Source organism: Cetorhinus maximus, unplaced genomic scaffold (assembly GCF_964194155.1).
Source record: "Cetorhinus maximus unplaced genomic scaffold, sCetMax3.hap1.1 HAP1_SCAFFOLD_591, whole genome shotgun sequence".
NCBI lineage: Eukaryota > Metazoa > Chordata > Chondrichthyes > Lamniformes > Cetorhinidae > Cetorhinus > Cetorhinus maximus.
The window spans coordinates 93,867-165,433 of record NW_027596533.1 but is presented as its reverse complement, the minus strand read 5'-3'; the positions used below and the strand labels follow the sequence as shown (position 1 = coordinate 165,433).

Genomic DNA, 71,567 nt, shown 5'->3' with positions numbered 1-71,567 from the left:
ACCAAGGCCGGAGGAACGAGAGTCGTATCCGTCCGATCAGATCGATGGCCCGTATGACCACCACCGTGACCATTGTCTGTAGTAGCTGAGGTGCGGTATCGCACACTCCTGCAGAAACAACAGGTCAGCTTTGACCTTGGCAAGGTAATCCAAGGTCGCTACACATCGCGTAGTTGATTTAGTGCTATGCACATTTATGGATACCATCTTTACACCCATTTTAAAGCATTTAGTCTCTTACCAAACCTGTTGCCTCTGAGAGTCCCAGGCCTTTGGTCTGCTCCTGCATACCCATAGTGTTTACAAATTGCCTCACTTTGGATGGGCTGAGGAAACTGTCCTGAACATCCCCATTGGCAATGTTCTGCTCAGGTGGCATCTGGGGTTCGTGCAGAGAATGGGATTTGAAATGTCCTCTGTTGGAGAAGCTTCTCCAATCCTCTCCCTCTCTGGGGCGTTGCTACTCCCGGCTTCCCGGAGCTGGGGTGCGCTGAGCGCCTCACTGCTCCCAGATTCCTGGGGCTGGGATGCGCTGGCCTCTTCGGGTTGTGGGCAAAGTTGGGGTGCGCTGGTCTCCTCATTGTCTCCAATGTTCTGGAGCTCAGGTGTCTCGTCCTCCAACTCCCTAGAGCTTTGCCGCTTCTTCTGCAGGTGTCGCCCAGGCACTTCTTCGTCCGAAGAGCAGCTGCCCTTGTTATCCGTGTCGGATGGGAGACGCCTCTTGCCTCTTGTCTGGGAAGTGGCTTGGTCCCTTCTTCCTTTTGGCTCTCTTCACCAGCTGCCACTCCCCCTGCTGATTTTCCGCTGCTTCCTCCTCCTCCATTGATTCGCTCTCCTGAGGAGTGGGAGGTTCAGGGGGCAGTGCTGTTGATCGGTTGTCTGCTGCCTCAATCTTTTCCTCCACCTTGTCTCTCCCTGTGTCCTCCTTTGTCCCCTTGTTTTCACTGGGGGCCATGGTGGTTGGAGTGTTGCAAGTGTCCTTGGTAGTGGTGACTCGAAGCATTTCTGCTGCTTCCCCCTCTTTGGCTTTGGCTGCCTGTGCATAATTGAGGCAGCGTTTGGGGCAGGTCCTGTAGAGGTGAGCTGCCTCGCCACACAGGTTGCAGCTCTTAGTCTGTTTGCAATCCTTTGTCTGGTGCCCTTCCTGTTTGCAGTTCTTGCAGAGGGCGCCGATGCAGTTGGCCGCCACATGACCAGACTTGCCGCATGAGCAACAAAGTTTGGGTTGCCCAGCGTAAACAAAGTAGCCATGGCTTCTCCCGATAGCGAAGCTGGAAGGAGGGTGGAAGATGGTTCCCTTACCGTCGGGGTCTTGAGCGTGACCTTAACCTGGCGTTTGCATGTCCAAATCCTGAAGGCGTCTCTATCCTCGCTGGAGCTCCCAACTTTGTTGACGTACCTGGCGAGGAAGGTGAACACGTCGGCGACAGGGTCGTAGGGGTTACAGAGACGCACCGTCACCACATGGTCCCGTTGCAACGGCGGAGCAAAGAGCGGCTCCACCGTCAGGATCTTCATCTCCGGCTGGTCTCTGTTCTCCTCGAACACCTTCAGGAACGTGACGCAAGCTGCCACTCGCTTGAAAGTCACATCGAAATGTCCAGCGCTTGGGAAGTCTTGCAGGGAGTAGATCTCCCCCGCTTCAAATCCACATGCCTTCAACAGGATCCGCTTGATGAAGAAGGCCCGATCCATGGGTGCTCCTCCTTCGCTGCCCTTCACCGTCACCCGAACAGTGTTACGTACCCCATCATATGGGGCTCGACTGGTTATAGCCATCGCTTCACGACTACACTTTATCTTAGCCAAAAGGCCGAGTCAATCGAATGTTGGCCAACAAATCCCAAAATGAAGAGCTGGTACCGGCAAAAAATCTCATGTCAGTTTCGGCAGCTTTACCACAGCCACCAGTAGCTGCACAATACGCAGATAATATAGATTGGAACGGGCTGGTGCAACAGGCAGCAGGATATGAGGAACAACGGGAAGCAGGTTGGGAATCACCACCCCCATAACCCGTGGTCCCAATTAAGATAGAGCATGTGCCCCCGGTGTCCGGACAACCAGGCAGACCAGCTCAAGCGGCCGTACCGGCACAAAATGGGCAGCCGGCCCAGGCGCCAATACACGGACAGAGAGCTATAACGGGGGGTTCCTGGCGCAACTGAGAACCACGTATGTGTCCCTGTCACCTAGCGACACTATGAAGCTATTGGAAATAAATTACCCCAACTAAAACCTAGACACGGAATGAGTCGTTTTGGCAAAAATTGAGGGAAATAAGGCAATGCCACCGTCTCCATAACAGGGACGTTCGCGGGTTAGTCCGGATAAAACTACCTGAGGCGTTTTGGGGACGGCTGCGGCGAGCGTATCAGGACGGAACCTGGTGTAATGATATCGCTGCAGACCAGGCACAGCAGCAAGCTGATTTCCGAGCCTTTAGAGCAGAAATGGCACAAGTCTTAGGGCAAGCCCCAGTTAATTGGAATACAGTGACTGGAGTAAAACAAGAAAAGGGCGAGAGTGCCCATGAATATGGCAATTGGAAGTTTGAGGCATATTGTAACTACGGGGGTGTAGGTGCACTGGAGGTTCACTAGAGCTTTCCCCACCAGGGACTGCAACGCCACCACGGCCACAAAGATCCTCGCTTTTGAAGTAGTACCAAGGTGGGGAATCCCTTTACAGATAGATTCGGATCAAGGAGCGCATTTTACGGACAGTATTATGAAAAGGACGTGTGAGCTGCTCGGAGTAAAACAGAAATTTCACGTACCTTACCATCCACAAAGCTCAGGAATGGAAGAATGTATGAACCGCACGTTAAAAAATGCTATTGCAATGGCAAACACAGCAACTAGTAGGGGATGGGTGGATGTGCTCCCCCGCATATTGATGCGACTGAGGGCTACCCCCAACAGGACAACTGGTTTAACCCCTTATGAGTGGATGACCGGGAGGGCAATGCGCTTGCCAGAGGGCAGAGCCACCGGAAGTGAGGATATGGGACCCATCAGAGATAAAATTAAAAACGATATTAAGCAATTGGATGGACAGCTAAAGGAATTACAACAGGAAGTGAAGGACCAACAGGCTATCAGGGATTTAGAAGAGAGGACAAAAGGGGGACCCCCGTCACCACCGGCTGAGGTCGGAGACATGGTGTTTGTTCAAATCACCCCTAGCCAACCAGGTTTTGCCCCAAAATGGACTGGACCGTACGGAATTATTCACGTGCCTGCGCCGATATGAAGGGAAAAGCTAGGTGGAAACACTGGTCGCAACTGAAAAGGTATGATGTAAGTAAGAAAGACTAAATTACCAGGCAGCGGGGGGAAAACGGGCAACGAGCAGTCCGTACTGTGTTAGCCAAGTGGTTTAGGATTCATTCCCGATCTGGAGGACTGGCCATCTGAAAGACAAAAGGGGGAATCCTCAACTACGGGCAGGGTCACCGTGGGCTGTGCACAAGGAGGCACGTAAAGGAGAAAGCTGCCTCTTATATCCAACCTAAACCCTGGTGATCACCAGCAGTGTGCTTCATTACAGAAATAACAATAACCGGGTAACCTCCACGCCAAGATGGAAAAAAGCTGGGTGTCCATGATCATTACCAGGGCCCTGGCTATCGCAGCCACCGGCATACAGAATGTAAACCGTGAAGCAGTGGCCGGTATGGGCTTATACTACAAGAATGTCAGCGACGGATATTGCGTGAAAGGTGTGAATGTCACAACGGAAAGGTCAATGCTCTTCAAGTGTGGCACCGGGCTTACGCAACTATCCATTGGAACGAGCGATGGTGAGAGCCTAGGGCAGAGCTCGCATTCGGGAACGGAACTCCGATGGAAAAATGAGGGTCCATTATGCTTCCAGATCAGCGATGGTTCGGACGGACCCTGGACATGTGCGAAGGGGGCACAGGTCCAGATACAGTGTGTGAGAGATTTTTCGCAATTTACCTTCACAAGGAGGACTTGGGAATGACAGATACCTGGCATTGGATCTTGAGGGCCAAACACGGAGAGTTGACTGCAACGGCGGATCCCCGGACCGACACCACCCCGCTATCACAGGACGCGACGACACCAAAGAGACTATCTTGCCCAGACATGACCCCTGGGCCACAGAATGGACTGCTACTGTATACGGACGGTGAACTCTTGTATGATAATTTTAAACATGAAATTGTACAAGTAATTGTGAACCTGGCAGGTATGCGACTGCCTGAGTATTGCAGTAACCAAGCACCTCTACGAAAACTATACAAATTACTGAGTAAGGCTGTGATTAATCAGGCGGCCGACGCCACGGGTGCCACTAGATTCAGGGGACATCCTGCTTTCCACCGCCAGAAGAGAGAGTTAGTGTGGAAGAATAAAATACATCTACAGGTCAACTAAGGGTTAAACAGTTAGCACCATCGTGGAATACTACAGCACTGTTCCCTCTCTCGTTAGCACCATCGTGGAATACTACAGCACTGTTCCCTCTCTCGTTAGCACCATCGTGGAATACTACAGCACTGTTCCCTCTCTCGTTAGCACCATCGTGGAATACTACAGCACTGTTCCCTCTCTCGTTAGCACCATCGTGGAATACTACAGCACTGTTCCCTCTCTCGTTAGCACCATCGTGGAATACTACAGCACTGTTCCCTCTCTCGTTAGCACCATCGTGGAATACTACAGCACTGTTCCCTCTCTCGTTAGCACCATCGTGGAATACTACAGCACAGTTCCCTCTTTTGTTCTAGCAGGTACACCTGCAGCTGCCAGCTAATTGAGCAGGAGGGGAGAAAGGGAGTGTCATGGGCAGGCTTCCTGGAGTCATTAAGACGGGGCTGGGATGTCTGCCCCCAACACAAGGAGACAGGATCAAGCAATGGTCATCTGTTCTCTAGAGTGTACACCGCCTAGCACTAAAGATAAGGTCAAGCATGGTTATCTATTCTCTGTCTCACTTTTTATTAGTACGTGAGCTTCCCCTAATATCCTGTATAGTCATAAACTTAGAATAGACTAATTGTGTGACAATGATTCTCAATGTAATTGATCATTGAAAGTTAGACAGTCTTATCACCTTCAAGCTCTTTGATATGTACAACCTCTACTATAAATATGTGTGTGCTCTGATGCTTCCTCAGAGTGTGCTTGTATGCTACTGGGCTCTCCGTGATATCACGATTAATAAAGGCTTCCGAGACAAACCTCCTGGGTCTGAGTGTTCACTCCGATTTCCGCGACAGTTAGTTAACAATGTACTGACAAGGGTGAACACAGGGACTTCCCTGGTAAACTCTCTCGACATTCAAGGAATCAACTCCGAGGTCACGAATCTTAAAGGGATCATGAGGCAGCTTGCTCATAAGAGTAGCGAGGGGTGGTGAAACGGCAGCGGCCCTAGGGGGCAAGAGTGTGGCATCTGTATTGGAAAGCGTACACGTTATAGAGACCCATGCTAAAGCCACCAGCCAATTAACAGAAAGGGAGGAACGACAAGAGGGCAGCACCTAAAAAAGCCAGCTTACGGCCGGTGGCTGATCGGGCAATTAAGACACAATCTGGGCCAGATCCAAAGGGGGGAGGTACCGGGCTGGATCAACAGTGCCCGGTTGTGGGGGATGGCCAAGAACCCAGGCATCATCGACGCATGTACATTGAAAGGAGTGACCAGGGTGTATGCGGTGATTCAGAAGTGCACCTCAAACCAAATGAACGTGATAGGTATGGGCAATCCCCTCAGTCACAGCAGACACGGGCCCACACCCTCAGTACCAAGTGGAGAACATTGGGTTAATCCGAGACAATGACTCCCTCCGGTACTACCCCATAGATATGCATGCCATACGCAAGAATGAGGGCATACACGGGGAATCACTGAGCGGGTGCAGGAGGAAAGGTAGCCTCAATTTGCTCCCATCCAGTTGGAACGGGGGGGGTGGTGCTGGACAAATGCGGGTACAACCGAACGGAGGGTTGTATATTAGAAATTACCCACAGAGGAAACCATCACACCCGCTCAGGATACAAGGGAACCCCGGCCCCCAGTTAGTATCGGACACGTGTGAATAATGTACGTCCAACAAAGGGGTCAGGTCTCAGTCAACGCCTCCGACACACTCCACCATGCCCTGGAACACTATGAGGAACCTAAGCAGGCCCCAATTCCCCACCTTCCCAAAAGTCTGACAAAGTTTAAAGGTGACTTACGAAAGGTGAGGAATCAGCATTACGTGTTACAGGCGGTGTTTAAAAGGCTAATCAATGATACGGAAGAGCACTTGAGAGATCAAGGGGAATGTCCCCCCACCCACTCAGGGAATGGCTCAGGGAATCCCCCCCCCCACCACACAGGTAGCTCTCAGCGATTGCGAGCGAGCATCACGCTGCCCGGGCCTTAATTGGCCCACCCACATAAAATGGCAACTCGCCCTCGATTGGGGGCGTCAATTGGGTTCACGCCGGCCCCTGCACAACTCCCCCCCCCCGATGGGGGGAAGATTCAGCCCATGAATATATTTCAATCTGCGTCACTCGGCAGTGAGAGAAAAGCTGAAAGGATCAATGATATCCTCAGGCTCGGTGTTCATACTTGAATTGTTGGCCTTTGTGTCATCGCATATCACATTTGGACAAAATGCTTTATAGTAAGGTTGATATAAATTGGAACTATTTCTTCCCTTCTATCACTTTACAGATAAACTGCTTTATGCAATGTGCTGCTGACAGTGGAGAATGGCCTTGGCTGACCTCTTTCTCCGGACATGCTTATTCGTACTGTCCACTTTAACAGGCTTCTCGTGGAACCCGCTCAACAGCTACCACCCAGCAAAATAGATGTGGCTGACTTCTTACCTTCCCACTAACTTCCTCATTTTTAAAGTAATCCACTGGCCGTCGACATTTTGTTCAAATCGATGGGATTTTACTTTGTCCGAAAGCCTTGCAGATCCGACTAATAATAATGGATCTTTCTGATGGTGATCAGAGAAACAATGAGCGGGACATCCATCGATGTTTGTCCCCCTGTTGGAGCCACTGTCCTGGGTCATGGGAGAAACTCCGTTTCCTGACCACTGTTTCCATCCCTGGCATCTGTCGAAATCTGAGCTCCTTTATTGACAAGAAATCTTGACCTCAAGATGAGCTTCTGAACACTGAGCTGGACCCGGATTTTCCTCCACTCGTTTCTTTCCGCCCACCCAGCCTTTTTCCAGCTCCCACAAACTCTAATTTTCCTAATGACGGTTTTCCTTTCATTCCCCAATAGCTTGTGACTCCAGCCCCCTCCCCGCCGCCGCCGCCCACCAACTTGCTCCCCCCCTCCCCCACCCCCCAGTCTCCCGCCCCGGAGTTCTCTCTCCCCCCCCACCACACCCCCGTCTTCCCCTCCGAGCTCTCTTCCCCCAACCCCGAGCTCCCCTTCCCAGCCCCCTGCGCTCCCTCTCTCCCTCCACCCCCCAGAGTTCTCCTCCCCCCCCACCCCGAGCTCTCTCTCCCCCCCCGCCAACCACACCCCCCCCGAGCTCCCCTTCCCCCCGCCCCCTTCCCCCCGAGCTCACTCTCTCTCCTCCCCCCCCAGAGCTCTCTCTCCCCCTCCGAGCTCCCCTTCCCCCCCCAGCTCTCCTCCTCCCCCTACCCCCTGAGCTCCCCCTCCTCCCCTCCCCTCCTCCTCTCCCCCGAGCTCTCCCCTCCCCCGCTCCCTCCTCCCCCCCAGCACTTCGCCACGCCCCCCCGAGCTCCCCTCCTCCCCCTCCAGCTGTACCCCCCACCCGAGCTCCCCTCCTCCCTCCCAGCTCCCCTCCTCCCCCACCAGCTGTACCCCCCACCCGAGCTCCCCTTCTCCCCCACCAGCTCTCCCCACCCCCAGCTCCCCTCCTCTCCAGCTTTCTCCCTCCCCCCCAGCTCTCTCTCCCTCCCAGCTCTCTCTCTCTCCGCTCCCCCCAGCCCTCTCTCACCCCCCCAGCTCTCTTCCCCCCCCCCCAGCTCTCTTCCCCCCCCACCCCGAGTTCTCTCTCTCTTCCCCCCCCTCCCCCCGAGTTCTCTCACTCTTCCCCCCCCTCCCCCCCGAGTTCTCTCTCTCTTCCCCCCCCTCCCCCCGAGTTCTCTCTCTCTTCCCCCCCTCCCCCCGAGTTCTCTCTCTCTTCCCCCCTCCCCCCGAGTTCTCTCACTCTTCCCCCCCCTCCCCCCCGAGTTCTCTCACTCTTCCCCCCCCTCCCCCCCGAGTTCTCTCTCTCTTCCCCCCCTCCCCCCGAGTTCTCTCTCTCTTCCCCCCCCTCCCCCCGAGTTCTCTCTCTCTCCCCCCCCCACCCCCGCCGAGTTCTCTCCCCTCCCCCCCGAGTTCTCTCCGCCCCCCCCCCACCCCCCCGAGTTCTCTCCCCTCCCCCCCCACTCCCCCGAGTTCACTCTCCTCCCCCCCCACTCCCCCGAGTTCTCTCCCCTCCCCCCCACCCCCCCGAGTTCTCTCCCCTCCCCCCCCACCCCCCCGAGTTCTCTCCCCTCCCCCCCCACCCCCCGAGTTCTCTCCCCTCCCCCCCCACCCCCCCGAGTTCTCTCCGCCCCCCAACCCCCCTCCGAGTTCTCTCCCCTCCCCCCCCACCCCCGCCGCTATTTCTATATTTTGCCCTCGGTCCTTTTCTCTCCCGTTTGATTCTCGATCGCCGCGTGCGCCATTCAGTTTACCGCCAAAACCAACCGCCGCCTCCCGATCCCCGGCAACGGCCGCGTGACCCGGCTCAAACCTCGCGAGAGGGCCCCGGAGCGGCATCACGTGACAATGGGTATTTAAGGCGCCGCCGGAGCCCCTGTCTCTCCAGCGGGCAGGGTTTGGGAATTTATGTCTTTGGGAACTCTCATTGGGGGGAAACTCTCAGGGAGGGAAAAACGGGCCGAATGGGCTTTAGTCCGATGAGGCTGTGTGGAGAGCTCGGGCTCGGCCACTGACATTAACACTCGATGTCCGGCTCTCTCCGCTCTTTCCAAAGCTTCTTGTGACATTCAGGCTTTTTCTTCTCTTTCCATCCGGATGAAGCAAATGTGGCTGCAACAAAACAAGGCCAATGCGGTCAGACATTGTGGAGAATGTACTGCCTGGAAAGATGCTGGAAGCCCATGCAATGATTTCCCTAAAGGAATTGGACATCAGCTTGAATAGGAACAATGGCTGGGGTTGGGGGGAGAGCAGAGGAATGGGATCAATTGGATCTTTTAAAGAGCCAGCACAGCCTCAATGGTCGAATAGCTGCCTTTTTTAATGTATGATTTTAGACACTGAAGAATCAATGGGAATCTGCATTGGTGCAAGAATTCATCACATTAATCCTCATTAATTTAGCATTTAATTAGTTCCCTGATTCAAGAAGCTGCTGATCATTTCCAGAGAGTATTTATATTTTCCTGATGCTCTGGACATTGGTGAGAAGTTGTGTAAACATCAACAGCTTGTGTTTTTGTGCAGGCTCTCCCCATAAAAGGATGCCCCAAACTGCTGAATTGTTTAAGTGCTGTCACTTATTGTAAAGAGTCAACACTAAAATGGAGGCCCTTTGGCAAAACTGTTCACTGATTTTAAACTCCTCAGGAGTTCCCTCCCACTCTGAACTGTTTCCACCTGCCTGTATTTCTCTATTCCCCTCAGGCTCCCCTTAAATGTTTGCAATCTGTTCTACTACTCTGTGGTAGTAAGTTTCATCAGAGTATGCAAGTATTTTCTCTTTAAAATCTTGATTTGATTTTAGTGGTTCTTGTATTCATTTAAGCAAATGTGGGACCCCTTTCCCTCAGCAGACTGTCACTGACAGCAATGAGTGTTCATCTGTCCTTGTCGTGTAATTGATCTCCCTATATTTTCTGAACATCAACTTGAATAGGCAAACAAAGCACCCCTCTCAACATCTTTTGCTTTTGGGGGATTTCTGATAGTACAGTGGACACGTGTTGGGGAGTAAGAAGCTGGGGGAAGTCTGGAGGGTATTAAATAATAAAAAGGTACATGTCTTTATTACATCATCTGATTTCTGGATTGTTTAAAAGAATGCAGTCTATTGCATTGAGCTAAAATGAATTGGTGCCAATATTCTACTCTTATTAGGAAGTGAAAACAATTTGGGTACAGTTTCCAGAGATGCTCAACTTGATTTCCAAACCATTAGTATTTTGGCTGTCAACACTGGCAGGGCACCTACAATCATGGCCCTTAAGGGTGTCAAAAATCAATTTCCAGACTTTGTAAACAAACATCCAGCTCTTGGTGCATGAATGGTTTCTTCAGAAGAGCCATTGCAAATCGTTGTAAAGCCTTTTTTATGGTGAAGGAGGGGCAACAAAAGAGAAGGGGCAGCATAGGACGTGAACATGTCCCAACACCGTGCCCTACCCTGCATAGAATGCAATGTACAGGTAACAAAATCACAAGGGCCTTGGTGAGATGTGCATTAGAATTGTATACCTCAACATAGGGGGTATATGTCATCTCTGCCACCTACTGCATGAAGACCAGCAGCTTATCACCTGTCCAGTTTGAAGGTGTTGACCAAAGTACGTTTATAGCACAGACTCTGAAATGGGGGGGCCTCTGGGACATCTCTGTAATGCCTGAGTCTGTGGGACAGGAGAGCAGGGAAACTGGTCACATTTGTCACCTCAGCAAAGTGGTAGCAAGATGTGGCCATTCAGTCTCACGAGGTCACTGGCTTACTTATGGTCCAGGCTACGTAACTAATGCCATCAATGTTGTGTTTCATTCTCAAATAGAAAAGCACCTCCAAAGGACTTTTACACCCAGAATATACATTGTGCGTGACAACACATGAGGTTTCGGTCAATGTGAAGGATGCTGGAAATTATGATGTGTTCCTTCCAAATTTCTCTTGATCTCATCTTCAAAACAAAATCATTTCAATGGATGGCTTGTGGTTGACCTAAGTTTAGCTCCTCTGCCATGGCTCTGACCTCCAGATGAGTGCTCCAAATGTTACCTGAGGTGTGCCAGTGACAAATTGTGTGTGTGCCTCTACAACAGGATTGGTCATTTACAGATTCTTTGGGATTTTAAAGGGGCCACTTTTGCTGCCTACACTAACCTGTAGAGGCTCTGCAGTATCTTTAGTTTGTGAATATGGGGATATTTGAAACCTACCGCATGCAGTACAAATTCATCATGCCAAAAAAAGGCCTGAGCTGCTTCATTTGAAGTGCTCGGTAGAACGCAGTTTACCTTGTTGTAGAAGGTGTTGAGCTTCTTGTGTTGTTGGAGCTGCACTCGTCCAGCCAAGTGGAGAGCATTTCATCACACTCCTGACTGGTGTCACAGAATTCCCTACACCCATTAGCAATAATGCCGGTAGTTGCAAACGTGTTACAAGAAATTAACAGCGAGTTGTCAACCCCCTGATCTTTCCTTCTAGTAGTTGACCCAGGCTGCTTGGCTAAGCACTTTTATTTTTATTTATTTATTTTTTTGCAACAATTTTTATACCATTGGATGGGCAGGATATTCCATTGACAAGGTCATTTTTTAAAAAATTCATTTATGGGATGTGGGCTTCGCTGGCTGGGCCAGCATTTATTGCCCATCCCTGAAGGAGGAGGAGGAGGTGGTGGTGGTGGTGGTGAGCTACCTTCTTGAACCACTGCAGTCCATGTGGTGAAGGTGTACCCATAGTGCTGTTAGGAAGGGAGTTCCAGGATTTTGACCCAGCTATGGTGAAGGAATAGCAATATATTTCCAAGCCAGGATAGTGAGTGGTTTGGAAGGGAACTTCTACGTGGTGGTTTTCTCATGTATCTGCTGCCCTTGTCCTTCAAGATGGTAGTAGTCGTGGGTTTGGAAGGTGCTGTCGAAGGAGCCTTGGCGAATTCCTGCAATGCATCTTGTAGATGGTACACGTTGCTACTGTGTGTTGATGGTTGAGGGAATGAATGTTTGTGGACAAGTGTAGCTTAAGCTCGATAGGACAACGTGCTCCTTCAGAGATCCAGCACTGATCTGATGGGTAGAATGTCCTCCAGTGCTGTAACCAATGATATTAGATACTCTGTCCATATCCTAGGCTTTCCCTGTCTATCATCCCAGCTGTGTATGATCTGATGGTGTTCCCTTCACAAGCCCCTGTCGAGGTGCTATGTGTTTGCCTTATTTCAATATTAACTGTGTGCAGTCTCTTTGACCTTATACTGTGACTGAGTGCTTGAGAAAGCAGTTCATACATCACCTTCCTCCCTCTTGAGACGTTGGCCTGCTCTGCAGAGCTCTTTCCATATCCAGAGTATTGATCTCAGTCAGACCTCCCACTCATACCATGCTAACTGGCACTAAGTCTCACTTTCTTATGCTGTGCTCAGCACTAAATTTCTTGGCGTTGTGGGTGTGTTTTCCATAGCCTGGCTCTTTCTTTTCCCAGGAAGCCTTCGTAAACGGCCTCAGCATACAATCTGGCAACGTGCTCTCTTTTCCCCAGCTGCTCTACAAAGGTGACAACTTTACACCCCTGGTGGCAGAAATGTTATTCTTGAATCTGCAGCCTTAGCTGAATGCAGCAATTTCTCAGTTGCAGGATCAACCTTGTGTACCTTTTTTTTTCCTGAGTGAGCTTGAGAATGAATGAAAATTTTTCAGAGCAAATGGATTTGCCATCCTCCTTCAAATTCCTCAGGAAGCGCACCCTTTTGTGAGCAGGGCTAGAAGGGGTGGAATGTACAGAAGAATGGGGAGAGAGCAGTCCCCTCGCGTGACTCAAGGGGTTCACACAGACTCGAGGGTCAAATGGCCTCCCTTTGCATTGTTACATTCCATGATGACTCCAAAGCAGGATGGTGTGTTACTCAGCAAGGCTTGCAGGCAATGCTATTGTGAACTGGGACAATCAAGATTGTCTGTCTGTACAATTTGTTGCAGCATCAACTACAGTTGTCATCTGAAGCTTCATATGGCAATGTTCATTTAGTGAAATGCTTCCTTAGAGTAGATCAGGCAGGCATCAATTTGCCCTAAAATCCTGGAGCTGTGTAAAGTCTGAACAAGTGCATGACCTAGATGTTAAGTGTTCTGAATGGGTGCATCACATTTACAACACTTGCATTTGGCAGGGCAGTGATGAGTTCATTTTTGTTTTAAAGAAAGGAAACATGGGCTAGGGCGAGTCCTGAGCTCTGGTAATTAGGACACAAGTGATGTGGTGGGCAGATGCTGATACTGGTCAGATGGAATATTGGAAGTGGAGATGGAGGTGAAATGGGTGCTGTGCCACCACCAATTTTAACATCATTTTAACTTCCCAGTGTTTAATGCAGTTTGTTCGTGTAATACAGGATTAAGTTTAAAAACAAACACTGGAATATGACCTTGGAAACTCAAAAAAAGCCCAAATTTTTAAAGAGCACTACTCTGGTTTGGTTTTCCCTTTTCTTTAACAGTAAGATATGGAGCTGTAACATGGGCCTTCTAAGCAGTGACTCTTGGCAGAATGTTTAGTGGCCAGTTTCTGCTGTGTGATTTCTAGCATTTCCAGCGACTTTCTGCCCTGGGGTTTCACCTCAGCATACGTATTGTGCACCTCTTGTGCACACTTCACAAGCTTGCTACTGCCAGGATTACTACTTTTGCTTTACTTTGCAAAGTAAGCTACACTTGACTGATCCTCTGCTCAGTGCTAATTTTGCTGTTTGGATGGCGCTGAATATGCTAAAGTTCATCCAGAGGCATCCAAGTCCATGATATTACCCTCGCTGCTTAAGCAACACTTGGCCATAGGCACATACCTGCTGCATAATCCATTTGGTCAGCATCAGCCCTGATAATTTTTGTGTGTTAAATAAACCAATATCATTAGAGGATGATGGTAATACTCAAAAGTATAGCACGCGTGCAATTTCCCTTGTTCTCCAGTCTGAAGTCGCTGGCCATTAGTGACTGATACTGATAAACATTTTGATTATTATCAATGACTCAGAATCCTTGCATTTGAAGAACACTCTTTTTTTCAATTTGTGTGATTACGTCTAATAATGACCCTGGAACAAATTCCAGGCAGATTCTGTGAATCTGCTTTTACAAGCTCCGCTCCTTCTTCCAATCACAGCACCTCTTGCAGATGGAGAGCTTCAAATGCAAAGGGGAATGAGCTGGTTGAGTGGGTGAACCTGCTGAAAGTAATGTCTGGGAAGAGTGGAATCAGATTAAAGCTTAACTGTTTTTATTGTTAATTCAACAATTTACAGACTTTATTATATCCTTTGGGAGGAAGGGACTTGCCTGAAGGTGGCAGCTCCAAGTTTTACTTCGCAGACTTTTTTTGTACAATTATCACATGAGAGATCTGGATTTTGCTCATCGTGTCCAGAGGTGAAATGAGAACTACCAGAATGTTGACTGAAGCTTTGCACTTTCACACCGATTTTAATTTGGCGGGGAGGTTTTCTTTCCGGGACAGAGATGAGCATTTTAGAAGATGCAGGCAGCAAATCAACTTGCAGATTCACACTGTCGGCATGAAGCTTAAATGACCAAATAGTGTCTATGGGGGAGAATTGTTGATACACGTACCTATAGGTCCTATAGGGTGTAATAGACAGAGATACCTTGATGTCAACTGACCCACAAGTTTCAGTTCCCAGCATGTGCACCTTTTGTATGGAAGCTCAGAGCTGGCAATGTGAATTCATAACTTGCACCTTTTATGGAGCCTGCTATTACATACTGACTCAGCTACAATTAACAATTAATGTTTTCAAAAGCACTTGAAGTTATTAAGCAATTAATTAATTAAGACATTAATTGCGTAAAAAGACAGACAATTAAGCACAGCTTGCTTTTGTGTCTGTCTGGGGGTTGAGTAACTGGAATTTTGATGTTGCTGAAATTGTCTGGAGTTGGATTCCAGACTTTGATTTTTCTTGCACCCCCTCCAAAACTTTCAAGAAAAGGATCATTAAAGGAAATTGCATGATGGTTCAAACCACAATGCAGGTGCTGTAGTGTCCGGACTGTCACATGACCGGCTGCGAGAGAAACACAGCTGGGAAGATGCTGGGTTAACAGCAGTGCAGTAATATTTTAACAGGAGCAATTACAGCACGAAGATATCGGGATTGGGAGGGTCCAAAATAACAGGCAACACTGAATTAACGCAAGAGTTATTTGAATTCATCTCTGAAAACAATACTGTTGTGACTTTCTTAATTCATTGGAGCACTTCTAATGCAGTAACTTTAAACTGGTGCTGAAAACTGACAGGTATGTTGGCTGTATATTTCTGCTCTGTTTCTCTGCAGCATCCTTCCTGCTGCACTAATACTGGTTTCAGGCTAGCTGAGCACTGATCAAACAATCAAACCATTACCAACTGAGGCAGGAGGGGATCTCCTAGAAAAGTTTCAGGTTCTCTTGACATATGAATGATTTCATATTTTGCAATTTACATTAACTAATGACGTGAATGTGTTCAATCCCAAGTACCAATACTTGATAGTAATGCAAAAGGGTTTCACCCTTACAGTAAACAGCTCTTAAACTGCTGTTGGAATTGATTTTTAGTTTCACCCTAGATGAAAGCCAATCCAGTAGATTCCAGATAAATTTTTCCATAAGCCCATTTTCATACTCATAGGTTGCTATATTATTCGATACGTAAACATTGCAAAGAATATGATCGAACCTCTCCAAAATATAGGATTGTGGGAGTGAACAAAGCATTTTGAGAAGCTCTTTGTCAGTATAAAAACTCGTGGTCTTAGATTGACAGGTGGCAATTAAACGGTGGAGTTATAATAGGCCCTGATATCTTGGAATGATTTAATAGTAAAAGACAGCCAAGAGTATAAACTGGTACCCAACACTTTCCCTTTCCATCCTCCTTTTTCACTGTCAGTGGTAAAGTAAGAGCTTTCAGCCCAGAGAGCAATTAGTGCAGAGGGATTACTGTACATTGAAAGACACGGCATGTCTAACCCAAGCAAACACTTTCAATGTTTCCTGTCATCCAGCCAGCAGTGATCTGCAGCTGGATATTATCATCTCCACACAGAATAGAATCATAGAAAGTTTATGGCACAAAGCGGCCACTTGGCCCATTGTGTCTGCTCGGGCTGAAAAACGAGCCACCCAGCCTAATCCCACTTTCCAGCATTTAGTCTGTAACCCTGCAGGTTCCGGCATTTTAAGGTGCATATCCAGACACGCTTTTAAATGAGTGTTTCTGCTTCTACTAATCTTCAAACTTCTTGATCATTCCCCCTACATTTACATCCAAATTATTAGATATACCTCAAAAAGCAGGGGATCTAATACACGTCAACCCACAAATGCAACTATTTATATGGAAGTATTTCTTCTAGAGCGGCTGAGGTGGGATGTGGTCGTGTTTTATGGAGAAGGTGATGGTTGGGACTGAGCACAAAAAGATCAGTTCTATTGATTTGAAATTTTCACTTGAACGGCATTGCAAAATAATAAAGTAATAACGAGCATCACTGCGGTCCTGCAGCTGAACCTTGTAGAGTTTAAAGACTTTCCATTCTGGAACTACCTCACTCATTAAAAATTGGTTCCAGTGTCATTATTAGACCTGCATGTTAAGGACTAGCTGACTACACCTTTTGTAGCCTTCATGTGTACTGTGTATGGAAAAGCCTCAAACCATCCTTGTTCCTGTGAAAGGTCTTTGCATTTTGGTGATGTTTCTTTAACAGGATGTGCACAGCAGCTTGACCAGCTCCAGCTCAAAGGATTTTCCCAGCAGTGGCTGCTCTCACTCCAGGCCTTTATCTGTACCTCAGATCAGCAGGAGCTGAATACAAGATTTGTGCCAGCAGGTACAGGCTAGGTTGGGAGTGGACAAAACTGCAGCATTTCAGGTTCTACTTGGAATTTACTCAGATATAAAGAGTCAAATGTTTCTCCTTTAGCAGCCACTACAAAAAGAGTACAGAGCACTGATCTATTACAGAGCATTGTAAACTGTGAGGAGGACAGTATAGAACTTCAAAAGAACATAGACAAGTTGGTAGAGTGGGCAGATAGGTGGCAGATGAAGCTCAATGCGGAGAAGTGTGAGGGGATGCACTTTGGTACAAAGAACATGGAGAGACAATATAAAATAAGGGGTACAATTCTTAAGGACGTGGCGGAGCAGAGGGATCGGGGTGTTTATGTGCATAGGTCATTGAAGGTGGCAGGACAGTGGTGCGAGCAGTTAGTAAAGCATGCAGTATCCTGGGCTTTATTAAGAGGAGCATAGAGTACAAGAGTGGAGAGGTTATGCTGAGCTCATATAAGATGCTATTTAGCCCTCAGCTGGAGTATTGTGTCCAGCTCTGGGCACCACACTATAGAACGGATGTGAACACATTGGAGAGAGTGCAGAAGAGGTTTACAAATATGTCTCCGGGGTAAGAAACTTCAGTTACGAAGATAGATTGGAAACGTTGGGACTGTTCTCCTTGGAGAAGAGAAGGCTAAGAGGAGATTTGATAGAGGTGTTCAAAATCATGAGGGGGCTGGATAGAGTAGATAGGAAGAATCTGTTCCCGCTCTGAAAAGGATCGAGACCGAGAGAGCACAGGTTTAAAGTGATTTACAAAAGAAGCAAACGTGATGTGAGAAAAATCTTTTTCACACAGCGAGTGGTTCGAGTATGGAATGCACTGCCTGGAAGTGTGGTGGAGGCAGGTTCAATCGAGGCATTCAAGAGGATTATCACTAGATGATTATTTGAATAGAAACAATGTGCAAGGGTAAGGGGAAAAGGGAGGAGAATGGTGCTAAGTCATAATGCTCATTCGGAGAGCTGGTGTAAATATGATGGGCCAAATGGTCTCCTTCTGAACCCTAACAATTCTGTGATTCTGTGACATTATCTGATTGGTTTTCCTTGTGGGAACTTTTATGTTTTTCATTCTAATGGTTCAGTTTCTGCTGTGTTTCTCAACCAAGAGGCAATCATTTCTATTCCTGCTCGCTACTGGATGGTGCAAAATACTTCAATCAATTAAATATTTTTGAAGTGCTGATATCTGTTGTGATGCTGGAAATGTGTCAGTTAATTTACTCACAGCAAAGTCCCACATACAGAAATGACATCATGACAAATAATGTTTTCAGTAATGTTGGTTGAAGGAGAAATATTGGCCAGGAGACCAGGGAGAATTCGGCCACTCTTTCTTGAATAGTGCCATGGAATATTTTGCATCCAGTTATGATGTTAGCTGGAATATCTGCTCAATTCTCTGGGGTGATACTAGATCTCACACAACCCTCTTCCCACAGAAAAACAGCAGTTTAGAGGTCTACTAATGGAAGTCAAATTACTTTTGGTTATTTTAATGGACTATCTCTTTAAATCTATGAGCAGTGGGCAGCCCAGCTCCACAAGCTTTTCACACACAATCTGGAAACAGGCTTTTTATTGGGGTGTGGGGAGCTGTGTAGCTGTTGGGATGAGGCTCTTTGTCAGAACACAGTACTCTCCAAACAAAGGGTCAAAGGGACTCGAAATGTTAGCTGTGTTTCTCTCTCCACAGATGCTGCTGGACCTGCTGAGCTTTTCCAGCATTTTTTGTTCTTGTTTCAGATTTCTATCTGCATCCAGCATCCATCAGCAGTATTTTGCATTTACTCTCTGATCAAATCATGAGTTGTCTGCAATTTTCCGTTTGAATGTCAGACCTGATCTGCAGGGTGTCTTTGTTTTCAATGTGTCTCACTTCTCACTTCCTTGCATGTCTGACCTATCCACATGTTCTTTGTTTTGCTAATGTCTTTAATTTCTTCAATGCTTCTTTCCATTGTTTCCATCTCACTCAACAATGCAGCAGTTTACATCACAGAAACGAGCTGAGATAATTTCACTTTGGGTACAATCGGGAAATTGCACGGGAAGAACACTTGAAATTGTGCAGGTTAGGTTAGGCTTCTGGCCACCAATTCATTTGGAAAATCATGAATGCAAAATCTCCCTGAACCAACGCAACAAGGCAGAATAATAAAAAGTAACTTTATTTTCTCTGTATTCCTTGATGCATTTGAATGGTAGGTGACAGATAATGTTTCAGTGATATATCTGAAACTGGTTTATTGTAATAAAATGAGAATTTGTAATCTGGGTGACCAGTTGTCCCTGAGTAAGCTGATTTAAAATGGCAGAAAAAAAATTATACTGAACCACTTAATTGTTTCATTGGGACACATCAGTAAGTTTCTTATTAAATTAAACAATTCTGATGCGACAAAAACTTTTAAAACATGCCGATGTCCACTACATGCTTTAACCTGGTCTTGCAGGGTATAGCAGAATGGTGCAACTCCCCTGTTTACGATGAGCAGATGTAACAGTCAACAGAACAATGTTTTTACAGCTGCCTGACCATGCTTTACATTTCTTCTGAAACTGCTCCTCATTAAGAGTTGCTTTTCTCACCTTCAATGTGCCATTTACATGTGGGTATTTGCGCTGAAGTTCAGCTCAGGGCCTTGCAATTTTTCTCCTGTGCAGCTAGGCCAGACACTGCCCCCTGTTGGATTTCTGTGCAACTGCAGGCACAACCACACTAAGGCAGTTGTCCACGTTAGAAAATAGGGTGACAGCACCTGTACCCCGCTTCACCCTGTTGGCTGCAGTTTCTTTTGCCTGTGCCAGCCTTCCTATCCTTTGTGCTGTACTCTCCTTCCCTCCACTTTCCTCAGCACAGCCTTAGCGAACCCAAGACCACGGCTCATTCTTCTAAACTCCAGAAAATATTGGCCACTCCATTCAATCTTTACTGAACCATTGTTGCATCCCTACTATGGAAAATATATCCTTCATTTGGTGAGGAGACCAAAACAATGGTACACAATACTCTGGGTATGATCTCGCCAAAGCTCCGTTTGTTGCAGCAAGAATTCATGTAAACACAAATAAGGATCCTCGGCTTTATAAATTGAGGCGTGGAGTCCAAAGGGAAGGAAGTTATGCCAAACCGTTATGATACACTGGTTAGGCTACAGCTGAAGGAACAGGAAGTGACGGAAGGTAAGAAATGCTTTATCTGATTGTGCTGTGCAGCAACACAAAGGTTGACAATTCTTCAGGTGTGAACCCTGGTGAGCACCACTGATCTTTTCCAACTATTAAACCACTGTCCAATAGCACAGAGTGAAATGTGCTCCTGTTACATTTTCCTGAAACTGAAGTCGGTTAAACACAGCAGCCCATGTTGAGCAATGTACATTGAGTTTGGCTGCTGGGTAGTGATGCAGCAATGATGTCATTAGCACAGTGACCTAAGACGCCCCAATGCTCAGGCCCAAGAATCCAGGCCCAAGTGTCACTCCGTGCTGAGATTCTACCTCTTCCCGGTGTTGGGAAGAATGGATATGGCTATGTTACCAGAGAACGCTCCATTCAGTTGGAACCTGCTGTATCACCTATCCCTTGTGGAACAGTTTATGCAGAAAAACCTGTTGACCACAAGTCCATCAGGCAGTGGGCTGCACATATTGTAATGTGGTCCTGCGGGAAAAGGAGATAGTGAATGCTGTCGGGTGGTTTCCTGAGCTGACTGTCAAAGTAATTTGGAAGAATGCCTCATCACCAAAACTTTCAAATTAGCATTAGGATGTAGCTTGGCTGATAGTGACAAAGGCCCTCCCCATCATGTGCATGACGGGTGTGGACACCTGCCTCATCAGCTTGGATCAGGAGAAGGCCTTTGACAGAATATCGCACACCTACATGGGGGATGTGCTCTCCAAAATGGGCTTTGGGGAGGGAATTCGAAATTGGATCCAACTGCTCTACACTAACATCAGTAGCGCAGTATCAATCAATGGGTGGGAAACAGATAGCTTTCCGATCAAATCTGGAGTCAGGCAGGGCTGTCCTCTCTCGCCTGTCCTTTTCGTGTGTTGCATAGAACCCTTTGCCGAGTCCATCAGGAAGGATCCGGGCATAAGAGGAGTGACGATCCCAGGCAGTGGAGGCACTCAGGTAAAAGCCTCCCTGTACATGGACGACGTCGCCGTCTTCTGCTCGGATCCGCTGTCGGTGCGCAGACTGATGCACATCTGCGACCAGTTCGAACTGGCCTCGGGAGCCAAGGTAAATCGTGGGAAGAGCGAGGCCATGTTCTTTGGGAACTGGGCTGACCGATCCTTTGTCCCCTTCACTGTCAGGGCTGACGGCCTGAAGGTGCTGGGGATATGGTTCGGAGGGACCGGGGCATGCGTTAGAAACTGGAAGGAGCGAGTGGCTATGGTGAAGAGGAAACTGGGCATGTGGGAGCGACGCTCCCTCTCCATTGCGGGTAAGAACCTGGTCATCAGGTGTGAGGTACTCTCGCTGTTGCTGTACGTGGCGCAGGTCTGGCCCATTCCAGACTCCTGCGCGACGGCGATCACTCGAGCCATCTTCCGCTTTATCTGGAGGTCGAAAATGGATCGTGTCCGCAGGGACGCGATGTACAAGCCTCTAGATAAAGGGGGAAAAAACGTGCCCAACATCGCCCTCATACTGATGGCCACCTTTGTGTGCGGCTGCATCAAGCGGTGCGTAGACCCTCAGTACGCAAACACCAAGTGTCACTACGTGCTGAGGTTCTACCTGTCCCCGGTGTTGCGAAGGATGGGTCTGGCCACGCTGCCGCGGAACGCTCCAAGTAGTTGGACCGTGCCGTACCACCTGTCCCTGGTGGAAAAATCTATGCAGAAAAACACCTTTGACCACAAGTCCATCAGGCAGTGGTCAGCACGTAACGTCCTAGAGGCCCTGAGGGATAAGGAGAGGGTGGACCCTGTGGGATGGTTCCCCGAGCAGACTGTCAAAGTCATTTGGCAGAATGCCTCATCGCCAGAACTTTCCAACAAGCACCAAGACGTAGCTTGGCTGGTGGTGAGAAAGGCCCTCCCCGTCAGATCCTTCCTACACGCCAGGAAGCTCACCCCCTCTGCACGTTGCCTTCGAGGTGGCTGTGGTGGGGAAGAGACCGTTGTCCACCTCCTTATGGATTGTGCCTTTGCAAAGAAAGTCTGGAGAGAGATGCAGTGGTTGCTGTCGAGGTTCATCCCGAGCAGTTCTGTGACACAGGACTCTGTGCTCTACGGGCTGTTCCCAGGGACACACACCGAGACAAACATCAACTGCAGCTGGAGGATCATCAACTCGGTGAAAGAGGCGCTTTGGTCTGTCCGAAACTTGTTGGTCTTCCAGCACAAAGAGTTGTCCCCGACCGATTGTTGCGGACTGGCACAATCCAAAGTCCAGGACTACGTGCTGAGGGACGCACTAAAGCTTGGGGCAGCTGCCGCAAAGGCGCAATGGGGAAGGGTCGCTGTCTAAGACCTTTCTGCCACAGCGCACCGAGAGACTGGGAACTGTTTAGAGCCCCTCGGGCTGTACAGATCAAAATGAAAGGCTGTAAATGATTGTAATATTGTTTGTACTGATGCACCTGGTGATACATTTTGTAAAAGTTTAACCTGGATTGTACCCTTGTAATGTTGTTTTTGAAATGGTTTGGAATGTGATTGAAGATATTTTATGAATAAAGTATATTTTTACAAAAAAAAAAAAAAAAATCAGTTTAATATCTGATACGTCCCTTATCTGGGGACCATATATTAAATTGATTTTTGGAGCAGGGAGATGGAATAGGGGCTTGCTCCGTCCACTCCACGCATCGACCCGGTATTGCAGTATCTCTGGGAATGGTGCACCACCCCTTTCCAGGGGATTTTCAATGCTAAAAATAGTTTTCTTACAAACATCTGCTTTCTTTACTTTTCAACATGCACATCTTTCAAAACACAACTTTCTTTCTTTCTCATCGCTTCTCGGCCTTTTGGCTAACATCAAGTGTTGCAGGGGCGACACCATGGTCCTGCCAAGGCAAGGTCGGGATGGAAGGGCGATAACCAATCGCAATCCAAATCCATACCGTGGGCTACCTATCACCGTCCGAGTCACGGTGAACCACAGCGAAGGAGGATCACCTATGGATCGGGGCTTCTTCACCAGGAGGATCCTGTTGAAGGCGTGCGACTTCCAAGCTACGGAGATCTTCACCCTGCACGACTCCCGCAAAGGCGGTTATTTTGACGTGACGTTCAAGCGGGTGGCAGACTGCGTCCGGCTCCTGAGGGTGTTCGAGGAGAAGAGAGACCTGCCGGAGATGAAGATCCTGACGGCGGAGCCGCACTTTTCTCTGCCGTTGCAACGGGAACGTGAGGTGATGGTGCATGTGTACAACCCCTTCGTCCCTGTCGCCGACGTGGTCACCTTCCTCACCAGGTACTTCGATAAGGTGGGGAGCGGCACCGAGATTCGAGACGACTTGGGGATCTGGACAGGCAAACGCCTGTTTAAGGTCACGCTAAAGACCGATGGTAAGGGAGCCATTTTCCACCCTCCCTCCAGTTTCGCTATCGGGGGAAACCGGGGCTACCTGGTCTACGCTGGGCAACCCAAGCATTGTCGCTCATGCGGCAAGGCTGGTCATGTGGCGGCCAACTGCAGCGCCTCCCTCTGCAAGATCTGCAAACAGGAAGGGCACCAGACAAAAGACTGCAAACAGGCCAAGTGCTGCAACCTGTGTGGCGAGGCAAGTCACCTCTACAGGAAATGCCCCAAACGCTGCCGTACTTACGCACAGGCAGCCAAAGCCGACCAGGGGGAAGCAGAAGAAACGTTCCGTGTCACTCCAACCACCAAGGCCCCCAGGGAGCTCAACGGGACAAAGGAGGACACAGAGAGAGACAAGGTGGAGAAAGAGATTGAGGCAACAGAGAGCCAACCAACAGCACTACCCCCTGAACCTCCCAGTCCTCAGGACAGCGAATCAATGGAGGAGGAGGCAGCAGTGGAAAAGCAGCAGGGGGAGTGGCGGACGGTGAAGAACAAGAAAAGTAAGAGGGAGCGAAGAAGAAGCAAAGGCGTTTCCCAGAGAAGCGGCAAGAGGCGTCTCCCATCCGACACGGATGACAAGGGCAGCAGCTCTTCGGATGATGAAGTGCCAGAGCGGCACCGACAGAAGAGGCGGCAAAGCTCCAGGGCGTTGGAGGACGAGACACCCGAGCTCCAGAAAATTGGAGACAACAAGGAGACCAGCGCACCCCAACTTTGCCTGCAACCTGAGGAGGCCAGTGCACCACAGCCCCTGGAATCTGGGAGCAGTGAGGCAATCATCGCACCCCGGCTCCAGGAAGCCGGGAACAGCAACCCCCCAGAGGGGGTGAGTTTTGGAGAAGCTTCTCCAGCAAAGGTCATCTCAAAACCCGCTCTCTACGTGAACCTCCAGATGCCACTGGAGCAGAACACGGCCAAGGAGATCTACCTCAGCCCATCCAAAGTGAAGGAATTTGAGCTCACTACGGGTATGAAGGAGCAGACTAAAGGTCTGGGACTCTCAGAGACAGTGGGTTTGGTAGGAGAATAAATGCTTTAAAATGGGTTTAAAGATTGTATCCATAAATGTGCGTAGCATTAAATCTACTACGCGATGTGTTGCGACCTTGGACTACCTAGCCAAGGTCAAAGCTGACCTGTTGTTTCTGCAGGAGTGTGCGATACCGCACCTCAGCTCCTACAGGCAATGGTCACGATGGTGGTCCCACGGGCCATCGATCTGGTCGGGCGGAAACGACTCTCGTTCCTCCGGCCTGGGTATTCTGCTGCGGGGAGGCAACTTCACCGTCTCCGAGGTCAAGGAGGTGGTGGGCGGGCGACTCCTGGTAGCAGACGTAATGTACAAGAACGCTCCACTCCGGTTAATTAACGTGTATGGCCCGGCACAAGGGGCTGAGCGGCTGGAGGTTTTTCAGCAGCTCCCACTGCTGCTGGCGACCTCCAGGCCGGTCATTCTGGGCGGGGACTTCAACTGCATCATCGATGCGGCTGGACGATCCGGCAGGGCCGGAAGCAGATTGGACGCTACGTCCAGATCCCTGATGGAAACAGTTAAGGATGCCAAGCTGCACGACGTCTTCAGCAACCCTGCAGACGGAGCGCAGCGTAGATACACCTGGTCGCGGCCAGACGGGTCCATTCGTTCCAGGATAGACTTCCTGTTTGTGTCCCGTGCATTCACAGTCAGATCCACCGAGGTCAAGCCGGTGTTCTTCTCTGACCACTGCATCCTACTGGCGGACTGCCACTTGGAGAAGGACCTGAGGGTGGGCAGGGGGGCATGGAAGCTATTCGTGCAACTGCTGACCCCAGAGAACATTGAGGAGCTCAAGAGGGCTTATGAAGGTTGGAGAACCATGAAACCCCTCTTTGAGTCCCTGACACACTGGTGGGAAGCGATCAAGGGAAACACCAAGAGGTTTTTCATCCTCAAAAGCATCCAGAAAGCTAGAAAGGAAGAGAGGGAAATGTCCCGACTCCAGAAAAAGATGCAGAATCTGCTCCGGCTGCAGTCGGTGGGGGTCGATGTCAAGGAAGAACTCCAAGAGGTGAAGAGCCAGCAAGCCTCGCACTTTGCCTCCAAGAACATCTTCCGTTCCAGAGTCCGCTCCGTGGAGCAGGATGAGACGTGCTCACGTTTCTTCTTCCAAAAGGAACAGAGAGAGAGCTCTGTGTTCAGCAGCCTGAATGAAGAAGACAGATCAGTAAAGTCAGCGCAGTCCGACATTTTGAGGATCAGCAAATCCTTTTATGCCGGATTTTATGACGTGAAGCCGACGGACAGCACGGCCTCCCAGTCCTCCTTGTCCTCTATCACGGAGGTCTTAGGCGACAGTACACGGGAGAGGCTGGACAAACCGCGAACTCCTGACGAACTGACTTAGGCCCTTGAGTCCTTCGAGAAGAGTAAATCTCCCCAGAAGCGACGGCTTGCCGGCGGAGTTGTATTGGGCTCTGTGGGACTGGATGGGCCCAGACCTGCTAGGGGTGTACGAGAGTATGCTCCTGGCCGGCAGTATGTCAGAATCCATGAGGAAAGGCATCATCACCCTCATGTACAAGCACAAGGAAGAAAGGGAGGAAATTAGAAATTGGCGACCCATTTCACTGTTGAATGTGGACTATAAGATTCTGTCCAAGGTCATCGCCAATCGGGTCAAATCCGCTCTGGAATTGGTGATACACCCTGACCAGACCTGCACTGTGCCGGGCAGGAAGATCTCTGACAGCCTGGCGCTGCTCAGGGATACGATTGCCTATGTGCAGGACAGGGGTGTGGACACCTGCCTCATCAGCCTGGATTAGGAGAAAGCCTTTGACAGAATATCGCACACCTACATGGTGGATGTGCTCTCAAAATGGGGTTTGGGGAGGGAATTCGCAATTGGATCCAGTTGGATCCTACTCTACACTAACATCAGTAGCGCAGTCTCAATCAATGGGTGGGAATCAGATAGCTTTCCAATTAAATCTGGAGTCAGGCAGGGCTGTCCTCTCTCGCCTGTTCTTTGCTGAGTCCATCAGGAAGGATCCGGGCATTAGAGGAGTTACGATCCCAGGCAGTGGAGGCACTCAGATCAAAGCCTCCCTGTACATGGACGATGTCGCCGTCTTCTGTTCTGATCCGCTGTCGGTGTGCAGACTGATCCACATCTGCGACCAGTTCGAACTGGACTCGGGAGCCAAGGTAAATCGTGGGAAGAGCGAGGCCGTGTTCTTTGGGAACTGGGCTGACCGATCCTTTGTCCCCTTCACCGTCAGTGCTGACGGCCTGAAGGTGCTGGGGATATGGTTCGGAGGGACCGGGGTATGCGTTAGAAACTGGAAGGATCCAGTGTCTATGGTGAAAAGGAAACTGGGAATCTGGGAGCGACGCTTCCTCTCCGTTGCGGGTAAGAACCTGGTCATCAGGTGTGAGGCACTCTCGCTGTTGCTGTACATGGCGCAGGTCTGGCCCATTCCAGACTGCTGCGCGACGGCGATCACCCGAGCCATCTTCCGCTTTATCTGGAGGTCGAAAATTGTTCGTGTCCGCAGGGACGCGCTGTATAAGCCTCTAGATAAAGGGGGAATAAACGTGCCCAACATCGCCCTCACACTGATGGCCACCTTTGTGTGCGGCTGTATCAAGCTGTGCGTAGACCCTCGGTACGCAAACACCAGGTGTCACTACGTGCTGAGGTTCTACCTGTCCCCGGTTTAGCGAAGGATGGGTGTGGCCACGCTGCCGCGGAACGCTCCAAGTAGTTGGACCGTGCCGTACCACCTGTCCCTGGTGGAAAACTTTATGCAGAAAAACACCTTTGACCCCAAGTCCATCAGGCAGTGGTCGGCACGTAACGTCCTATAGGCCCTGCGGGGAAAGGAGATGGTGGATCCTGTGCGATGTTTCCCCGAGCAGACTGTCAAAGTCGTTTGGCAGAATGCCTCGTCTCCAGAACTTTCCAACAAGCACCAAGACGTAGCTTGGCTGGTGGTGAGAAATGCCCTCCCCGTCAGATCCTTCCTGAAGTCTCACCCTCTCTGCATGTTGACCTCGAGGTGGCTGTCGTGGGGACGAGACCGTTGTTCACCTCTTTGTGGAATGTGCGTTTGCAAAGAAGGTCTGCAGAGAGTTGCCGTGGTTTTTGTCGCGGTTCATCCCAAGCAGTTCTGTGACACAGGTCTCTGTGCTCTACGTGTTGATCCCAGGGACAGGGACGCACATCGAGACAAGCAGGTGGAGGATCATCTACTCGGTGAAAGACGCTCTTTGGTCTGCCCGAAACTTGTTGGTCTTCCAGTGCAATGAGTTGTCCCCAGCAGAGTGTTGCAGACTGGCTGGCACATTCCAAGGCCGAGGACTACGTGCTGAGGGACGCACTAAAGCTTGGGGCAGCCGCCACAAATGCGCAGTGGGGAACGGTCGCTGTCTAAGACCTTTCAGCCATAGTGCACCGAGGGACTGGGAAAGGTATGGACCCCTCGGCCTGAAAGACTCACATTGAATGTATGCGGTGAATATTACATTTATCACAATTGTATTGAAGCACCTCAGAGTGCAACATGATCTATGTAGATAACTTGAATACTATTGCACTGTCTGACTGCCTGTAATGAGCATGTTGAAATGTCTGTAATGTTCATTGATCGTATTGAAGCGTCGCAGGGTGCGACATGATCTATTTGAAAAACTGGAATATGATTGACTTTTTGCGATGGCCATTTTGAAATGTTTTGTAATGTTCTTTCAGATATTTTATGGATAAGGTATATTTTTCCACAAAAAAACGACAACAGTTACAAAGAAAACCAACAGCAGCAACAACAGCTCTTCTCCACAGTCTGAATTAGAATTTCAGAGTCAGAAAACAGAGCAAAAAAACACGCAGCGTCCTGAAATGACAAACCTGAAATGAAAGTGTACTTAGTGTATCAAGCCTTTAAACTGCATTGCTGAAAACTCCTTCCTGCCTGCTAGTGCAACAAGATGCTGCAAAGTATATTACACAGCGAATCAGGCCTTCAGTCGTCTTGACTTGTGCAGCTCCAGTGACTTCAGGCCTCCAAAAGCAGGCCAGTATTTGAAAGGGCTCCTCTTGACAAGTGTAAGACCCTGATCAAACTAAATATTTTAATTTTCTTAACCAGTGAGATTGAACGAACCGTGATGCATGTCCAAGACAAAATAGAATATAAAGCAATGTAAAGTAAATTAATAACAAATTGAGAAAGTAAATATGGAACACAAAATATTTTAAAACTAGGGCACAGGTTAAAAACATGATCCTAATTTCTGTTGAACTGAATGAGGCGAGTCATTACAGTGCGTGACCGATTTGTTTAAGTGTGCGGGCCCATTAAACTTTTTGCACAGCCGCGCAAATTTAAAGGGGCTTATGTGGCGGTGTGTCTGTGAGGAAACCTCTCCTCATATCTTGTATCCCACTGTGAAATCGTCTTCAGCTCCCAAATTGCACTCAGACAATGTGCTACATTTGCATATTGTGCAGGAGTCGGGGGAGGGGTCATGGGGCTGCCCCTTGTCTCTGTACTTGAAATGGCAGCCAGGCAGCAACTGTAGTGCTTCCTCAAATCCAACCTGAAGAAAAGGCAAGACATGTTGGGTGCTGAGAGGGAGAAGCATTGCCACTTTAGGTTCTACTTGGATTTTACTGAGGTAAAAGGTGATTGAAAAAGTCAAGCCTTTCTCCCCTAGCAGTTACCACTGAGGACAGAAATAATACCGAGCGCTGATCTATCACCGAGCACTGAGGCCGGCCAAGGGGAGGCATCTGAAAGCTGCAGAGAGAGCAAGAAGCCAGGATGGACGACTGAGAATACTGGCTGAGATAGACAGCAAAAACTGTGACACAAGCTCAGGTAAGCGTGGTGTTTTGCAGTTCAAGTTCATCACTTTGTGACAGTATAGGTATTTTTCACTTTCCTAGGATAAGGCTGTTCCCTTTCTAGAAGTTAGAAACAGCCGTGCAGATGTATTTTCTGCGCTCCTTTGCTTGCCTGCTGAATAGGACTGATGGGAGGGGAAAAGGTGATTAAAAGAGAGCCGACATCATTGCAGGCTGGCAGATGGTGTGCTGTGCTGTGCACGCAGGTGGTTTTGTTGTTTGGCTTGTGTGTGACTTCTGGTTGAAGCTGAAAGATTTCTAAAATTTTGAAGGAAATAATCTTCGAGAAGGGGAGAAACATTTTCAACATTTTAACAGGATCTAAGGCTGTTCGCTGTGTCGTACCTGTACTTATCCTTGCTGCCACCTGCCTTCTCACTGCTGATCATCATCTTGTGTTATTATAATGATATAATGCATTGGACTTATTTACTGTGACTTCATAACATGACACATTTCCCTTCTGGTGATGTCATGCTGACATCCCGTAAAGGAAATAGACCAACAGTCAGCCCAAAAGAAGGCCCAATGCCAAGCAAAGGAAGCCCATAAACGAGGATGCTAGACAGCTCGTACAAAAGAAAGCAGGGCATCAGGAAACAACTCAACAGCAGCTGACGTAGTACTCTCCAGGTTCAGTGCAGGAGAAGCACTGGAATCAGTAAAAAGTAATGCCCCTACATGTCTGAACATACAACTTAGGAGCAGGAGTAGGCCGCTGGGCCCCAAGAGCCTGCTCCACTACTCAGAAGATCATGGCTGATCCGATTGTAACCTCAACCCCACATTCCTGCCTACCAGCGATAACCTTCCAACCCCGCCTTGTTAATCTATCCAGCTCTGTCTTGAAAATATTCAAAGACTCTGTTTCCACCACCTTTCGAGGAAGAGAGTTCCAAGGACTCTCTACACTCTGGGAGAAACGCTGCTGACTTTGCCTTCCCTGTAGATGTGGAAGGACTTTAGCTGCATACCTGGTCAGCTGGCAAGCTCCACAGACCGATCGGCGCAGGCTTGGAGGGCCGAAGGGCCTGTTCCTGTGCTGTACTTTTTTTTCTTCTTTGTTCTTTGACTGCTCAAGCTGAAAGCAAAGACAAAAATACAGCAGGCCTCGATCGAAGAACTCCTCTGCGCTGTGAGCTAGTTGCTCACACGGAAACTCAGCTACAAAGACTCATGGATTGTCTCTCATGCCTGTCACGTGTTCTCCCTTGTGACTGAGTGTTTCTCGAAATTTTCCATTACCTGCCAGTTACACGACACATCTAGCGCAACCGTAGACAGCGACCTTTCTCCATTACGCCTTTGCCCCAAACTTTAGTGCGTCCCTCAGCACGTAGTCCTGGACCTTGGAATGTGCCAACTCTTTGCAATGGAAGACCAACAAGTTTCGGACAGCCAAAGAGTGTCTTTCACCGAGTGGATCCTCCGGCGGTAGTTGATGTTTGTCTCGGCGTGTGTCCCTGGGAACAGCCCCTGGAGCACAGAGTCCATACCTGTGTCACGGAACTGCTCGGGATGCACCTCGACAAGAACCACGGCCACTCTCTTCAGAGCTCTGGTGATGAGGCACTCTGCCAAATGACCCTGACGGTCTGTTCGGCGAACCGTCCGCCGGAATCCACCATCTCCTTTTCCCGCAGGGCCTCTAGGGTGATACGTGCTAACCACTGCCTGATGGACTTGCGGACAAAGGTGTTTCTCTGCATAAGTTTTTCCACACGGGGCAGGTGATACGGCACTTGGAGCGTTCCGCGGCAGGGTGGCCAGACCCATCCTTCGCAACACCAGGGACAGGTAGAACCTCAGCACGTAGTGACGCTTGGTGTTTGGGTCTACACACAGCTTGATACTGCCATACACAAAGGTGGCCATCAGGATGAGGGTGATGTTGGGCATGTTTTTTCCCCCTTCATCCAGAGTTTTTTTACATCATGTCCCTGCAAACAGGATCCACTTTTGACCTCCAGATAAAGCGGAAGATGGCTGGCGTGATCGCCACAGCGCAGGAGTGAGGAATGGGCCAGACCTGCGCCACGTACAGCAACACCTGTCCCTGGTGGAAAAATTTATGCAGAAAAACACCTTTGACCACAAGTCCATCAGGCAGTGGTCAGCACGTAACGTCCTAGAGGCCCTGAGGGAAAAGGAGAGGGTGGACCCTGTGGGATGGTTCCCCGAGCAGACTGTCAAAGTTATTTGGCAGAATGCCTCATCGCCAGAACTTTCCAACAAGCACCAAGACGTAGCTTGGCTGGTGGTGAGAAAGGCCCTCCCCGTCAGATCCTTCCTACACGCCAGGAGGCTCACCCCCTCTGCACGTTGCCCTCGAGGTGGCTGTGGTGGGGAAGAGACCGTTGTTCACCTCCTTGTGGATTGTGCCTTTGCAAAGAAAGTCTGGAGAGAGATGCAGTGGTTGCTGTCGAGGTTCATCCCGAGCAGTTCTGTGACACAGGACTCTGTGCTCTACGGGCTGTTCCCAGGGACACACACCGAGACAAACATCGACTGCAGCTGGAGGATCATCAACTCGGTGAAAGACGCGCTTTGGTCTGCCCGAAACTTGTTGGTCTTCCAGCACAAAGAGTTGTCCCCGACCGATTGTTGCGGACTGGCACAATCCAAAGTCCAGGACTACGTGCTGAGGGACGCACTAAAGCTTGGGGCAGCTGCCGCCAAGGCGCAATGGGGAAGGGTCGCTGTCTAAGACCTTTCTACCACAGCGCACCGAGAGACTGGGAACTGTTTAGAGCCCCTCGGGCTGTACAGATCAAAATGAAAGGCTGTAAATGATTGTAATATTGTTTGTACTGATGCACCTGGTGATACATTTTGTAAAAGTTTAACCTGGATTGTACCCTTGTAATGTTGTTTTTGAAATGGTTTTGAATGTGATTGAAGATTTTTTATGAATAAAGTATATTTTTACAAAAAGAAAAAAAAAAATCTGTTCTTATCAGTTTAATATCTGATACGTCCCTTACCTGGGGACCATATATTAAATTGATTTTTGGAGCAGGGAGATGGAATAGGGGCTTGCTCCGCCCACTCCACGCATCGACCCGGTATTGCAGTATCTCTGGGAATGGTGCACCACCCCTTTCCAGGGGATTTTCAATGCTAAAAATAGATTTCTTACAAACATCTGCTTTCTTTACTTTTCAACATGCACATCTTTCAAAACACAACTTTCTTTCTTTCTCATCGCTTCTCGGCCTTTTGGCTAAGATCAAGTGTAGTGTTGCAGGGGCGACACCATGGTCCTGCCAAGGCAAGGTCGGGATGGAAGGGCGATAACCAATCGCAATCCGAATCCATACCGTGGGTTACCTATCACCGTCCGAGTCACGGTGAACCACAGAGACGAAGGAGGATCACCTATGGATCGGGGCTTCTTCACCAGGAGGATCCTGTTGAAGGCGTGCGGCTTCCAAGCTACGGAGATCTTCACCCTGCACGACTCCCGCAAAGGTGGTTATTTCGACGTGACTTTCAAGCGAGTGGCAGACTGCGTCCGGCTCCTGAGGGTGTTCGAGGAGAAGAGAGACCTGCCGGAGATGAAGATCCTGACGGCGGAGCCGCACTTTTCTCTGCCGTTGCAACGGGAACGTGAGGTGATGGTGCATGTGTACAACCCCTTCGTCCCTGTCGCCGACGTGGTCACCTTCCTCACCAGGTACTTCGATAAGGTGGGGAGCGGCACCGAGATTCGAGACGACTTGGGGATCTGGACAGGCAAACGCCTGTTTAAGGTCACGCTAAAGACCGATGGTAAGGGAGCCATTTTCCACCCTCCCTCCAGTTTCGCCATCGGGGGAAACCGGGGCTACCTGGTCTACGCTGGGCAACCCAAGCATTGTCGCTCATGCGGCAAGGCTGGTCATGTGGCGGCCAAGTGCAGCGCCTCCCTCTGCAAGATCTGCAAACAGGAAGGGCACCAGACAAAAGACTGCAAACAGGCCAAGTGCTGCAACCTGTGTGGCGAGGCAAGTCACCTCTACAGGACCTGCCCCAAACGCTGCCGTACTTACGCACAGGCAGCCAAAGCCGACCAGGGGGAAGCAGAAGAAATGTTCCGTGTCACTCCAACCACCAAGGCCCCCAGGGAGCTCAACGGGACAAAGGAGGACACAGAGAGAGACAAGGTGGAGAAAGAGATTGAGGCAACAGAGAGCCAATCAACAGCACTACCCCCTGAACCTTCCAGTCCTCAGGACAGCGAATCAATGGAGGAGGAGGCAGCAGTGGAAAAGCAGCAGGGGGAGTGGCGGACGGTGAAGAACAAGAAAAGTAAGAGGGAGCGAAGAAGAAGCAAAGGCGTTTCCCAGAGAAGCGGCAAGAGGCGTCTCCCATCCGACACGGATGACAAGGGCAGCAGCTCTTCGGATGATGAAGTGCCAGAGCGGCACCGACAGAAGAGGCGGCAAAGCTCCAGGGCGTTGGAGGACGAGACACCCGAGCTCCAGAAAATTGGAGACAACAAGGAGCCCAGCGCACCCCAACTTAGCCTGCAACCTGAGGAGGCCAGTGCACCACAGCCCCTGGAATCTGGGAGCAGTGAGGCAATCATCGCACCCCAGCTCCAGGAAGCCGGGAACAGCAACCCCCCAGAGGGGGTGAGTTTTGGAGAAGCTTCTCCAGCAAAGGTCACCTCAAAACCCGCTCTCTACGTGAACCTCCAGATGCCACTGGAGCAGAACACGGCCAAGGAGATCTACCTCAGCCCATCCAAAGTGAAGGAATTTGAGCTCACTACGGGTATGAAGGAGCAGACTAAAGGTCTGGGACTCTCAGAGACAGTGGGTTTGGTAGGAGAATAAATGCTTTAAAATGGGTTTAAAGATTGTATCCATAAATGTGCGTAGCATTAAATCTACTACGCGATGTGTTGCGACCTTGGACTACCTAGCCAAGGTCAAAGCTGACCTGTTGTTTCTGCAGGAGTGTGCGATACCGCACCTCAGCTCCTACAGGCAATGGTCACGATGGTGGTCCCACGGGCCATCGATCTGGTCGGGCGGAAACGACTCTCGTTCCTCCGGCCTGGGTATTCTGCTGCGGGGAGGCAACTTCACCGTCTCCGAGGTCAAGGAGGTGGTGGGCGGGCGACTCCTGGTAGCAGACGTAATGTACAAGAACGCTCCACTCCGGTTAATTAACGTGTACGGCCCGGCACAAGGGGCTGAGCGGCTGGAGGTTTTTCAGCAGCTCCCACTGCTGCTGGCGACCTCCAGGCCGGTCATTCTGGGCGGGGACTTCAACTGCATCATCGATGCGGCTGGACGATCCGGCAGGGCCGGAAGCAGATTGGACGCTACGTCCAGATCCCTGATGGAAACAGTTAAGGATGCCAAGCTGCACGACGTCTTCAGCAACCCTGCAGACGGAGCGCAGCGTAGATACACCTGGTCGCGGCCAGACGGGTCCATTCGTTCCAGGATAGACTTCCTGTTTGTGTCCCGTGCATTCACAGTCAGATCCACCGAGGTCAAGCCGGTGTTCTTCTCTGACCACTGCCTCCTACTGGCGGACTGCCACTTGGAGGAAGACCTGAGGGTGGGCAGGGGGGCATGGAAGCTAAATGTGCAACTGCTGACCCCAGAGAACATTGAGGAGCTCAAGAGGGATTACAAAGGTTGGAGAACCGTGAAACCCCTCTTTGAGTCCCTGACACACTGGTGGGAAGTGATCAAGGGAAGCATCAAGAGGTTTTTCATCCGCAAAGGCACCCAGAAAGCTAGAAAGGAACAGAGGGAAATGTCCCGACTCCAGGAAAAGATGCAGAATCTGCTCCGGCTGCGGTCGATGGGGGTCGATGTCAAGGAGGAGCTCCAAGAGGTGAAGGGCCAGCAAGCCTCGCACTTTGCCTCGGAGGCCTCCAAGATCATCTTCCGTTCCAGAGTCCGCTCCGTGGAGCAGGATGAGACGTGCTCACGTTTCTTCTTCCAAAAGGTACACAGAGAGCGCTCTGTGATCAGCAGCCTGAAGGAAGAAGACGGCTCAGTAAAGTCATCACGGTCCGACATTCTGAGGATCAGCAAATCCTTTTATGCCGGTCTGTATGACGTGAAGCCCACGGACAGCACGGCCTCCCAGTCCTTCCTGTCCTCTATCACGGAGGTCTTAGACCACAGTACGCGGGAGAGCCTAGACAAACCGCTAACCCCTGACGAACTGACTAAGGCCCTCGAGTCCTTCGAGAAGAGTAAAACCCCCGGAAGCGACGGCCTGCCGGCGGAGTTGTATTCGGCTCTGTGGGACTTGATCGGCCCAGACCTGCTAGAAGTGTACGAGAGTATGCTCCTGGCCGGCAGCATGTCAGAATCCATGAGGAAAGGCATCATCACCCTCATCTACAAGCACAAGGGGGAAAGGGAGGAAATTAGAAATTGGCGACCCATTTCACTGTTGAATGTGGACTATAAGATTCTGTCCAAGGTCATCGCCAACCGGGTCAAATCCGCTCTGGAATTGGTGATTCACCCTGACCAGACCTGCTCTGTGCCAGGCAGGAAGATCTCTGACAGCCTGGCGCTGCTCAGGGATACGATTGCCTATGTACAGGACAGGGGTGTGGATACCTGCCTCATCAGCTTGGATCAGGAGAAGGCCTTTGACAGAATATCGCACACCTACATGGGGGATGTGCTCTCCAAAATGGGCTTTGGGGAGGGAATTCGAAATTGGATCCAACTGCTCTACACTAACATCAGTAGCGCAGTCTCAATCAATGGGTGGGAAACAGATAGCTTTCCGATTAAATCTGGAGTCAGGCAGGGCTGTCCTCTCTCGCCTGTCCTTTTCGTGTGCTGCATAGAACCCTTTGCCGAGTCCATCAGGAAGGATCCGGGCATAAGAGGAGTGACGATCCCAGGCAGTGGAGGCACTCAGGTAAAAGCCTCCCTGTACATGGATGACGTCGCCGTTTTCTGCTCGGATCCGCTGTCGGTGCGCAGACTGATGCACGTCTGCGACCAGTTCGAACTGGCCTCGGGAGCCAAGGTAAATCGTGGGAAGAGCGAGGCCATGTTCTTTGGGAACTGGGCTGACCGATCCTTTGTCCCCTTCACTGTCAGGGCTGACGGCCTGAAGGTGCTGGGGATATGGTTCGGCGGGACCGGGGCATGCGTTAGAAACTGGAAGGAGCGAGTGGCTATGGTGAAAAGGAAACTGGGCATGTGGGAGCGACGCTCCCTCTCCATTGCGGGTAAGAACCTGGTCATCAGGTGTGAGGTACTCTCGCTGTTGCTGTACGTGGCGCAGGTCTGGCCCATTCCAGACTCCTGCGCGACGGCGATCACTCGAGCCATCTTCCGCTTTATCTGGAGGTCGAAAATGGATCGTGTCAGCAGGGACGCGATGTACAAGCCTCTAGATAAAGGGGGAAAAAACGTGCCCAACATCGCCCTCATACTGATGGCCACCTTTGTGTGTGGCTGCATCAAGCGGTGCGTAGACCCTCAGTACGCAAACACCAAGTGTCACTACGTGCTGAGGTTCTACCTGTCCCCGGTGTTGCGAAGGATGGGTCTGGCCACGCTGCCGCGGAACGCTCCAAGTAGTTGGACCGTGCCGTACCACCTGTCCCTGGTGGAAAAATTTACGCAGAAAAACACCTTTGACCACAAGTCCATCAGGCAGTGGTCAGCACGTAACGTCCTAGAGGCCCTGAGGGAAAAGGAGAGGGTGGACCCTGTGGGATGGTTCCCCGAGCAGACTGTCAAAGTCATTTGGCAGAATGCCTCATCGCCAGAACTTTCCAACAAGCACCGAGACGTAGCTTGGCTGGTGTTGAGAAAGGCCCTCCCCGTCAGATCCTTCCTACACGCCAGGAGTCTCACCCCCTCTGCACGTTGCCCTCGAGGTGGCTGTGGTGGGGAAGAGACCGTTGTTCACCTCCTTGTGGATTGTGCCTTTGCAAAGAAAGTCTGGAGAGAGATGCAGTGGTTGCTGTCGAGGTTCATCCCGAGCAGTTCTGTGACACAGGACTCTGTGCTCTACGGGCTGTTCCCAGGGACACACACCGAGACAAACATCGACTGCAGCTGGAGGATCATCAACTCGGTGAAAGACGCGCTTTGGTCTGCCCGAAACTTGTTGGTCTTCCAGCACAAAGAGTTGTCCCCGACCGATTGTTGCGGACTGGCACAATCCAAAGTCCAGGACTACGTGCTGAGGGACGCACTAAAGCTTGGGGCAGCTGCCGCAAAGGCGCAATGGGGAAGGGTCGCTGTCTAAGACCTTTCTACCACAGCGCACCGAGAGACTGGGAACTGTTTAGAGCCCCTCGGGCTGTACAGATCAAAATGAAAGGCTGTAAATGACTGTAATATTGTTTGTACTGATGCACCTGGTGATACATTTTGTAAAAGTTTAACCTGGATTGTACCCTTGTAATGTTGTTTTTGAAATGGTTTTGAATGTGATTGAAGATTTTTTATGAATAAAGTATATTTTTACAAAAAAAAAAAAATCTGTTCTTATCAGTTTAATATCTGATACGTCCCTTATCTGGGGACCATATATTAAATTGATTTTTGGAGCAGGGAGATGGAATAGGGGCTTGCTCCGTCCACTCCACGCATCGACCCCGTATTGCAGTATCTCTGGGAATGGTGCACCACCCCTTTCCAGGGGATTTTCAATGCTAAAAATAGTTTTCTTACAAACATCTGCTTTCTTTACTTTTCAACATGCACATCTTTCAAAACACAACTTTCTTTCTTTCTCATCGCTTCTCGGCCTTTTGGCTAACATCAAGTGTAGTGTTGCAGGGGCGACACCATGGTCCTGCCAGGGCAAGGTCGGGATGGAAGGGCGATAACCAATCGCAATCCAAATCTATACCGTGGGTTACCTATCACCGTCCGAGTCACGGTGAACCACAGCGAAGGAGGATCACCTATGGATCGGGGCTTCTTCACCAGGAGGATCCTGTTGAAGGCGTGCGGCTTCCAAGCTACGGAGATCTTCACCCTGCACGACTCCCGCAAAGGGGGTTATTTTGACGTCACGTTCAAGCGGGTGGCAGACTGCGTCCGGCTCCTGAGGGTGTTCGAGGAGAAGAGAGACCTGCCGGAGATGAAGATCCTGACGGCGGAGCCGCACTTTTCTCTGCCGTTGCAACGGGAACGTGAGGTGATGGTGCATGTGTACAACCCCTTCGTCCCTGTCGCCGACGTGGTCACCTTCCTCACCAGGTACTTCGATAAGGTGGGGAGCGGCACCGAGATTCGAGACGACTTGGGGATCTGGACAGGCAAACGCCTGTTTAAGGTCACGCTAAAGACCGATGGTAAGGGAGCCATTTTCCACCCTCCTTCCAGTTTCGCAATCGGGGGAAACCGGGGCTACCTGGTCTACGCTGGGCAACACAAGCATTGTCGCTCATGCGGCAAGGCTGGCCATGTGGCGGCCAAGTGCAGCGCCTCCCTCTGCAAGATCTGCAAACAGGAAGGGCACCAGACAAAAGACTGCAAACAGGCCAAGTGCTGCAACCTGTGTGGCGAGGCAAGTCACCTCTACAGGACCTGCCCCAAACGCTGCCGTACTTACGCACAGGCAGCCAAAGCCGACCAGGGGGAAGCAGAAGAAAGGTTCCGTGTCACTCCAACCACCAAGGCCCCCAGGGAGCTCAACGGGACAAAGGAGGACACAGAGAGAGACAAGGTGGAGAAAGAGATTGAGGCAACAGAGAGCCAATCAACAGCACTACCCCCTGAACCTCCCAGTCCTCAGGAATCAATGGAGGAGGAGGCAGCAGTGGAAAATCAGCAGGGGGAGTGGCGGACGGTGAAGAACAAGAAAAGTAAGAGGGAGCGAAGAAGAAGCAAAGGCGTTTCCCAGAGAAGCGGCAAGAGGCGTCTCCCATCCGACACGGATGACAAGGGCAGCAGCTCTTCGGATGATGAAGTGCCAGAGCGGCACCGACAGAAGAGGCGGCAAAGCTCCAGGGCGTTGGAGGACGAGACACCCGAGCTCCAGAAAATTGGAGACAACAAGGAGACCAGCGCGCCCCAACTTTGCCTGCAACCTGAGGAGGCCAGTGCACCACAGCCCCTGGAATCTGGGAGCAGTGAGGCAATCATCGCACCCCAGCTCCAGGAAGCCGGGAACAGCAACACCCCAGAGGGGGTGAGTTTTGGAGAAGCTTCTCCAGCAAAGGTCATCTCAAAACCCGCTCTCCACGTGAACCTCCAGATGCCACTGGAGCAGAACACGGCCAAGGAGATCTACCTCAGCCCATCCAAAGTGAAGGAATTTGAGCTCACTACGGGTATGAAGGAGCAGACTAAAGGTCTGGGACTCTCAGAGACAGTGGGTTTGGTAGGAGAATAAATGCTTTAAAATGGGTTTAAAGATTGTATCCATAAATGTGCGTAGCATTAAATCTACTACGCGATGTGTTGCGACCTTGGACTACCTAGCCAAGGTCAAAGCTGACCTGTTGTTTCTGCAGGAGTGTGCGATACCGCACCTCAGCTCCTACAGGCAATGGTCACGATGGTGGTCCCACGGGCCATCGATCTGGTCGGGCGGAAACGACTCTCGTTCCTCCGGCCTGGGTATTCTGCTGCGGGGAGGCAACTTCACCGTCTCCGAGGTCAAGGAGGTGGTGGGCGGGCGACTCCTGGTAGCAGACGTAATGTACAAGAACGCTCCACTCCGGTTAATTAACGTGTACGGCCCGGCACAAGGGGCTGAGCGGCTGGAGGTTTTTCAGCAGCTCCCACTGCTGCTGGCGACCTCCAGGCCGGTCATTCTGGGCGGGGACTTCAACTGCATCATCGATGCGGCTGGACGATCCGGCAGGGCCGGAAGCAGATTGGACGCTACGTCCAGATCCCTGATGGAAACAGTTAAGGATGCCAAGCTGCACGACGTCTTCAGCAACCCTGCAGACGGAGCGCAGCGTAGATACACCTGGTCGCGGCCAGACGGGTCCATTCGTTCCAGGATAGACTTCCTGTTTGTGTCCCGTGCATTCACAGTCAGATCCACCGAGGTCAAGCCGGTGTTCTTCTCTGACCACTGCCTCCTACTGGCGGACTGCCACTTGGAGGAAGACCTGAGGGTGGGCAGGGGGGCATGGAAGCTAAATGTGCAACTGCTGACCCCAGAGAACATTGAGGAGCTCAAGAGGGATTACAAAGGTTGGAGAACCGTGAAACCCCTCTTTGAGTCCCTGACACACTGGTGGGAAGTGATCAAGGGAAGCATCAAGAGGTTCTTCATCCTCAAAGGCACCCAGAAAGCTAGAAAGGAACAGAGGGAAATGTCCCGACTCCAGAAAAAGATGCAGAATCTGCTCCGGCTGCAGTCGATGGGGGTCGATGTCAAGGAGGAGCTCCAAGAGGTGAAGGGCCAGCAAGCCTCGCACTTTGCCTCGGAGGCCTCCAAGATCATCTTCCGTTCCAGAGTCCGCTCCGTGTAGCAGGATGAGACGTGCTCACGTTTCTTCTTCCAAAAGGTACACAGAGAGCGCTCTGTGATCAGCAGCCTGAAGGAAGAAGACGGCTCAGTAAAGTCATCACGGTCCGACATTCTGAGGATCAGCAAATCCTTTTATGCCGGACTGTATGACGTGAAGCCCACGGACAGCACGGCCTCCCAGTCCTTCCTGTCCTCTATCACGGAGGTCTTAGACCACAGTACGCGGGAGAGCCTGGACAAACCGCTAACTCCTGACGAACTGACTAAGGCCCTCGAGTCCTTCGAGAAGAGTAAAACCCCCGGAAGCGACGGCTTGCCGGCGGAGTTGTATTCGGCTCTGTGGGACTTGATCGGCCCAGACCTGCTAGAAGTGTACGAGAGTATGCTCCTGGCCGGCAGCATGTCAGAATCCATGAGGAAAGGCATCATCACCCTCATCTACAAGCACAAGGGGGAAAGGGAGGAAATTAGAAATTGGCGACCCATTTCACTGTTGAATGTGGACTATAAGATTCTGTCCAAGGTCATCGCCAACCGGGTCAAATCCGCTCTGGAATTGGTGATTCACCCTGACCAGACCTGCTCTGTGCCAGGCAGGAAGATCTCTGACAGCCTGGCGCTGCTCAGGGATACGATTGCCTATGTACAGGACAGGGGTGTGGATACCTGCCTCATCAGCTTGGATCAGGAGAAGGCCTTTGACAGAATATCGCACACCTACATGGGGGATGTGCTCTCCAAAATGGGCTCTGGGGAGGGAATTCGAAATTGGATCCAACTGCTCTACACTAACATCAGTAGCGCAGTCTCAATCAATGGGTGGGAAACAGATAGCTTTCCGATTAAATCTGGAGTCAGGCAGGGCTGCCCTCTCTCGCCTGTCCTTTTCGTGTGTTGCATAGAACCCTTTGCCGAGTCCATCAGGAAGGATCCGGGCATAAGAGGAGTGACGATCCCAGGCAGTGGAGGCACTCAGGTGAGAGCCACCCTGTACATGGACGACGTCGCCGTCTTCTGCTCGGATCCGCTGTCGGTGCGCAGACTGATGCACATCTGCGACCAGTTCGAACTGGCCTCGGGAGCCAAGGTAAATCGTGGGAAGAGCGAGGCCATGTTCTTTGGGAACTGGGCTGACCGATCCTTTGTCCCCTTCACTGTCAGGGCTGACGGCCTGAAGGTGCTGGGGATATGGTTCGGAGGGACCGGGGCATGCGTTAGAAACTGGAAGGAGCGAGTGGCTATGGTGAAAAGGAAACTGGGCATGTGGGAGCGACGCTCCCTCTCCATTGCGGGTAAGAACCTGGTCATCAGGTGTGAGGTACTCTCGCTGTTGCTGTACGTGGCGCAGGTCTGGCCCATTCCAGGCTCCTGCGCGAAGGCGATCACTCGAGCCATCTTCCGCTTTATCTGGAGGTCGAAAATGGATCGTGTCCGCAGGGACGCGATGTACAAGCCTCTAGATAAAGGGGGAAAAAACGTGCCCAACATCGCCCTCATACTGATGGCCACCTTTGTGTGTGGCTGCATCAAGCGGTGCGTAGACCCTCAGTACGCAAACACCAAGTGTCACTACGTGCTGAGGTTCTACCTGTCCCCGGTGTTGCGAAGGATGGGTCTGGCCACGCTGCCGCGGAACGCTCCAAGTAGTTGGACCGCGCCGTACCACCTGTCCCTGGTGGAAAAATTTATGCAGAAAAACACCTTTGACCACAAGTCCATCAGGCAGTGGTCAGCACGTAACGTCCTAGAGGCCCTGAGGGATAAGGAGAGGGTGGACCCTGTGGGATGGTTCCCCGAGCAGACTGTCAAAGTCATTTGGCAGAATGCCTCATCGCCAGAACTTTCCAACAAGCACCAAGACGTAGCTTGGCTGGTGGTGAGAAAGGCCCTCCCCGTCAGATGCTTCCTACACGCCAGGAAGCTCACCCCCTCTGCACGTTGCCCTCGAGGTGGCTGTGGTGGGGAAGAGACCGTTGTCCACCTCCTTGTGGTTTGTGCCTTTGCAAAGAAAGTCTGGAGAGAGATGCAGTGGTTGCTGTCGAGGTTCATCCCGAGCAGTTCTGTGACACAGGACTCTGTGCTCTACGGGCTGTTCCCAGGGACACACACCGAGACAAACATCGACTGCAGCTGGAGGATCATCAACTCGGTGAAAGACGCGCTTTGGTCTGCCCGAAACTTGTTGGTCTTCCAGCACAAAGAGTTGTCCCCGACCGATTGTTGCGGACTGGCACAATCCAAAGTCCAGGACTACGTGCTGAGGGACGCACTAAAGCTTGGGGCAGCTGCCGCAAAGGCGCAATGGGGAAGGGTGGCTGTGTAAGACCTTTCTACCACAGCGCACCGAGAGACTGGGAACTGTTTAGAGCCCCTCGGGCTGTACAGATCAAAATGAAAGGCTGTAAATGACTGTAATATTGTTTGTACTGATGCAGCTGGTGATACATTTTGTAAAAGTTTAACCTGGATTGTACCCTTGTAATGTTGTTTTTGAAATGGTTTGGAATGTGATTGAAGATATTTTATGAATAAAGTATATTTTTACAAAAAAAAAAAATCTGTTCTTATCAGTTTAATATCTGATACGTCCCTTATCTGGGGACCATATATTAAATTGATTTTTGGAGCAGGGAGATGGAATAGGGGCTTGCTCCGTCCACTCCACGCATCGACCCGGTATTGCAGTATCTCTGGGAATGGTGCACCACCCCTTTCTAGGGGATTTTCAATGCTAAAAATAGTTTTCTTACAAACATCTGCTTTCTTTACTTTTCAACATGCACATCTTTCAAAACACAACTTTCTTTCTTTCTCATCGCTTCTCGGCCTTTTGGCTAACATCAAGTGTAGTGTTGCAGGGGCGACACCATGGTCCTGCCAGGGCAAGGTCGGGATGGAAGGGCGATAACCAATCGCAATCCAAATCTATACCGTGGGTTACCTATCACGGTCCGAGTCACGGTGAACCACAGCGAAGGAGGATCACCTATGGATCGGGGCTTCTTCACCAGGAGGATCCTGTTGAAGGCGTGCGGCTTCCAAGCTACGGAGATCTTCACCCTGCACGACTCCCGCAAAGGGGGTTATTTTGACGTCACGTTCAAGCGGGTGGCAGACTGCGTCCGGCTCCTGAGGGTGTTCGAGGAGAAGAGAGACCTGCCGGAGATGAAGATCCTGACGGCGGAGCCGCACTTTTCTCTGCCGTTGCAACGGGAACGTGAGGTGATGGTGCATGTGTACAACCCCTTCGTCCCTGTCGCCGACGTGGTCACCTTCCTCACCAGGTACTTCGATAAGGTGGGGAGCGGCACCGAGATTCGAGACGACTTGGGGATCTGGACAGGCAAACGCCTGTTTAAGGTCACGCTAAAGACCGATGGTAAGGGAGCCATTTTCCACCCTCCTTCCAGTTTCGCCATCGGGGGAAACCGGGGCTACCTGGTCTACGCTGGGCAACCCAAGCATTGTCGCTCATGCGGCAAGGCTGGTCATGTGGCGGCCAACTGCAGCGCCTCCCTCTGCAAGATCTGCAAACAGGAAGGGCACCAGACAAAAGACTGCAAACAGGCCAAGTGCTGCAACCTCTGTGGCGAGGCAAGTCACCTCTACAGGACCTGCCCCAAACGCTGCCGTACTTACGCACAGGCAGCCAAAGCCGACCAGGGGGAAGCAGAAGAAATGTTTCGTGTCACTCCAACCACCAAGGCCCCCAGGGAGCTCAACGGGACAAAGGAGGACACAGAGAGAGACAAGGTGGAGAAAGAGATTGAGGCAACAGAGAGCCAATCAACAGCACTACCCCCTGAACCTCCCAGTCCTCAGGAATCAATGGAGGAGGAGGCAGCAGTGGAAAATCAGCAGGGGGAGTGGCGGACGGTGAAGAACAAGAAAAGTAAGAGGGAGCGAAGAAGAAGCAAAGGCGTTTCCCAGAGAAGCGGCAAGAGGCGTCTCCCATCCGACACGGATGACAAGGGCAGCAGCTCTTCGGATGATGAAGTGCCAGAGCGGCACCGACAGAAGAGGCGGCAAAGCTCCAGGGCGTTGGAGGACGAGACACCCGAGCTCCAGAAAATTGGAGACAACAAGGAGCCCAGCGCACCCCAACTTTGCCTGCAACCTGAGGAGGCCAGTGCACCACAGCCCCTGGAATCTGGGAGCAGTGAGGCAATCATCGCACCCCAGCTCCAGGAAGCCGGGAACAGCAACACCCCAGAGGGGGTGAGTTTTGGAGAAGCTTCTCCAGCAAAGGTCATCTCAAAACCCGCTCACTACCTGAACCTCCAGATGCCACTGGAGCAGAACACGGCCAAGGAGATCTACCTCAGCCCATCCAAAGTGAAGGAATTTGAGCTCACTACGGGTATGAAGGAGCAGACTAAAGGTCTGGGACTCTCAGAGACAGTGGGTTTGGTAGGAGAATAAATGCTTTAATATGGGTTTAAAGATTGTATCCATAAATGTGCGTAGCATTAAATCTACTACGCGATGTGTTGCGACCTTGGACTACCTAGCCAAGGTCAAAGCTGACCTGTTGTTTCTGCAGGAGTGTGCGATACCGCACCTCAGCTCCTACAGGCAATGGTCACGATGGTGGTCCCACGGGCCATCGATCTGGTCGGGCGGAAACGACTCTCGTTCCTCCGGCCTGGGTATTCTGCTGCGGGGAGGCAACTTCACCGTCTCCGAGGTCAAGGAGGTGGTGGGCGGGCGACTCCTGGTAGCAGACGTAATGTACAAGAACGCTCCACTCCGGTTAATTAACGTGTACGGCCCGGCACAAGGGGCTGAGCGGCTGGAGGTTTTTCAGCAGCTCCCACTGCTGCTGGCGACCTCCAGGCCGGTCATTCTGGGCGGGGACTTCAACTGCATCATCGATGCGGCTGGACGATCCGGCAGGGCCGGAAGCAGATTGGACGCTACGTCCAGATCCCTGATGGAAACAGTTAAGGATGCCAAGCTGCACGACGTCTTCAGCAACCCTGCAGACGGAGCGCAGCGTAGATACACCTGGTCGCGGCCAGACGGGTCCATTCGTTCCAGGATAGACTTCCTGTTTGTGTCCCGTGCATTCACAGTCAGATCCACCGAGGTCAAGCCGGTGTTCTTCTCTGACCACTGCCTCCTACTGGCGGACTGCCACTTGGAGGAAGACCTGAGGGTGGGCAGGGGGGCATGGAAGCTAAATGTGCAACTGCTGACCCCAGAGAACATTGAGGAGCTCAAGAGGGATTACAAAGGTTGGAGAACCGTGAAACCCCTCTTTGAGTCCCTGACACACTGGTGGGAAGTGATCAAGGGAAGCATCAAGAGGTTTTTCATCCGCAAAGGCACCCAGAAAGCTAGAAAGGAACAGAGGGAAATGTCCCGACTCCAGGAAAAGATGCAGAATCTGCTCCGGCTGCGGTCGATGGGGGTCGATGTCAAGGAGGAGCTCCAAGAGGTGAAAGGCCAGCAAGCCTCGCACTTTGCCTCGGAGGCCTCCAAGATCATCTTCCGTTCCAGAGTCCGCTCCGTGGAGCAGGATGAGACGTGCTCACGTTTCTTCTTCCAAAAGGTACACAGAGAGCGCTCTGTGATCAGCAGCCTGAAGGAAGAAGACGGCTCAGTAAAGTCATCACGGTCCGACATTCTGAGGATCAGCAAATCCTTTTAAGCCGGACTGTATGACGTGAAGCCCACGGACAGCACGGCCTCCCAGTCCTTCCTGTCCTCTATCACGGAGGTCTTAGACCACAGTACGCGGGAGAGCCTAGACAAACCGCTAACTCCTGACGAACTGACTAAGGCCCTCGAGTCCTTCGAGAAGAGTAAAACCCCCGGAAGCGACGGCCTGCCGGCGGAGTTGTATTCGGCTCTGTGGGACTTGATCGGCCCAGACCTGCTAGAAGTGTACGAGAGTATGCTCCTGGCCGGCAGCATGTCAGAATCCATGAGGAAAGGCATCATCACCCTCATCTACAAGCACAAGGGGGAAAGGGAGGAAATTAGAAATTGGCGACCCATTTCACTGTTGAATGTGGACTATAAGATTCTGTCCAAGGTCATCGCCAACCGGGTCAAATCCGCTCTGGAATTGGTGATTCACCCTGACCAGACCTGCTCTGTGCCAGGCAGGAAGATCTCTGACAGCCTGGCGCTGCTCAGGGATACGATTGCCTATGTACAGGACAGGGGTGTGGATACCTGCCTCATCAGCTTGGATCAGGAGAAGGCCTTTGACAGAATATCGCACACCTACATGGGGGATGTGCTCTCCAAAATGGGCTTTGGGGAGGGAATTCGAAATTGGATCCAACTGCTCTACGCTAACATCAGTAGCGCAGTCTCAATCAATGGGTGGGAAACGGATAGCTTCCCGATTAAATCTGGAGTCAGGCAGGGCTGTCCTCTCTCGCCTGTCCTTTTCGTGTGCTGCATAGAACCCTTTGCCGAGTCCATCAGGAAGGATCCGGGCATAAGAGGAGTGACGATCCCAGGCAGTGGAGGCACTCAGGTAAAAGCCTCCCTGTACATGGACGACGTCGCCGTTTTCTGCTCGGATCCGCTGTCGGTGCGCAGACTGATGCACGTCTGCGACCAGTTCGAACTGGCCTCGGGAGCCAAGGTAAATCGTGGGAAGAGCGAGGCCATGTTCTTTGGGAACTGGGCTGACCGATCCTTTGTCCCCTTCACTGTCAGGGCTGACGGCCTGAAGGTGCTGGGGATATGGTTCGGAGGGACCGGGGCATGCGTTAGAAACTGGAAGGAGCGAGTGGCTATGGTGAAAAGGAAACTGGGCATGTGGGAGCGACGGTCCCTCTCCATTGCGGGTAAGAACCTGGTCATCAGGTGTGAGGTACTCTCGCTGTTGCTGTACGTGGCGCAGGTCTGGCCCATTCCACACTCCTGCGCGATGGCGATCACTCGAGCCATCTTCCGCTTTATCTGGAGGTCGAAAATGGATCGTGTCTGCAGGGACGCGATGTACAAGCCTCTAGATAAAGGGGGAAAAAACGTGCCCAACATCGCCCTCATACTGATGGCCACCTTTGTGTGTGGCTGCATCAAGCGGTGCGTAGACCCTCAGTACGCAAACACCAAGTGTCACTACGTGCTGAGGTTCTACCTGTCCCCGGTGTTGCGAAGGATGGGTCTGGCCACGCTGCCGCGGAACGCTCCAAGTAGTTGGACCGTGCCGTACCACCTGTCCCTGGTGGGAAAATTTATGCAGAAAAACACCTTTGACCACAAGTCCATCAGGCAGTGGTCAGCACGTAACGTCCTAGAGGCCCTGAGGGAAAAGGAGAGGGTGGACCCTGTGGGATGGTTCCCCGAGCAGACTGTCAAAGTCATTTGGCAGAATGCCTCATCGCCAGAACTTTCCAACAAGCACCAAGACGTAGCTTGGCTGGTGGTGAGAAAGGCCCTCCCCGTCAGATCCTTCCTACACGCCAGGAGTCTCACCCCCTCTGCACGTTGCCCTCGAGGTGGCTGTGGTGGGGAAGAGACCGTTGTTCACCTCCTTGTGGATTGTGCCTTTGCAAAGAAAGTCTGGAGAGAGATGCAGTGGTTGCTGTCGAGGTTCATCCCGAGCAGTTCTGTGACACAGGACTCTGTGCTCTACGGGCTGTTCCCAGGGACACACACCGAGACAAACATCGACTGCAGCTGGAGGATCATCAACTCGGTGAAAGAGGCGCTTTGGTCTGCCCGAAACTTGTTGGTCTTCCAGCACAAAGAGTTGTCCCCGACCGATTGTTGCGGACTGGCACAATCCAAAGTCCAGGACTACGTGCTGAGGGACGCACTAAAGCTTGGGGCAGCTGCCGCAAAGGCGCAATGGGGAAGGGTCGCTGTCTAAGACCTTTCTACCACAGCGCACCGAGAGACTGGGAACTGTTTAGAGCCCCTCGGGCTGTACAGATCAAAATGAAGGGCTGTAAATGATTGTAATATTGTTTGTACTGATGCACCTGGTGATACATTTTGTAAAAGTTTAACCTGGATTGTAAGCTTGTAATGTTGTTTTTGAAATGGTTTTGAATGTGATTGAAGATTTTTTATGAATAAAGTATATTTTTACAAAAAAAAAAAAAAAAATCTGTTCTTATCAGTTTAATATCTGATACGTCCCTTATCTGGGGACCATATATTAAATTGATTTTTGGAGCAGGGAGATGGAATAGGGGCTTGCTCCGTCCACTCCACGCATCGACCCGGTATTGCAGTATCTCTGGGAATGGTGCACCACCCCTTTCCAGGGGATTTTCAATGCTAAAAATAGTTTTCTTACAAACATCTGCTTTCTTTACTTTTCAACATGCACATCTTTCAAAACACAACTTTCTTTCTTTCTCATCGCCAAGGTAAATCGTGGGAAGAGCGAGGCCATGTTCTTTGGGAACTGGGCTGACCGATCCTTTGTCCCCTTCACTGTCAGGGCTGACGGCCTGAAGGTGCTGGGGATATGGTTCGGAGGGACCGGGGCATGCGTTAGAAACTGGAAGGAGCGAGTGGCTATGGTGAAAAGGAAACTGGGCATGTGGGAGCGACGCTCCCTCTCCATTGCGGGTAAGAACCTGGTCATCAGGTGTGAGGTACTCTCGCTGTTGCTGTACGTGGCGCAGGTCTGGCCCATTCCACACTCCTGCGCGATGGCGATCACTCGAGCCATCTTCCGCTTTATCTGGAGGTCGACAATGGATCGTGTCTGCAGGGACGCGATGTACAAGCCTCTAGATAAAGGGGGAATAAACGTGCCCAACATCGCCCTCACACTGATGGCCACCTTTGTGTGCGGCTGTATCAAGCTGTGCGTAGACCCTCGGTACGCAAACACCAGGTGTCACTACGTGCTGAGGTTCTACCTGTCCCCGGTTTAGCGAAGGATGGGTGTGGCCACGCTGCCGCGGAACGCTCCAAGTAGTTGGACCGTGCCGTACCACCTGTCCCTGGTGGAAAACTTTATGCAGAAAAACACCTTTGACCCCAAGTCCATCAGGCAGTGGTCGGCACGTAACGTCCTATAGGCCCTGCGGGGAAAGGAGATGGTGGATCCTGTGCGATGTTTCCCCGAGCAGACTGTCAAAGTCGTTTGGCAGAATGCCTCGTCTCCAGAACTTTCCAACAAGCACCAAGACGTAGCTTGGCTGGTGGTGAGAAATGCCCTCCCCGTCAGATCCTTCCTGAAGTCTCACCCTCTCTGCATGTTGACCTCGAGGTGGCTGTCGTGGGGACGAGACCGTTGTTCACCTCTTTGTGGAATGTGCGTTTGCAAAGAAGGTCTGCAGAGAGTTGCCGTGGTTTTTGTCGCGGTTCATCCCAAGCAGTTCTGTGACACAGGTCTCTGTGCTCTACGTGTTGATCCCAGGGACAGGGACGCACATCGAGACAAGCAGGTGGAGGATCATCTACTCGGTGAAAGACGCTCTTTGGTCTGCCCGAAACTTGTTGGTCTTCCAGTGCAATGAGTTGTCCCCAGCAGAGTGTTGCAGACTGGCTGGCACATTCCAAGGCCGAGGACTACGTGCTGAGGGACGCACTAAAGCTTGGGGCAGCCGCCACAAATGCGCAGTGGGGAACGGTCGCTGTCTAAGACCTTTCAGCCATAGTGCACCGAGGGACTGGGAAAGGTATCGACCCCTCGGCCTGAAAGACTCACATTGAATGTATGCAGTGAATATTACATTTATCACAATTGTATTGAAGCACCTCAGAGTGCAACATGATCTATGTAGATAACTTGAATACTATTGCACTGTCTGACTGCCTGTAATGAGCATGTTGAAATGTCTGTAATGTTCATTGATCGTATTGAAGCGTCGCAGGGTGCGACATGATCTATTTGAAAAACTGGAATATGATTGCACTTTTTGCGATGGCCATTTTGAAATGTTTTGTAATGTTCTTTCAGATATTTTATGGATAAGGTATATTTTTCCACAAAAAAACGACAACAGTTACAAAGAAAACCAACAGCAGCAACAACAGCTCTTCTCCACAGTCTGAATTAGAATTTCAGAGTCAGAAAACAGAGCAAAAAAACACGCAGCGTCCTGAAATGACAAACCTGAAATGAAAGTGTACTTAGTGTATCAAGCCTTTAAACTGCATTGCTGAAAACTCCTTCCTGCCTGCTAGTGCAACAAGATGCTGCAAAGTATATTACACAGCGAATCAGGCCTTCAGTCGTCTTGACTTGTGCAGCTCCAGTGACTTCAGGCCTCCAAAAGCAGGCCAGTATTTGAAAGGGCTCCTCTTGACAAGTGTAAGACCCTGATCAAACTAAATATTTTAATTTTCTTAACCAGTGAGATTGAACGAACCGTGATGCATGTCCAAGACAAAATAGAATATAAAGCAATGTAAAGTAAATTAATAACAAATTGAGAAAGTAAATATGGAACACAAAATATTTTAAAACTAGGGCACAGGTTAAAAACATGATCCTAATTTCTGTTGAACTGAATGAGGCGAGTCATTACAGTGCGTGACCGATTTGTTTAAGTGTGCGGGCCCATTAAACTTTTTGCACAGCCGCGCAAATTTAAAGGGGCTTATGTGGCGGTGTGTCTGTGAGGAAACCTCTCCTCATATCTTGTATCCCACTGTGAAATCGTCTTCAGCTCCCAAATTGCACTCAGACAATGTGCTACATTTGCATATTGTGCAGGAGTCGGGGGAGGGGTCATGGGGCTGCCCCTTGTCTCTGTACTTGAAATGGCAGCCAGGCAGCAACTGTAGTGCTTCCTCAAATCCAACCTGAAGAAAAGGCAAGACATGTTGGGTGCTGAGAGGGAGAAGCATTGCCACTTTAGGTTCTACTTGGATTTTACTGAGGTAAAAGGTGATTGAAAAAGTCAAGCCTTTCTCCCCTAGCAGTTACCACTGAGGACAGAAATAATACCGAGCGCTGATCTATCACCGAGCACTGAGGCCGGCCAAGGGGAGGCATCTGAAAGCTGCAGAGAGAGCAAGAAGCCAGGATGGACGACTGAGAATACTGGCTGAGATAGACAGCAAAAACTGTGACACAAGCTCAGGTAAGCGTGGTGTTTTGCAGTTCAAGTTCATCACTTTGTGACAGTATAGGTATTTTTCACTTTCCTAGGATAAGGCTGTTCCCTTTCTAGAAGTTAGAAACAGCCGTGCAGATGTATTTTCTGCGCTCCTTTGCTTGCCTGCTGAATAGGACTGATGGGAGGGGAAAAGGTGATTAAAAGAGAGCCGACATCATTGCAGGCTGGCAGATGGTGTGCTGTGCTGTGCACGCAGGTGGTTTTGTTGTTTGGCTTGTGTGTGACTTCTGGTTGAAGCTGAAAGATTTCTAAAATTTTGAAGGAAATAATCTTCGAGAAGGGGAGAAACATTTTCAACATTTTAACAGGATCTAAGGCTGTTCGCTGTGTCGTACCTGTACTTATCCTTGCTGCCACCTGCCTTCTCACTGCTGATCATCATCTTGTGTTATTATAATGATATAATGCATTGGACTTATTTACTGTGACTTCATAACATGACACATTTCCCTTCTGGTGATGTCATGCTGACATCCCGTAAAGGAAATAGACCAACAGTCAGCCCAAAAGAAGGCCCAATGCCAAGCAAAGGAAGCCCATAAACGAGGATGCTAGACAGCTCGTACAAAAGAAAGCAGGGCATCAGGAAACAACTCAACAGCAGCTGACGTAGTACTCTCCAGGTTCAGTGCAGGAGAAGCACTGGAATCAGTAAAAAGTAATGCCCCTACATGTCTGAACATACAACTTAGGAGCAGGAGTAGGCCACTGGGCCCCAAGAGCCTGCTCCACTACTCAGAAGATCATGGCTGATCCGATTGTAACCTCAACCCCACATTCCTGCCTACCAGCGATAACCTTCCAACCCCGCCTTGTTAATCTATCCAGCTCTGTCTTGAAAATATTCAAAGACTCTGTTTCCACCACCTTTCGAGGAAGAGAGTTCCAAGGACTCTCTACACTCTGGGAGAAACGCTGCTGACTTTGCCTTCCCTGTAGATGTGGAAGGACTTTAGCTGCATACCTGGTCAGCTGGCAAGCTCCACAGACCGATCGGCGCAGGCTTGGAGGGCCGAAGGGCCTGTTCCTGTGCTGTACTTTTTTTTCTTCTTTGTTCTTTGACTGCTCAAGCTGAAAGCAAAGACAAAAATACAGCAGGCCTCGATCGAAGAACTCCTCTGCGCTGTGAGCTAGTTGCTCACACGGAAACTCAGCTACAAAGACTCATGGATTGTCTCTCATGCCTGTCACGTGTTCTCCCTTGTGACTGAGTGTTTCTCGAAATTTTCCATTACCTGCCAGTTACACGACACATCTAGCGCAACCGTAGACAGCGACCTTTCTCCATTACGCCTTTGCCCCAAACTTTAGTGCGTCCCTCAGCACGTAGTCCTGGACCTTGGAATGTGCCAACTCTTTGCAATGGAAGACCAACAAGTTTCGGACAGCCAAAGAGTGTCTTTCACCGAGTGGATCCTCCGGCGGTAGTTGATGTTTGTCTCGGCGTGTGTCCCTGGGAACAGCCCCTGGAGCACAGAGTCCATACCTGTGTCACGGAACTGCTCGGGATGCACCTCGACAAGAACCACGGCCACTCTCTTCAGAGTTCTGGTGATGAGGCATTCTGCCAAATGACCCTGACGGTCTGTTCGGCGAACCGTCCGCCGGAATCCACCATCTCCTTTTCCCGCAGGGCCTCTAGGGTGATACGTGCTAACCACTGCCTGATGGACTTGCGGACAAAGGTGTTTCTCTGCATAAGTTTTTCCACACGGGGCAGGTGATACGGCACTTGGAGCGTTCCGCGGCAGGGTGGCCAGACCCATCCTTCGCAACACCAGGGACAGGTAGAACCTCAGCACGTAGTGACGCTTGGTGTTTGGGTCTACACACAGCTTGATACTGCCATACACAAAGGTGGCCATCAGGATGAGGGTGATGTTGGGCATGTTTTTTCCCCCTTCATCCAGAGTTTTTTTACATCATGTCCCTGCAAACAGGATCAACTTTTGACCTCCAGATAAAGCGGAAGATGGCTGGCGTGATCGCCACAGCGCAGGAGTGAGGAATGGGCCAGACCTGCGCCACGTACAGCAACACCTGTCCCTGGTGGAAAAATTTATGCAGAAAAACACCTTTGACCACAAGTCCATCAGGCAGTGGTCAGCACGTAACGTCCTAGAGGCCCTGAGGGAAAAGGAGAGGGTGGACCCTGTGGGATGGTTCCCCGAGCAGACTGTCAAAGTCATTTGGCAGAATGCCTCATCGCCAGAACTTTCCAACAAGCACCAAGACGTAGCTTGGCTGGTGGTGAGAAAGGCCCTCCCCGTCAGATCCTTCCTACACGCCAGGAAGCTCACCCCCTCTGCACGTTGCCCTCGAGGTGGCTGTGGTGGGGAAGAGACCGTTGTCCACCTCCTTGTGGATTGTGCCTTTGCAAAGAAAGTCTGGAGAGAGATGCAGTGGTTGCTGTCGAGGTTCATCCCGAGCAGTTCTGTGACACAGGACTCTGTGCTCTACGGGCTGTTCCCAGGGACACACACCGAGACAAACATCGACTGCAGCTGGAGGATCATCAACTCGGTGAAAGAGGCGCTTTGGTCTGCCCGAAACTTGTTGGTCTTCCAGCACAAAGAGTTGTCCCCGACCGATTGTTGCGGACTGGCACAATCCAAAGTCCAGGACTACGTGCTGAGGGACGCACTAAAGCTTGGGGCAGCTGCCGCAAAGGCGCAATGGGGAAGGGTCGCTGTCTAAGACCTTTCTACCACAGCGCACCGAGAGACTGGGAACTGTTTAGAGCCCCTCGGGCTGTACAGATCAAAATGAAAGGCTGTAAATGATTGTAATATTGTTTGTACTGATGCACCTGGTGATACATTTTGTAAAAGTTTAACCTGGATTGTACCCTTGTAATGTTGTTTTTGAAATGGTTTTGAATGTGATTGAAGATTTTTTATGAATAAAGTATATTTTTACAAAAAAAAAAAAAAAAAATCTGTTCTTATCAGTTTAATATCTGATACGTCCCTTATCTGGGGACCATATATTAAATTGATTTTTGGAGCAGGGAGATGGAATAGGGGCTTGCTCCGTCCACTCCACGCATCGACCCGGTATTGCAGTATCTCTGGGAATGGTGCACCACCCCTTTCCAGGGGATTTTCAATGCTAAAAATAGTTTTCTTACAAACATCTGCTTTCTTTACTTTTTAAAACACAACTTTCTTTCTTTCTCACTCACCCGCACCATCTACACACAAAAAACACGCACGCTCACCCAACGCTCACAGACACCACTCTCATCTCACAAACACTCTACCTCACTCATACAAAAACATCTTTCACTTGCAAATACACCTCTCAAACACTCTCTCAGCTGCACCTTTCGCCTCACAACATTTTCAACCAGCTCTCTGCTGCCGCTCCCGCCCGCTGCTGCTGCTGCTGCTGATACAGCAACAGTCAAAACTCACACCTCAAAGCTCACACACTTTACACAGCTACTCGGAAACGTCTACATCCACGTTCACACAATCCTTACACTGCACAAGGAGCCCATTCCGCCCGTCGTGACTGCACCAGCTCTCCCAATGAACATTTCACTTCGTGCCATTCTCCTGCCTTCTCCACGTAACCCAGCACATGCTTTCTTTTCAAATAATCATCTCATTCCCTCTTCAATTGAACCTGCTTCCGCCACGCTATCAGGCGGTGCATTCTAGACCCTGACCACTCGCTGCTCCTATCACTTTTGCTTCTTCTGCTAGTTACTTTAAACCTGTGCCCGCTCCTTCTCGATCCTTTCATCGGTGCAAGCAGTTTCTCCCTATCTACTCTCTCCAGATACCTCATGATTTTCAATACCTCTATCAAGTCTCCTCTCAGACTTCTTTTCCCCAAGGAATACAGTCCCAACTTCTCCAATCTTACTTCATAACTCAACTTCCTCGCCCCTGGAACCAAACTCGTAAACCTCTTCTGCACTCTCTCCAATGCCTTCACTACCCTCCTAAAATGCAAGTCAAAATGCAATCCATCAGAGTCAGCATGGCTTTATGAAGACTAAATCGTGTTTGACTAAATTGCTAGAGTTCTTTGAAGATGTGACAAGCAAAGTGGATAATGGCGATCCTGTAGATGTAGTATGTCTGGACTTCCAGAAGGCGTTTGATAAGGTGCCGCACAAAAGATTAATACACAAGATAAGATCACACGCAGCTAAGGGTAATATATTTGCTTGGATAGAGCTTTGGCTAACCAACAGAAAGCAGAGAGTCAGGATAAATGGGTCTTTTGTGGATGGCAAGCTGTAACTAGTGGGGTGCCACAGGGTTCGGTCCTTGGGCCCCAACTATTTACTTGGATACAGGAGTAGAAGGTACCATAGCTAAATTTGCAGATGACACCAAAATAGGTGGGAAAGTAAGTTGCAGTGAAGAAATGAGAAATTTACAAATGGATATGGACAGGTTAGGTGAATGGGCCAAAATTTGGCAGATGGGGTTTAACGTGGATAAGTGAGGTTATCCAGTTCAGCTCCTACAGGCAATGGTCACGGTGGTGGTCCCATGGGCCATCGATCTGGTCGGGCGGAAATGACTCTCGTTCCTCCGGCCTGGGTATTCTGCTGCGGGGAGGCAACTTCACCGTCTCCGAGGTTAAGGAGGTGGTGGGCGGGCGACTCCTCGTAGCAGACGTAATGTACAAGAACGCTCCACTCCGGTTAATTAACGTGTATGGCCCGTCACAAGGAGCTGAGCGGCTGGAGGTTTTTCAGCAGTTCCCACTGCTGCTGGCGACCTCCAGGCCGGTCATTCTGGGCGGTGACTTCAACTGCATCATCGATGCGGCTGGACGATCCGGCAGGGCCGGCAGCAGATTGGACGCTACGTCCAGATCCCTGATGGAAACAGTTAAGGATGCCAAGCTGCACGACGTCTTCAGCAACCCTGCAGACGGAGCGCAGCGTAGATACACCTGGTCGCGGCCAGACGGGTCCATTCGTTCCAGGATAGACTTCCTCTTTGTGTCCCGTGCATTCACAGTCAGATCCACCGAGGTCAAGCCGGTGTTCTTCTCTGACCACTGCCTCCTACTGGCGGACTGCCACTTGGAGAAGGACCTGAGGGTGGGCAGGGGGGCATGGAAGCTATTCGTGCAACTGCTGACCCCAGAGAACATTGAGGAGCTCAAGAGGGCTTATGAAGGTTGGAGAACCATGAAACCCCTCTTTGAGTCCCTGACACACTGGTGGGAAGCGATCAAGGGAAACACCAAGAGGTTTTTCATCCTCAAAAGCATCCAGAAAGCTAGAAAGGAAGAGAGGGAAATGTCCCGACTCCAGAAAAACATGCAGAATCTGCTCCGGCTGCAGTCGGTGGGGGTCGATGTCAAGGAAGAACTCCAAGAGGTGAAGAGCCAGCAAGCCTCGCACTTTGCCTCGGAGGCCTCCAAGATCATCTTCCGTTCCAGAGTCCGCTCCGTGGAGCAGGATGAGACGTGCTCACGTTTCTTCTTCCAAAAGGAACAGAGAGAGAGCTCTGTGATCAGCAGCCTGAATGAAGAAGACAGATCAGTAAAGTCAGCGCAGTCCGACATTTTGAGGATCAGCAAATCCTTTTATGCCGGATTTTATGACGTGAAGCCGACGGACAGCACGGCCTCCCAGTCCTCCTTGTCCTCTATCACGGAGGTCTTAGGCGACAGTACACGGGAGAGGCTGGACAAACCGCGAACTCCTGACGAACTGACTTAGGCCCTTGAGTCCTTCGAGAAGAGTAAATCTCCCCAGAAGCGACGGCTTGCCGGTGGAGTTATATTCGGCTCTGTGGGACTTAATCGGCCCAGACCTGCTAGGGGTGTACGAGAGTATGCTCCTGGCCGGCAGTATGTCAGAATCCATGAGGAAAGGCATCATCACCCTCATGTACAAGCACAAGGAAGAAAGGGAGGAAATTAGAAATTGGCGTCCCATTTCACTGTTGAATGTGGACTATAAGATTCTGTCCAAGGTCATCGCCAAGCGGGTCAAATCCGCTCTGGAATTGGTGATACACCCTGACCAGACCTGCACTGTGCCGGGCAGGAAGATCTCTGACAGCCTGGCGCTGCTCAGTGATACGATTGCCTATGTGCAGGACAGGGGTGTGGACACCTGCCTCATCAGCCTGGATTAGGAGAAAGCCTTTGACAGAATATCGCACACCTACATGGTGGATGTGCTCTCAAAATGGGGTTTGGGGAGGGAATTCGCAATTGGATCCAGTTGGATCCTACTCTACACTAACATCAGTAGCGCAGTCTCAATCAATGGGTGGGAATCAGATAGCTTTCCAATTAAATCTGGAGTCAGGCAGGGCTGTCCTCTCTCGCCTGTTCTTTGCTGAGTCCATCAGGAAGGATCCGGGCATTAGAGGAGTTACGATCCCAGGCAGTGGAGGCACTCAGATCAAAGCCTCCCTGTACATGGACGATGTCGCCGTCTTCTGTTCTGATCCGCTGTCGGTGTGCAGACTGATCCACATCTGCGACCAGTTCGAACTGGACTCGGGAGCCAAGGTAAATCGTGGGAAGAGCGAGGCCCTGTTCTTTGGGAACTGGGCTGACCGATCCTTTGTCCCCTTCACCGTCAGTGCTGACGGCCTGAAGGTGCTGGGGATATGGTTCAGAGGGACCGGGGTATGCGTTAGAAACTGGAAGGATCCAGTGTCTATGGTGAAAAGGAAACTGGGAATCTGGGAGCGACGCTTCCTCTCCGTTGCGGGTAAGAACCTGGTCATCAGGTGTGAGGCACTCTCGCTGTTGCTGTACATGGCGCAGGTCTGGCCCATTCCAGACTGCTGCGCGATGGCGATCACCCGAGCCATCTTCCCCTTTATCTGGAGGTCGAAAATGGATCGTGTCCGCAGGGACGCGCTGTATAAGCCTCTAGATAAAGGGAGAATAAACGTGCCCAACATCGCCCTCATACTGATGGCCACCTTTGTGTGCGGCTGCATCAAGCGGTGCGTAGACCCTCAGTACGCAAACACCAAGTGTCACTACGTGCTGAGGTTCTACCTGTCCCCGGTGTTGCGAAGGATGGGTCTGGCCACGCTGCCGCGGAACGCTCCAAGTAGTTGGACCGTGCCGTACCACCTGTCCCTGGTGGAAAAATTTATGCAGAAAAACACCTTTGACCACAAGTCCATCAGGCAGTGGTCAGCACGTAACGTCCTAGAGGCCCTGAGGGATAAGGAGAGGGTGGACCCTGTGGGATGGTTCCCCGAGCAGACTGTCAAAGTCATTTGGCAGAATGCCTCATCGCCAGAACTTTCCAACAAGCACCAAGACGTAGCTTGGCTGGTGGTGAGAAAGGCCCTCCCCGTCAGATCCTTCCTACACGCCAGGAAGCTCACCCCCTCTGCACGTTGCCCTCGAGGTGGCTGTGGTGGGGAAGAGACCGTTGTCTACCTCCTTGTGGATTGTGCCTTTGCAAAGAAAGTCTGGAGAGAGATGCAGTGGTTTCTGTCGAGGTTCATCCCGAGCAGTTCTGTGACACAGGACTCTGTGCTCTACGGGCTGTTCCCAGGGACACACACCGAGACAAACATCAACTGCAGCTGGAGGATCATCAACTCGGTGAAAGACGCTCTTTGGTCTGCCTGAAACTTGTTGGTCTTCCAGCACAAAGAGTTGTCCCCGACCGAGTGTTGCGGACTGGCACATTCCAAGGCCGAGGACTACGTGCTGAGGGACGCACTAAAGCTTGGGGCAGCTGCCGCAAAGGCGCAATGGGGAAGGGTCGCTGTCTAAGACCCTTCTGCCACAGTGTACCGAGGGACTGGGAACTGTTTAGAGCCCCTCGGGCTGTACAGCTCACAATAAATGTACGCCCTTTGTTTTGATCATTTCCGATTTCATGATCTATCTCTAAATCACAAAATCTTGATACTGCTTTGTGATGTCACAGAATTTTTTACAGTGTGGAAGGAGGCCATTCGGCCTATCAAGTCTGCACTGGGTCTCTGAAAGAGCCTTCCACCTAGTCCTACTCCCCTGCCTCATCCCCGTAACCTTGCACATTCTGTCTTTTCAGGTAACGATCCAATTCCCTTCTGAATACCTCGATCGAATCTGCCTCCAGCACCCTCTCAGGAATTTTGTTCCAGACTCCAACCACCCTCTGGGTGAATTAATCTTTCCTCACATCACATTTACTCCTTTTGCCAATTATTTTGAATCTGTGCCCTCTAGTCCTTGATGTTCACTTGAGTGGAAACAGTTTCTCACGATTTACCTTGTCCATATCTCTCAGGATCTTGAATACCTCCACCAACTCTCCTCACAGCCTTCTTTTCTCCAAGGAAAACAGTCCCATCCTCTCCAATCTATCCTCATAGCTACAGTTCTTCATCCCGGGAATCATTCTTGTGAATCTCCTCTGTACCCTCTCCAATGTCTTCACATCCTTCCTCAAGTATGGCGCCCAGAACTGGACGCAGTATTCCAGATGAGGCCTAATTAGTGTCTTATACGAGTTCAACATGACCTCCTTACTCTTGTACTCAATGCCCCTATTAATAAAGCCTAAGATACTATCTGCTTTATTAACTGCTCTCAACACGTCCTGCCATCTTCAATGGCCTATGTACGTCTGAGTTCCCTCTGTTTGTGCACCTCTTTTAGAGGCTCTTCCTTTATTTTATGCTGTCTCACCATATTCTTCCTGCCAAAATGGATCACCTCACACTTCTGTACATTGAACTTCATCTGCCACTTGTCTGCTCAATCCACCAACACGTTGAAAGAACCGAGGAATACTCTGGTACAAAAGTTCAACACTCGGAGTCCAGATGCAATATTCAAGTGGTTCCTTTATTACGCATGCGGGGAGCAAACACTGGGCAATCCAGGCACTTCTCCACCGAGGTTCAAATGAGCACAGTTTATATATCTTTTATTATCAGTAACTTAATGGTATTAATTAGACAAAGGCCACAGCACAATGACCCCCTGGTTGACTGAGACCTGATCCCTTTGTTGGACGTACATTATTCACGCGTGTCCGATACTAACTGGGAGCCGGGGTTCCCTTGTATCCTGAGCGGGTGTGATGGTTTCCTCTGTGGGTAATTTCTAATATACAACCCTCCGTTCGGTTGTACCCACATTTGTCCAGCACCACCCCCGTTCCAACTGGTTGGGAGCAAATTGTGAGGCTACCTTTCCTCCTGCACCCACTCAGTGATACCCCGTGTATGCCCTCATTCTTGCGTATGGCATGCATATCTATGGGGTAGTACCGGAGGGAGTCATTGTCTCGGATTAACCCAATGTTCTCCACTTGGTACTGAGGGTGTGGGCCCGTGTCTGCTGTGACTGAGGGGATTGCCCATACCTATCACGTTCATTTGGTTTGAGGTGCACTTCTGAATCACCGCATACACCCTGGTCACTCCTTTCAATGTACATGCGTCGATGACGCCTGGGTTCTTGGCCATCCCCCACTACCGGGCACTGTTGATCCAGCCCAGTACCTCCCCCCTTTGGATCTGGCCCAGATTGTGTCTTAATTGCCCGATCATCCACCGGCCGTAAGCTGGCTTTTTTGGGTGCTGCCCTCTTGTCGTTCCTCCCTTTCTGTTAATTGGCTGGTGGCTTTAGCATGGGTCTCTATAACGTGTACGCTTTCCAATACAGATGCCACACTCTTGCCCCCTACGGCCGCTGCCGTTTCACCACCCCTCGCTACTCTCATGAGCAAGCTGCCTCATGATCCCTTTAAGATTCGTGACCTCGGAGTTGATTCCTTGAATGTCGAGAGAGTTTACCAGGGAAGTCCCTGTGTTCACCCCTGTCAGTACATTGTTAACTAACTCTTTCTCCTGGCGGTGGAAAGCAGGATGTCCCCTGAATCTAGTGGCACCCGTGGCGTCGGCCGGCTGATTAATCACAGCCTTACTCAGTAATTTGTACAGTTTTCGTAGGGGCGCTTGGTTACTGCAATACTCAGGCAGTTGCATACCTGCCAGGTTCACAATTACCTGTACAATTTCATGTTTAACATTATCATACAAGAGTTCACCGTCCATATACAGTACCAGTTCATTCTGTGGCCCAAGGGTCATGTCTGGGCAAGATAGTCTCTTGTCGTGTCCTGTGATAGCGGGGTGGTGTCGGTCCGGGGGTCCGCCGTTGCAGTCAACTCTCCGTGTTTGGCCCTCAAGATCCAATGCCAGGTATCTGTCATTCCCAAGTCCTCCTCCCCGGGACAGTGACCCCAGTTGTTGTTGTCCTGGGGTGTGAAGGTAAATTGTGAAAAATCTCTCACACACTGTATCTGGACCTGTACCCCCTTCGCACATGTCCAGGGTCCGTCCGAACCATCGCTGATCTGGAAGCATAGTGGGCCCTCATTTTTCCATCGGAGTTCCGTTCCCGAATGCGAGCTCTGCCCGAGGCTCTCACCATCGCTCATTCCAATGGATAGTTGCGTAAGCCCGGTGCCACACTTGAAGAGCATTGACCTTTCCGTTGTGACATTCACACCTCCTTTCACGCAATATCCGTCGCTGACATTCTTGTAGTATAAGCCCATACCGGCCACTGCTTCACGGTTTACATTCTGTATGCCGGTGGCTGCGATAGCCAGGGCCCTGGTAATGATCATGGACACCCAGCTTTTTTCCATCTTGGCGTGGAGGTTACCCGGTTATTGTTATTTCTGTAATGAAGCACACTGCTGGTGATCACCAGGGTTTAGGTTGGATATAAGAGGCAGCTTTCTCCTTTACGTCCCTCCTTGTGCACAGCCCACGGTGACCCTCCCCGTAGTTGAGGATTCCCCCTTTTGTCTTTCAGATGGCCAGTCCTCCAGATCGGGAATGAATCCTAAACCACTTGGCCTACACAGTACGGACTGCTCGTTGCCCGTTTTCCCCCCGCTGCCTGGTAATTTAGTCTCTCTTACTTACATCATACCTTTTCAGTTGCGACCAGTGTTTCCACCTAGCTTTTCCCTTCATACCGACGCAGGCACGTGAATAATTCCGTACGGTCCAGTCCATTTTGGGGCAAAAACTGGTTGGCTAGGGGTGATATGAACAAACACCATGTCTCCGACCTCAGCCGGTGGTGACGGGAGTCCCCCTTTTGTCCTCTCTTCTAAATCCCTGATAGCCTGTTGGTCCTTCACTTCCTGTTGTAATTCCTTTAGCTGTCCATCCAATTGCTTAATATCGTTTTTAATTTTATCTCTGATGGGTCCCATATCCTCACTTCCGGTGGCTCTGCCCTCTGGCAAGCGCATAGCCCTCCCGGTCAGCAACTCATAAGGGGTTAAACCAGTTGTCCTGTTGGGGGTAGCCCTCAGTCGCATCAATATGCAGGGGAGCACATCCACCCATCCCCCACCAGTTGTTGTGTTTGCCATTGCAATAGCATTTTTTAACGTGCGGTTCATACATTCTTCCATTCCTGAGCTTTGTGGACGGTCAGGTACGTGAAATTTCTGTTTTACTCCGAGCAGCTCACACGTCCTTTTCATAATACTGTCCGTAAAATGCGCTCCTTGATCCGAATCTATCTGTAAAGGGATTCCCCATCTTGGTACTACTTCAAAAGCGAGGATCTTTGTGGCCGTGGTGGCGTTGCAGTCCCTGGTGGGGAAAGCTCTAGTGAACCTCCAGTGCACCTACACCCCCGTAGTTACAATATGCCTCAAACTTCCAATTGCCATATTCATGGGCACTCTCGCCCTTTTCTTGTTTTACTCCAGTCACTGTATTCCAATTAACTGGGGCTTGCCCTAAGACTTGTGCCATTTCTGCTCTAAAGGCTCGGAAATCAGCTTGCTGCTGTCCCTGGTCTGCAGCGATATCATTACACCAGGTTCCGTCCTGATACGCTTGCTGCAGCCGTCCCCAAAACGCCTCAGGTAGTTTTATCCGGACTAACCCGCGAACGTCCCTGTTATGGAGATCGTGGCATTGCCGTATTTCCCTCAATTTTTGCCAAAACGACTCATTTCCATGTCTAGGTTTTAGTTGGGGTAATTTGTTTCCAATAGCTTCATGGTTGCGCTAGGTGACAGGGACACATACGTGGTTCTCAGTTGCGCCGGGAAGCCCCCGTTATAGCTCTCTGTCCGTGTATTGGCGCCTGGGCCGGCTGCCCATTTTGTGCCGGTACGGCCGCTTGAGCGCAGCGTAGATACACCTGGTCGCGGCCAGACGGGTCCATCCGTTTCAGGATAGACTTCCTGTTTGTGTCCCGCGCGTTCGCAGTCAGATCCACCGACGTCAAGCCGGTGTTCTCTGACCACTGCCTCCTACTGGTTGACTGTCACTTGGAGGAAGACCAGAGGGTGGGCAGGGGGGCATGGAAGCTAAACGTGCAACTGCTGACCCCAGAGCACAGCGAGGAGCTCAAGAGGTCTTACAAAGGCTGGAGAACCGTGAAACCCCTCTTTGAGTCCCTGACACAGTTGTGGGAAGCGATCAAGGGAAACATCAAGACGTTTTTCATCCTCAAAGGCACCCAGAAAGCTAGAAAGGAACAGAGTGAAAGGTCCCGACTCCAGAAAAACCTGCAGAATCTGCTCCTGCTGCAGTCGATGGGGGTCGATGTCAAGGAGGAACTCCAAGAGGTGAAGGGCCAGCAAGCCTCGCTCTTTGCCTCGGAGGCCTCCAAGATCATCTTCCGTTCCAGAGTCCGCTCCGTGGAGCAGGATGAGACGTGCTCGCATTTCTTCTTCCAAAAGATACACAGAGAGAGCTCTGTGATCAGCAGCCTGAAGGAAGAAGACGGCTCACTAAAGTCATCGCAGTCCGACATTTTGAGGATCAGCAAATCCTTTTATGCCCGATTGTATGACGTGAAGCCCACAGACAGCACGGCCTCCCAGTCCTTCCTGTCCTCCATCACGGAGGTCTTAGACGACAGTACATGGGAGAGCCTGGACAAACCGCTAACTCCTGACGAACAGACTAAGGCCCTTGAGTCCTTCGAGAAGAGTAAAACTCCCGGAAGCGACGGCTTGCCAGCGGAGTTGTATTCGGCTCTGTGGGACTGGATGGGCCCGGACCTGCTAGAAGTGTACGAGAGTATGCTCCTGGCCGGCAGCATGTCAGAATCCATGAGGAAAGGCATCATCACCCTCATCTACAAGCACAAGGGGGGAAGGGAGGAAATTAGAAATTGGCGACCCATTTCACTGTTGAATGTGGACTATAAGATTCTGTCCAAGGTCATCGCCAATCGGGTCAAATCCGCTCTGGAATTGGTGATCCACCATGACCAGACCTGCACTGTGCCGGGCAGGAAGATCTCGGACAGCCTCGCGCTGCTCAGGGATACGATTGCCTATGTACAGGACAGGTGTGTGGATACCTGCCTCATCAGCTTGGATCAGGAGAAGGCCTTTGACAGAATATCGCACACCTACATGGGGGATGTGCTCTCCAAATTGGGGTTTGGGGAGGGAATTCGAAATTGGATCCAACTGCTCTACACTAACATCAGTAGCGCAGTCTCGATCAATGGGTGGGAAACAGATAGCTTTCCGATTAAATCTGGAGTCAGGCAGGGCTGTCTTCTCTCGCCTGTTCTTTTCGTGTGTTGCATAGAACCCTTTGCCGAGTCCATCAGGAAGGATCCGGGCATAAGAGGAGTGACGATCCCAGGCAGTGGAGGCACTCAGTTCAAAGCCTCCCTGCACATGGATGATGTCGCCGTCTTCTGCTCGGATCCGCTGTCGGTGCGCAGACTGATCCACATCCGCGACCAGTTCGAACTGGCCTCGGGAGCCAAGGTAAATCGTGGGAAGAGCGAGGCCATGTTCTTTGGGAACTGGGCTGACCGATCATTTGTCCCCTTCACTGTCAGGGCTGACGGCCTGAAGGTGCTGGGGATATGGTTCGGAGGGACCGGGGCATGCGTTAGAAACTGGAAGGAGCGAGTGTCTATGGTGAAAAGGAAACTGGGCATGTGGGAGCGACGCTCCCTCTCCATTGCGGGTAAGAACCTGGTCATCAGGTGTGAGGTACTCTCGCTGTTGCTGTACGTGGCGCAGGTCTGGCCCATTCCACACTCCTGCGTGGTGGTGATCACACGAGCCATCTTCCGCTTTATCTGGAGGTCAAAAATGGATCGTGTCCGCAGAGACGCGATGTACAAGCCTCTAGATAAAGGGGGAAAAACCGTGCCCAACATCGCCCTCATACTGATGGCCACCTTTGTGTGTGGCTGCGTCAAGCGGTGCATAGACTCTCAGTACGCAAACACCAAGTGTCACTACGTGCTGAGGTTCTACCTGTCCCCGGTGTTGCGAAGGATGGGTCTGGCCACGCTGCCGCTGAACGCTCCAAGTAGTTGGACCGTGCCCTACCACCTGTCCCTCGTGGAAAAATTTATGCAGAAAAACACCTTTGACCACAAGTCCATCAGGCAGTGGTCAGCACGTAACGTCCTAGAGGCCCTGAGGGATAAGGAGAGGGTGGACCCTGTGGGATGGTTCCCCGAGCAGACTGTCAAAGTCATTTGGCAGAATGCCTCATCGCCAGAACTTTCCAACAAGCACCAAGACGTAGCTTGGCTGGTGGTGAGAAAGGCCCTCCCCGTCAGATCCTTCCTACACGTCAGGAGTCTCACCCCCTCTGCACGTTGCCCTCGAGGTGGCTGTGGTGGGGAAGAGACCGTTGTTCACCTCCTTGTGGATTGTGCCTTTGCAAAGAAAGTCTGGAGAGAGATGCAGTGGTTGCTGTTGAGGTTCATCCCGAGCAGTTCTGTGACACGGGACTCTGTGCTCTACGGGCTGTTCCCAGGGACACACACCGAGACAAACATCAACTGCAGCTGGAGGATCATCAACTCGGTGAAAGAGGCGCTTTGGTCTGCCCGAAACTTGTTGGTCTTCCAGCACAAAGAGTTGTCCCCGACCGATTGTTGCGGACTGGCACAATCCAAAGTCCAGGACTACGTGTTGTGGGATGCACTAAATCTTGGAGCAGCTGCCGCAAAGGCGCAATGGGGAAGGGTCGCTGTCTAAGACCTTTCTACCACAGCGCACCGAGGGACTGGGAACTGTTTAAATCCCCTCGGGCTGTACAGCTCAAAATGAAAGGCTGTAAATGATTGTAATATTGTTTGTACTGATGCACCTGGTGATACATTTTGTAAAAGTTTAACCTGGATTGTACCCTTGTAATGTTGTTATTGAAATGGTTTGGAATGTGATTGAAGATATTTTATGAATAAAGTATATTTTTGCAAAAAAATGAAAAAAAAGGTTCTCCCAGGACGAGGCTAGCCCATTGCACTTCGGGTGTGCTAACGCCTGCGATGTCCCCAAATGCGGGATACTCGACTGCAAAATTTGTGGTAGTGGGGGACTGCGTTCGCGCTCTCCCCTGATTCACAATTCAAAAAATAGATTTTATCATATCTTTCATTTTCTCTTCTATTTCCTGTCAGCAACCTTTTCTGAAAAAAGAAATATATAACCCCCAATGTGTGCTCTTCAAAATCTATACTGGACTGGTTATTTAGTTTTTTCTTTCCTCCTCGCAAATATTATCCAACCCCCATTCTTTTCCTCCCTGTCATTATCAGCCGGCAATTATTCCATCTCTGCATCATTTTCGCCAGACCGTTTGTTTTGTGGCCGCCAAATTACTCGCGCCATTTTTAACCCCGCGTTTGCCCACTCAAAAATCTCTCTCAAACAACCCCCATCTAACACCCAACCCACCATCACAACAGTCCCCACACTCCCAGCACCGCCCCACCCCCTATCTCTCTGGACGTCTGTATAAATACAAACTCATATCAGTCAGCTATTAACTCATATGCATTCACCATTTTAAACATGTAGCAGCGACCCCTCACTATTTCAAACATGAACAAGCACCCTGTCCCCATGTTCATTCAAATTACCCCCCTCCGAAACGAACAGCAGCCTCCCACCTCCTCTGTATAATCTCCCCCTTAATCAGCCCCCTGTGTGACTCCTACCTTCTGAAACTCCTGCCTCCTCTCCCCATGTGTAAAGTCTTTCCCTGCCCCTTCTGCAGCTCACTTCCCCTGCTGTGGGTCCATCAATTCACCTGTGATTATTCCTTGAAGGCTTAAATAGCGCAAAGCGAAAAAATAAACAGAAAGAAAACTGGAGAAAGGCAGATAGAAACCTAAACCCTCAGTAAAATGACCACCGGGAATCCCGTTTAACCGTCAGAATGATCGCGCAGCCCAAATTACACGCATTATCCCTGAATTATAACAAGATTTTAGGCAGCTTCACTTTAGGACTTTTCATTTCCTCTTGTGGGGCTCCTGTTCCTCACACACTGGAGGCTAACATGTAAGTTTTAGATTGCAAGGCTGGGCTACTTTAACCCCAAGATTTTCTTTTTGAAACTCCAGGCCCACAGTCCAACAGGAACTGGTTAACCGGAGCCACCGAAAACCAGGGTCCCGGAGAGGAATTGAAATCTCGGGGTAAGAAACGGACACAAACTCACGTGGGCCCATGGAGCACGGCCTTGGAGAAGGTCTCAGGAAACTCCTGAAGAAGAAGAGTCCTTGTCCCAGTCTGGATCTTCAGATTGCAGGTTTCAAAATAAAAATTCTTTGAGGGGTGGGGGAGAAAATTAATTCCATTAAAACAGAGAGCAAAGAACATTTTCAAACAAAATAACGCAAGAGCCAATGAATCACTCTCAGTTACAACTCAGCAACATCCAAATACAAACAAGTCAAAGAGTTATAAAGCAGATTGAGACAGAGGGAACACACACGCACATTAAGCCAGAGTGGGGACTAGCTCCGCACTCTGGAGGCGGTTTTCGGATTGGGTTCCTAGCCAGGTATATCCTGAATGAGCAGTTTGCAGACTCCACCCCTGGCATGTTGGGATGTCTCTCAATCTGCTCCCCAGGAGGCCTGTCCATTGATATGTTAATCCCAGGGCAGGACAACTTTCTGATTCTTCCTGTCCTTTGATGTGTTCACCCCAGGAAAACAATGTTTCAGCCATTTTCTGGTTAATGTTAAAACTTTAACTCATCTTGTCGGGAATGTCACTGCAGTTTGAAATATCAAACACTAAACCCCCAACACAAGACTGTGCAAAGCATGTGGATTGTTACTGAGATTCCGTCTGTGATTTTTAGTGGTGTCAGTGTGGATTGTGTAATCTGTGTGTGTGTGAGTGTTGCTGGTCCCATAATGTAACGCAAATGTCTCCTTGCAGCCTCTCAGTACGCCACTCATGGTCCCCTGGTACTTTTTGGATTGTCTGGAGAAGACATTGAAAGAATTAGAGTTAAACAATGCTAACACTAGCTGCACTGCGACGAGTATATGAGAGCTTATTCTTATCCAGGGGTGTATGTCCACATTCAGCCCCCATTCCCACACTTGCTCCCACCGTCGGATCTCTCAAGTGCTCTTCCGTATCATTGATTAGCCTTTTAAACACCGCCTGTAACACGTAATGCTGATTCCTCACCTTTCGTAAGTCACCTTTAAACTTTGTCAGACTTTCGGGAAGGTGGGGAATTGGGGCCTGCTTAGGTTCCTCATAGTGTTCCAGGGCATGGTGGAGTGTGTCGGAGGCGTTGACTGAGACCTGACCCCTTTGTTGGACGTACATTATTCACGCTGTGTCTGATAGTAACTGGGAGCCGGGGTTCCCTTGTTTTATCCGTGTTTGAACCAAGGCTGTAATGAGGTCAGGAGCTGAGTGACCCTGGCGGAGTCCAAACTGGGCATCAGTGAGCAGGTTATTGCTAAGCAAGTGCTGCTTGGCAACACTGTTGATGACCCCTTCCATCACTTTACTGATGACCAAGAGTAGGCTGATGGGGCGGTAATTGGCCAGATGGGATTTTTCCTGCTTTTTGTGTACAGGACAAATCCGGGCAATTTTCCACATAGCCGGGTAGATGTCAGTGTTGTAGCTGTACTGGAACAGCTTGGCTAGGGGCGTGGCAATTACTAAAGCACAAGTCTTCAGTAGCATTGCCGGAATATTGTCAGGGCTGATAAAGACCTGTACTGATATACATAGAAGACAGAGGGTAGCAGTGGAAGGGTGCTTTTCTGAATGGAGAGCTGTGACTAGTGGAGTTCCACAGGGATCAGTGCTGGGACCATTGCTGTTTGTAGTATACATAAATGATTTGGAGGAAAATGTAACTGGACTAATTAGTAAGTTTGCAGACGAGACCAAGGTTGGAGGAGTTGCAGATAGTGAAGAGGATTGTCAAAGGATACAACGGGACATAGATCGGTTGGAGACTTGGGCGGAGAAATGGCAGATGGAGTTTAATCCGGACAAATGCGAGGTAATGCATTTTGGAAGGTCTAATACAGGCAGGAATTACACAGTAAATGGCAGAACCATTAGTGCATCGACGGGCAGAGGGATCTGGGTGTACAGGTCACTGAAAGTGGCAACGCAGGTGGATAAGGTAGTCAGGAAGGCATATGGCATGCTTGCCTTCATCGGCAGGGGTATTGAGTATAAAAGCTGGAAAGTCATGCTGCAGCTGTATAGAACCTTGGTTAGGCCACACTTGGAATATTGCGTGCAATTCTGGTCACCACATTACCAGAAGGATATGGAGGCGTTGGAGAGGGTGCAGAGGAGGTTTACCAGGATGCTGCCTGGTCTGGAGGTTATTAGCTATGAGGAGAGGTTGGAGAAACTCGGATTGTTCTCACTAGAGCGACGGAGATTGAGGGGCGACTTGATCGAAGTTTACAAAATTATGAGTGGCATGGACAGAGGAGATAGTCAGAAGCTTTTTCCCTGGGTGAAAGAGTCAATTACTAGGGGACATAGATTTAAGGTGAGAGGAGGAAACTATAGAGGAGATGTGTGGGGCAAGTTTTCTACGCAGAGGGTAGCGAGTGTCTGGAATTCGCTGCCAGAGGAGGTGGTGGAAGCAGGTACGATAGTGGTGTTTAAGAGGCAGCTTGACAAATACATGAATAGGATGGGAATAGAGGGATACGGACCCCGGAAGTGCAAAATGTTTTAGCTGACGGGCAATATGATTGGCACAGGCTTGGAGGGCCAAAGGGCCTGTTCCTGTGCTGTACTTTTCTTTGTTCTTTGATAAAGACCTGTGTGTGTGTTAATACTCATGTATTCTCTCGATGATTTATCCAGTTCTAATTGTTGGATGGTTGGCTCATATCCACTATTGTATAGGACTTGCCTCCAGCCAGCTTTGCATACAATTGGTCTATCCTTGGAATGGGGCAGTTGTCTGGTTTTGCTGCCTTATTCACTGTCAACTTATACTTCCCACCAATTCCTATGGTTTGGTCAGGCTTAACCACTGGAACTATGAGTGCTGCCCACTCTGAGAATTGGACAGCTTGGGCGATGCCCAGTTTTTCTAACTGGCACAGTTCTGCATCCGCCTTCTCCTTCAATGCATAAGGCACAGGTCCGGTCTTAAAGAAACGTGGTGTCACCTGTGGATCCACATATATCGTGGGCTTTTAACTTCCCTGATTAATCCCAAAATACCATGGCGTATTTCCTTAGCAGTTCAGGAACTCCTGTTTTCAGGTGAAATATCTCAGACCAGTCAAGCTTGATCTTCTGTAACCAGTCTCGGCCTAACAGACTGGGTCCTTCTCCAGTCACTATTATCACAGGCAGCTGGGCTGTCTGTTGCCTGTAAGACACTGGCGCTGTGGCGATCCCCTTTACCTGAATAGATTCTCCAGTGCAATATCTTTAATTTAGCGGTTCTCTGCTCCAGGTTTACTAACTTTCTACCTTTAGTCAGGGATCTGAAAGTGTGATCTCCCACCACTGTAGTTGAGGCCTCCATATCCACCTCCATTATTAATGGCTTCTCATTAACT

The 71,567-nt window shown here is 50.5% G+C and overlaps 7 pseudogenes; all 7 read left to right on the top strand.

Moving 5' to 3' along the window:
• The first annotated feature begins 22,527 nt into the window (after window positions 1–22,527).
• LOC144674217 (U2 spliceosomal RNA) lies at window positions 22,528–22,697 on the top strand (annotated as a pseudogene).
• Window positions 22,698–32,187: 9,490 nt separating this feature from the next.
• Window positions 32,188–32,367, top strand: LOC144674210 (U2 spliceosomal RNA; annotated as a pseudogene).
• A 5,351-nt stretch (window positions 32,368–37,718) lies between these two features.
• LOC144674211 (U2 spliceosomal RNA) lies at window positions 37,719–37,894 on the top strand (annotated as a pseudogene).
• A 5,342-nt stretch (window positions 37,895–43,236) lies between these two features.
• LOC144674206 (U2 spliceosomal RNA) lies at window positions 43,237–43,411 on the top strand (annotated as a pseudogene).
• A 5,342-nt stretch (window positions 43,412–48,753) lies between these two features.
• On the top strand, window positions 48,754–48,933 carry LOC144674220 (U2 spliceosomal RNA; annotated as a pseudogene).
• A 5,734-nt stretch (window positions 48,934–54,667) lies between these two features.
• Window positions 54,668–54,848, top strand: LOC144674204 (U2 spliceosomal RNA; annotated as a pseudogene).
• A 12,093-nt stretch (window positions 54,849–66,941) lies between these two features.
• On the top strand, window positions 66,942–67,093 carry LOC144674203 (U1 spliceosomal RNA; annotated as a pseudogene).
• The last annotated feature ends 4,474 nt before the right edge of the window (window positions 67,094–71,567 follow it).